At 35.6% G+C, this 64,769-nt stretch overlaps 3 protein-coding genes across 8 annotated transcripts; 2 read left to right on the top strand and 1 right to left on the bottom strand.

Annotated features, from left to right (window-relative positions):
- Positions 1 to 1,019: 1,019 nt before the first annotated feature.
- On the top strand, positions 1,020 to 7,600 carry LOC106667179 (peptidyl-prolyl cis-trans isomerase CWC27 homolog). Of its 2 annotated transcripts, XM_014394939.2 has the most exons (9): positions 1,020 to 1,184; positions 3,416 to 3,625; positions 3,702 to 3,902; positions 3,983 to 4,122; positions 4,508 to 4,660; positions 4,720 to 5,028; positions 5,150 to 5,244; positions 6,568 to 6,670; positions 7,345 to 7,600. In XM_014394939.2, the coding sequence occupies exons 1-9, from the start codon at positions 1,143 to 1,145 to the stop codon at positions 7,472 to 7,474; spliced, it is 1,383 nt and encodes a 460-aa protein (XP_014250425.1). In that variant the 5' UTR covers positions 1,020 to 1,142; the 3' UTR covers positions 7,475 to 7,600. The 2 variants fall into 2 exon arrangements, with proteins under 2 accessions (XP_014250425.1, XP_024081043.1); XM_024225275.1 differs by lacking the exon at positions 6,568 to 6,670 and having other exon boundaries at positions 7,345 to 7,453.
- Positions 7,601 to 11,853: 4,253 nt separating this feature from the next.
- On the top strand, positions 11,854 to 56,496 carry LOC106667177. 5 transcript variants are annotated; one of them, XM_024225274.1, is made up of 15 exons: positions 11,854 to 12,026; positions 34,256 to 34,429; positions 45,613 to 45,698; positions 45,948 to 45,998; positions 46,067 to 46,150; positions 46,223 to 46,317; positions 46,907 to 46,990; positions 47,106 to 47,157; positions 48,145 to 48,188; positions 48,355 to 48,469; positions 50,507 to 50,707; positions 51,200 to 51,406; positions 51,470 to 51,537; positions 56,072 to 56,191; positions 56,266 to 56,496. In XM_024225274.1, the coding sequence occupies exons 1-15, from the start codon at positions 11,926 to 11,928 to the stop codon at positions 56,368 to 56,370; spliced, it is 1,587 nt and encodes a 528-aa protein (XP_024081042.1). In that variant the 5' UTR covers positions 11,854 to 11,925; the 3' UTR covers positions 56,371 to 56,496. The 5 variants fall into 5 exon arrangements, with proteins under 5 accessions (XP_024081042.1, XP_014250423.1, XP_014250422.1 ...); XM_014394936.2 differs by having other exon boundaries at positions 11,863 to 12,026; positions 45,894 to 45,998; positions 46,223 to 46,281; XM_014394935.2 differs by having other exon boundaries at positions 11,863 to 12,026; positions 45,894 to 45,998.
- A 3,560-nt stretch (positions 56,497 to 60,056) lies between these two features.
- LOC112126355 lies at positions 60,057 to 60,922 on the bottom strand. The gene is made up of 2 exons (XM_024225259.1): positions 60,778 to 60,922; positions 60,057 to 60,592 (listed from the first exon to the last, which is right to left on the bottom strand). Exons 1-2 carry the CDS (start codon positions 60,920 to 60,922, stop codon positions 60,057 to 60,059), a joined length of 681 nt encoding a protein of 226 aa, XP_024081027.1.
- Between the last annotated feature and the right edge of the window lie 3,847 nt (positions 60,923 to 64,769).

Genomic DNA, 64,769 nt, shown 5'->3' with positions numbered 1-64,769 from the left:
TTTAAACTTGAGCTTTTGATCAAAAAGTACCCAAGATCCTTTATGACCTCAACTCGTGTTAAAAGAGCATCATGGAGATTATAGTGATAAATACAAGGTTGTTTCTTATGAGAGAATGTAATTGTGTAGCATATGGAAACATTAAGAGCAAGTTTGTTATTAGAGCACCAGGTTAGCACATTATTGATAGAATTTTGTAATTGTAAGCAATCAGAAGGAGAAGTAATTTTGGAATAGATTTTCAGATCATCAGCAAATAATAAAAATTGAGCATAAGGGAGAGCAAGATGGATATCATTAATAAATAAGAGAAACAAAACTGGTCCAAGAAGAGACCCTTGCGGGACTCCCGAGGAAGCCGCAAAGGGACATGATTTAAATGATTTTATTTTGATTATTTGTTTTCTGTCGGAGAGAAAGCTGGATAACCAATTCAAGATAGTTCCGGTTCATTCCCAGGTATTTAGCTGAATTGCTGTATGGTATAGTAATCGATTCCTCAAATAAAAACGCTTATATATATTTTATTTTATTTTTTCCCATTTTATGTACAATTTTATTTAAAACTCATGTAAATTTTTATTCCTTTGTTTTCTTGGTTTTGTTTTATACATCATATTTTATATATTTAATCATTTTTATATATTGAATTTTTCTCCGTATAATAAATATATTATTATTTTTATGATATTAATTAAGATGGTCAATTATGACTGTTAAATACATGTATGGATTTTTATTATAGTTACAACTGTTGGAACTGGGGACCGCGGTAGCCGAGTGGTTAGCATGAGAGACTCTCACGCCGCGGTCGTGGGTTCGATTCCCACCGTCGCCTCTGGCCCTTTTTTCCCGATAACCCCCAATTTGAATACACAAGAATTCGTACTATGGCTAATATGCAAGATCATAAGGCCAATAAAAAATAAAAATAAAAACTGTTGGAACTCCATTACGTGACGTGTGACTGCCTGCCTGGATCGATTGAGACATCAAGGCAAGTTTTGATATTTACCTCCAAGTTTGTTTTTGCCCTTTCAAACATACAGAGTACACACACTGATTTGTATTTTCAAACTTTCCGGTTTAAATCCGAATTTGACATTTGCCTGACTTTATCCGTTGAAAAAATATTATAAGCCATGAGTACTATATATATACAGGAACCGCCGACGTATGGCAAGGTAACAAAATCCTATTATACTGTCAAAGAGCTTGAAATTTTGATTGTTTTTATTCGAATAAATTAGAATAACAACATGTACAATTGTTGAATTGCTAATTTATAAACTGAATTTTGTTTCGATCAAAGTGTAATATGGAAAAGTCGAACTATTGTATTATTCATTAGGAGACCTATAATAAAACAAATACTTAAGCTTAAACAAGCACGATTAATTTAAAAAACGTCTGGACTTATATTGTTGATTATTATTGTTTATTGTGTATTGCAGGGGTGTGGCCATTTTCATGGTCGCTCTCACAATAGCGTTTACATGGCGGAATTGTGTGCGATTTGGCGCCTGAGGTGATTCGAGGCAATGGCTTAGTTTACCTGGTCTTCACCGACTACCTCAGTGCGGATACTTCTGTCCATGACAGGTTCTCCATCAACCCTGTTGGGGTGCTCTTGCTGGAGAAATACCATGAACTGGAGCATCTGTCAAAACGGTGGTTGTCTGTGTACCTGGACACATAGGTCAGGGGTAACGAAAAGGCGGCTAAGGGACGTTCAACCTCAAGATAACCACCGCGATCTGGCCCCGACGCTACAAATGCAATAATTTTTTTTTTTTAAATGGCAGTTGGGGACCGGATCGGAAGAGAAGCTCTCGTGTATCAAGATTGATGTCGGTAGCTGGTCTTCAGAAGACCTGACTCATAGAAAAAGGGTCATCCTCACCCGATTAAGGATAGGCAATGAGAGGTTGACTCACGGATACTTACTTTTGGGCCAAAGCTCGTGTATGTGTCTGGCATGTTGCTCAATGTGTCCACTTAATTAAGGGTGAACTCCTTAGCTCCATATAGGAATGTCAGAATACCACCCGATATGAGAACTGAGCATGGCAGCGAGTATCTGGGTCCCCTGTTTTGATTTTTGGAGGAAACATGATTGTTATACTGTATATAATACTGATATTTTTTGTGTGTCCCTAGTGTGTTGAGAGTGAATGTATTTATTAGTGTGAAGTGTAATGTGAGAGGGCCATACGCAGAATATTGAGTACCCCATCGACCCTCAATTACGTAAGTTGTCTAACTGCGTGAATGAAATGTAAATAGGAAAGAATGCATTTAAGAATGAGTGAGAGTGTGAACGGGTTTGATTTAGGAACTGTTTGCATTGGGTGCTGAAATTACCTAGTTTTTGACAGCACCTAGAGCCCAACCTCAGTGACTTGGCGGTTAATTTACATATTTTATAATAATATTCCTCCTTCCAAGATAATTCTGATGTCCGTGGCCAAAGCGACTACCCAGCCATATCTCTTGTCATCAACTTGTTAATTTTCTTAAACATAGGTCGCCAGTTTTCACATTGTCTTCATGGACTACCACACCCTTGGAGTTCTAAAGATAAGCTCGGAAAAATGACAAGTTCTGGGTACCTGGGTAACAAATCTGTGGCCCACTGTCCAGACTTTATTATCTTGATTCGACTCTGAGGATAAATATGCGATAAAAAATATGTTCACCAAAAGATGGTCAGTGGACTAGATCGTCCAAGATCATCCTTGCATGCCCAAAGTGGCCTGCTGGGAATCTAAATCGTAGAAGAAGGATCTGACCGGCTCAGAATTGGATACGTTGCTGACACACAGACATTTACTCTCTGTACAAAGCCTGCATGTCTATCATGCAGAGAAAGGTTGCTCAATGTGTCTACTTAATTGCAGGGTTTCATTTATTGGCTACATGTAGGGAGGGAATAGGAATGCCACCCAATATGAGCATTGTGCTCGAGTACGGCAGCATTTGGGTCCGCCGTTAAGATTTTTGGAAAAAACGGGACCTATGAAATTTTAATGTAACTAGACAACCTGGCATAACATCAGATTCTAATTAATAGAAGGAATTTGTAGTTTTTTGAGCAATTTCAGGATTTTTTTTTTACTAAAGAACTTGAGTGCTGTTTCAATCATATTATATACTCGGAATCCCCAAATCGGAGCCTCATAACATAAAACTGAACATCATGTAATTTTCAGTTTGACAGCAATGGTAAGACAACAAATAGAAAAATGATTTTATAAAAAACTTAAAGGCCAAATTTAGTTTCTATTTTCTCCTTGATATGATGTTCTAAAGTTAGCGTAATCCCAAAATATTTGTATTCATTTACTACTACATATTTGTTTTTTAAAACATTTTTTCTTGCCTACGTATATTTCATAAAATGGATGTTTTCTAGGTCCTTCTTAAGACTACAGTGGGTGATATAGATATTGAACTATGGTCAAAAGAAGCTCCCTTGGCATGCAGGAATTTTGTTCAGCTCTGCATGGAAAATTATTACAACAACACTACATTTCATCGTGTAATCAAAGGCTTCATAGCACAAGGTGGAGACCCAACAGGCACCGGAAATGGGGGTGAATCGATATACGGTGAACCATTCAAAGTAATTTTTTTTTTCAAATTTACAACTTTATATTATTCTTTTTCATTGACTCGATTCTCTATGTAATTATTTGTAGGATGAATTTCATACTAGGCTGAGATTTAATAAAAGAGGTCTGGTCGCAATGGCTAATGCAGGAAAAAATGACAACGGTTCACAATTTTTCTTTACCCTCGGAGCTACTCCGGAATTGCAGAATAAACACACAATTTTCGGAAAAGTGGGCGGAGATACAATTTACAACATGATTAAGTTAGAAGAAGGAGAAATTGTAGATGTCAGTAATTTCTACGTGTGGTAAAATTAGTTTTAAGGAATAAATTGATCACATGTTCTCACCTGTCGTCTAATCTATAGGAAGACCGCCCGGTATACCCACAAAAAATTAATTCAACAGAAATACTTTTGAACCCATTTACAGATATAGTCCCAAGGGAAAGGGAACTACCGAAGATAGCTGAAAAACCACAAAAGAAAAAAGAAATCCAAGGGGTAAAGTAAGCAGTTTTTTTCCAGTACTTTGTCTTTTTGCATAAGTATTCACTATTTTTTTTTTTTTTTAAGTAAAAAAATGGTTATTTTGTTGGTAGTTTTTTTGCCTTGTAATTTTTATTTTTTAATGAAAATACATCAAGAATACCGATTTTAGTAACTTGAATTTGCAACTGCTTTTGTTTGATAATTTGAAGCTGAAAAAGTTTGTTCCTGAAAATTTGTAACAATATTGCTAATACTGTGAATAACATTAACAAATAGTTTGTTCTGCATAACTATTTTATCAATTAATGGTTGTATCAACCAATCCTAGTTGTCATAAAATACATTTTTTAAACCATAAACTAATAATCACTATTCTAAATGATTTTGTAACCCAATTTTCAGGGATTTTAAATTGCTTTCGTTTGGAGATGAAGCAGAAGAAGATGAAGAAACTTTGCTGGAGGCAAATAAAGAGTATTCTAATAAATCTAAAGCTGTGCCTGGCTTGGTGGAAGAACCATTACCCGTTGAACCAGAAATAACTGAGCCAAAACTGTAATAGTAATGACTGCCATTTAGGCTCTTGTACAATTGTAATGTTTAACTTTTTTCAGCACTGGGTTAGAATATGTCAGGCAAAAATTGTCTAAAAAATCAGGAGATACAAAACAGGAAGAGAAAACTGTTGTGCAAGATAGTCCTACAGATAAGAGCATAATAAAGGATAAAGCTGAGACTGATACTAAGGACGAAGAGACACCTGATAATACAGGAAAAACTTCGCCAGACTCATCTGAAAGCAAACCATCAGTTAAAAAGGATATAAAGAAAGCTCACAAAAGAGATAAAAGCTCAGAATCAAACACAGATGATGAAATGGTAAAAAGGCCCGAAAAGAAAAAAGTCAAAAGCGTTGAAACAAGGTATAACACATTTTCTGAATAGTATTCACGAATTACTTTTCCTTCTCGCTAGTTTTTATCTGTGCATAGTTTCTCAAGAATCTAGAGAAAAAATATGTTTAATATGTATATTTAATTTTAGTGTGGAGGTAAAAGCAAATAGCAAAAAACATACGACAAATGAGGAGTATTTGGCCTTAACAAATATGTATGCACATCTGAAACGAACAAAATCAAGTATGTTATCATGTGCATTGTATTATTGGGTTGTCCGGAAAATAATGCAGGATTTTAAGTTTTCATTAAAAAAAATCTATATAAAATATTCTGTTTACGTTTACAGGATTACTCATTTGTATGAATGTCAACACTTATTAATCCTCTTCCAAATGATATTGTTTGTTTACCTCTGTAGCATTCCGCTACTTGGAAATAATTCAGTCATCCTTATAATGTCAAAGCGAGAATTTCGTACGATTTTCTTTTACGAGTTTAAACTCGGCCGAAGCGGAGCCCAAACGGCTAGAAACATTAACCAAGTCTGGGGCGAGGGTTGTGTTAATGAGTGCACTGTGCAAAGGTGGTTTAAAAAATTTCGGGAGGGAGATTTCAGCCTTGAAGATGAAGAAGGTCGTGGAAGGCCTTCCTCTCTTAATGATGATGTTCTGCGATCAGTGGTGGAAGAAAACCCCAAAACAACTGTTCGAGAACTTGCAGAGCAACTCAAAGTCAGTAAAACGACCGTCGCTGACCACCTCAAGGCGATTGGAAAAGTGAAAAAACTCGAAAATTGGGTTCCACACTCATTAAACGATCGCCAAAAAAATCAGCGCTTTGATGTTTGTGCATCACTTCTTTGTCGAAACACAAATGACCCATTTCTGGCCAGAATTGTTACATGTGACGAAAAGTGGATTCTCTACGATAACACTAGACGTTCTGGACAGTGGCTCGACAAAGGAGAAGCTCCAATACATTTTCCAAAGCCCCCAACTCATCAAAAAAAGGTAATGGTTACGGTATGGTGGGCTTCATTTGGTTTAATACACTACAGCTTCTTAAATCCTGGCGAAACCATCAATGCTGAATCATACTGTAACCAAATTAATACCATGCATCAGAAATTGGCAGTAATGAAGCCCTCTTTGGTCAATCGGAAAGGGCCCATTTTGTTGCATGACAACGCTCGACCACATGTGTCACGTGTAACGTCACAAAAATTATTGGAGCTTGGCTATGAAACTTTGCCTCACCCACCCTACTCTCCGGACCTCTCGCCTACTGACTACCATTTTTTTAGACACCTGGACCACTACTTACAACACATAATATTCAAAAATCAAACGGAACTGGAAAATGCATTTATTGACTTTATCAATTCTAAAAATTCTGAATTCTACTCAGACGGAATTAATAAGTTACCAACACGTTGGGATTTGATTAAAGAACATTGCTTTAAAGTAACTAGTTTCTTTTTTTTTGTTTAATACCAAAATCCTGCATTATTTTCCGGACAACCCAATATCTCAATTGGTTCTAAATGTTTATTTATTTATTTAGATAAAAAAACTACAGAAGATTTGACATTACAAAAATTTAGAGATTTTCAGAACAAAATCCGTTCTTTAAAAAATTCTGATTCCTCTGATAAGACGAATGAATGGTATAGTATTTATTTTGGTATATATAAACATCCTCACTGATGTATGCGTTTAACACATTCAATGCAGGTTCGAATTTCAATTTTCATCCTCCAGGCAGCAAATTTTAACCCTTTCTTTACTAGTCGTATTAAAGGGCGCAGTATACTACACCCCAAATATTACTAGTCATATGATTTATTTATTTTGAAAAAATTTGTTTTTCCAGAGGCCTTGGTGATCTTTCATTTTTAAGGAACTTCTGAGTCTCTATTATCATTCCTAGTTGGCCCTTACGTGTTCTGCTTTCAATTTATTGAATATTCTGCTCAGGATTCGGTATCATTCACTCTGATAAATACATTCTCACTAACTAAATCCTTACATACTAAATGTACAATTAAAAATTTGTGAACAGTCAGGGTTTCTCTCATATACAACCACTCTATCTACAAAAAAAAGTATATTTATTAGAGTGAATGTTTGAGTAAATGGGTGCGTTTGTGGCAGAATGTAGAGCAACTAACAGACCCATTAAACTAGGTTAGTTTTTTATCATTCTGCGATCGCTATGTAGTATGCCTTATGATCTGCCTGCAGACCAGTTGCAATGAATGTGTTAAGGGAGTTAGCAGATCAGTTAGGATTGTATAGCATTTATGTATGCCACCAAAACTTTCAGTGTGATTGTTTTCAGGGTTACGCATGAATTAATTGCTTCAGAAAGTAGAGAAATATTAGCAAAGGATGCAAATACGATGTCAGATGATTGGTATGATATTACGGATCCTCGAAATGCAATTAATAAAAGAAAACGTAAGGAGTAGGTCTGGGCTGGTCTAAAACCTTTTGTTAATTTATAATATGTGAAATTGAACCATCCTTTTTAGTCACTTTGGGCGCTATGTACAATTTATTAATAAATGCTAAGTATTTCAAAAATATTCTAACAACTTTTGTTTTTGATTTGTTATTTATCTTGACCAAAAAAATATTTTGTATTATTCTGTACAACAAAGACTGTATGAACAAACTAAACTATTAGCTGTCAAGCAGATATACAAGAAAAAGAAGAAATTTCTATTTGATTATATATTGAAATACTGAACGAAGTAAGCCATAGCTAAACTGAGTAAGCTTTAAATGCTCATTTGTACTTTAGAACAGTTTGAAAGCTGTTCTCTTTTGTTGTTGATTACCCAGTCATTAATTGTTATATTTTAGAATCAATGGAAATAATGGTCTCTTTAAAAAGATGTTCTTTCATGGCTAAAGTTCTGAGAAACAATGTGGAAAAACAAGCAAATGTAGTAAAACAAATAATAGGTGACAAGGCAAATAAAAATGTTAAACTGTCTAGAGGTATGCACTAGGTATAAAAGTAAAAGTATTAGTAACAATAGAGTAAGGGGCGTTGGTGGCCGCAATGGTTTAGGTGTTAACACGGCGCTCATCACTGTAAGGTCCCGGGTTCGAATCCAGCGGACCTGCATTCGAGCCCGACATACTTACAAATGGGCTTTTTTTCAAAAACACTGGCACCCCGATATAACCTCTGCTGTTGCAAACCCTCGTAAAAAAAATAAACAAAAAGGAGGCAGGGGCATACATGCACAGGGTCGGAAATGTTGCAAAGAAGATTTGTTATCTATAAAGGGACAATGTTGGTGAGAAAGTATTAGAGCTTGAAAGAGAGTTGGGTGGATGCATAGATGGCAAGATGGGTATTTAATCTAAAGGCAGAGACGCTAAACATAAATGCTAATTTGTATGATGAAGATCAAGGGAGGAGGTCCTAGTGAGCAATATGCAACAAAGGTGAGCATACCTTTCATTTTATATGCAGTTGCCCAATTCTCACAGATGTGTTTGGAAAAAAAAAACCTTTTTTTCTAAGGATGAATGATCCGGATTTGTGAGATGGTGGTTATGACTGATTATGCCTGTCTAAATTCTGCACGACTTCCTGGAGATATAGAAAATGTTTAGGAATTTAATTTTTGAAAATGAAAAAAGAAAAACTTTTTATTTGGTTACTTTGGTTGCTCCCAGAACTTTGGATGATGGTTTCAACAACCAGGTCATATTAAGTTAACTTATTAATATTACTGTATAAAATGAATGCATGATTTATTTACAATAAACTTTTGTTTGTCTTGACTAGTGGACTTCAGTTTTGCCAAAAGAAGAAAGAACAAATTTTATTTTGATCAAAAAATCCTAATTGGGAGAAAGTGACCCAAACTGACATTGCTCTAGAATCAGCCAATTTTCAAGGATATGAATCACTGAGTATGACACACCATTGTGGTATGTTTCATATTTTTAATTGCAACAGGAAGTAGATATAATAATAATAACCTTAATTTCAAAATTACATCATACATAATTATGAGAATATATTCAAGGTTTAGGAAGTCAATTTCCTTTACAAAGTTGCAATCTGTAACCATTTTAACTAGAACAACAGCTCTTATCAAGTTTTCAGTTTGAGGAAAAATTATGAAAAACTCTCAATCTTGTTCTTTTTTGGAAGTAGATGCTGAATGAGACAAGATGCTAATGTAGTTGATCTATTATACACAGAAACATTGTTATATAGGTCTACTGTGGAAGTCCTATATTGCTTTTTCTGCAACATCTTTTTTTTTTTTTTAGTGCTTTTCCCACAAAACTAAGCACTTTCCTCCAATGCTTCATGGATTTCCCTTCGTATGAAAATTGCCTTACCGAAACGGCTATTCGGTAATGAGCTAGTGCCTCATAAAGCTATGTGCCAATGACTCTGGTTTCTCTTGACAAATTTGGCGTGTTTTCATTACTGATTTGCCCATCTTCTTCTTCTTTAAATGATATTAGCCGGGGGCCAAGTCTATAATTTTCTTGCCTTATACCTGGTACTTTTCCCAAGCCTTTTTTCCACCTTTAACTTTAGCATACTATACAGTGAGACTTGTGGCGGTTCTGGTCACATGGTTGAGAGGTTTGCCCTTTGGCTAGACATTCTTTTTTTAACTTCATGCTATATTTTTGACATTTTGACTTTACTATTCTTCTCATAGCTCCTAGGCCTTACATAGAAGATAAATTCCCATGCAATTCGTTCTTTACAATGTAGATGTAATGTTCAGGGTGAGCAATGTACTGTGCACTTTGAGAGCTATTTATAACCTTTTTCTGTATTTATATCAGACCAGAGAGTACTAGTTCATCAAGAAACTTGATTTAGGCCCAGTTTCAGTGGTTGAATTTCTTCTTTGGTTACAGTGTACATCCCAAAACATTTCCTCCTGCGGGCAAATGTGATGCCACAGTTTGATAGTAGGTGTGTTGGTGTCTCTTCTGCTTCTTTGCAGAATCTGCACGTTCCGTGTTCTTATACCAGCCTTTGTCAGATGTCTATTCAGTCTACAAGTCTACAGTGTCTGGTTCCATTCATCCTTTATGTTGTTTTTGTCTGGATTGTTTATGTCCAATGAGTGAATTCCACTGTTTCTTCATTTTCATTTGCCTTTTCGTCTAAGGTTGATAGTGTGAATTCCTATAAGGCTCAGGACCTCCGAGCGGTATGGCAGCCCCTTTCCTTGTAAGGGTGTCTGCTCTCTCATTGCCCTCTACTCCCACATGTCCTGGGACCTAGCAGAAGGTGGCTTTTTTGTGTACCTAATCTACTTAGTTTAATTTTGTAATTCAGCACCATCTTAACTAATCATGGTGCTTTGATGGATGTTTGGCTTTCTGATATGATAACTATTTTCTTGTTTTCATTCCCTTTGTCCAAATTGAACTGGGTACATCTCTCAATTGCATGGACACAGCTGGAAGATACGGGTGTATTTTCCTACGGGAAAATTGGTTCCCGGTTCCTGGACCAAATACTCCTATATTATGTTAGTAGCAGCCATATTTTTAACCAACCTCCCTCAAGGTTAATTTGCACCTTATAGCTTAATCGTTCATACTAATTCTAATTTATAAATAAAATCCCAGTTTTGTTTAATTGTGAGTCCTTCCAAATACCCTCTACTTAATCCTCCGCTCTTATCTAACAGAGCGGTTCATTCGAGTCCGACTAGGATCAGATTACTCCTAATACTGCTCTCTGGCTGTAGGAATACCACAGGGCTTAGACCAATCCTCTATATCCTTTTTATACTGCACATGTTCGCCCTAAACCTACCACCCTTATTGCATATTTTGCCAATGTTACAGCTGTACTATCCTCTAACCCTGATCCTGCAGTTGCTTCAGAATATCTGCAGAGACATATCACATGTACAGCAGATTGGTGTAGACAATAGAAAATGAAGATAAAAGCCAGTGCATCCATGTCGCATTTACACTTTGAAGCAAATATCCTCTCACAATATATTACAACATTCCTGTGTATGCTACCTTGAGTTCCACCTAGACTCATTCTAACATGAAATCAGCACATACGACACAAACAACAAGTCGTAAAAGATACAGCAGTCTACTCTACAAATTTATAGAACAACAATCCAAGCTATCGATGAGAAACAAACGTACAATTTACAAAACCCTACTGCTACCGATTGGGACATACGGAATAGAATTGTGGGGAACAGCTACACCTTCCAATATCCAACGTCTCCAAACCTTTCAATCTAAAGTCTTCATATTAATTATAATTGCTCCGGATTATGCCTCCATACTACCCTCCACAATGCCCTTAAAATCTTATTTATTCAAAATATAATCCCCAAAAATTTACCAAGTTCCACAGTAATATCTCCCATCACCGCAATAGTCTCGACCAAGCCTTGTCCATCAGAACCCATCCCTACAATCCCATAAGGCATCATAAGACCTCCTTTCTGAGGAGAAGGCAGTGAAGTTTATTTAGTGAGGTGAAGTGGGTGAAGAATATATATTACAGCGTTAGAGGTGTGTAAAACATAAAAAATAGAAATGAAAAATTCCAAATGAATGAGTCAGGCGATAAAATGCTTGGCCTTATTGATTAAAATAGTAATTATAAAATATGTCAAAAAATAGTCTAAATATTGTGTTTGTACTTGTTTTTTTTTTCTCAGCAGAAGACAACGCCTAGGTTGCCATCATCCCTCCTAGTACTGGCAGGATCGAATGCGCGGGTATTAATTTTTTCCCCTATTAATGCGAATATATTCATTGTTGTACGTTAATTATTCTTCTTGAGAGATAAATAACTTACGTGATTAGTCACCTTGGAGAAACACAAATAGATTAGCGAGCTTGGAGAACGAAACTTGGAGGGGGTTTTAGTGAAGTAGGCATGGGTGTCGGGATAGCATCGGCCGGGATCTCTTTGGGCCTCTTCATCGGAGTGGCCGCCTCCTTCGTCTATATCATCCTTGCTGGAATAAAATGGGCCAGGTGAGTTGCACCTTCTTTCTTTGCCGACTCTTCAGTCAATTTAACCACTTTTGACAGTCCTTCTTCCTTCCGTTTGCCGGCAACGGTAATTTTTATTACCCGTGATAATGTAATCGCCTCATCATTCCTTCATCACCCCGTTTGTTGTAAGTACTAAAAACCACAGGAGAGGATTTTTTTTTAAGCCAAATTCAATCATGAAAGCTTTTGCGCTTGCCAATATCAGATTCCGATGCAAGTATCGCAGTTATGAACTTCCTTCGTGAGCTTATTTGTTACATTTTCACGATTACTGCATAAGTGAATAACTTTGATCACTTTTTTTTTTCAAAAAGACAAATTAAACGAGAATATTTTGCAAGTTTGGAAAATTCTTTAAATTTACTAAACCTGGGATGATAGGAATTGTTTAAATCTAAAATTATTGTTAGGATTTTTTTTTTAAAGATATGCAGTTATGGATATTGGTTGGGAATTAACTTGTCTTGGCATGTTTTGGCACGACCTTATGGAATATTTCACCTGCCATTAGCTCTCTCAGAAAACCGCCATTTTCTCAAGACAGGCTCGATCGGTGATTTACAAAGGATATTGTTTATAATAGCCATTAGAAAAATACGTAACGACTTAAAAGAAATGAAAGTATATTTAAATTTTATATTGCGGTGCTTGTCATGTGGAAGTTTAACACGTTTTTTCTAGAATACAACATCGATATATCATGAAATTAGAATATACATTTTAAAATTTCAATGTCAATCAGTTCCAAGTTGAACAAAAATAAACGAGGATCTTTTTTGCAAGTTTGGAAAAAATTTTAAGTTTACTAAACCTGAGATGATAGGAATTTTTTTAAATCTAAAATTTGTTGTTGGAATTTTTTTTTTAAAAAAGATATGCAGTTATATTATGAATATTGGATTGGATTTAACTTGTCTTGACATCTTTTGGCACAGGAAGACCTTATGTAATTTTTTACTTGTCATTGGCGCCTTCAGAAAAGCGCCATTTTCTCAAGACAGGCTCGATCGGTGATTTACAAAGGATTTTGTTTTAATAGCCATTAGAAAAATACGTAACGACTTAAAAGAAGTGAAAGTATATTAGATTATACATTTTAAAATCTTAAATTTCAATGTCAATCGGTTCGAAGTTGGACAAAAATAAACGAAGATCTTTTGGCAAATTTGGAAAATCTGTAAATTTACTAAACCTGGGATGAATATGGATATTGGATGGGATTTAACCTGTCTTGACATCTTTTGGCACGGGGTAGACTTTATGGAATATTTCACTTGTCATTAGCTCTCTCAGAGAACCGCCATTTTCTCAGGCCAGGAAGACCTTATGAATATTTCACTTGCCTTCAGTTCTATCAGACAACGGCCATTCTTAAAAGATATGCTAAAATTGCTAGGGCAATGTTTACTGACCATTTCGATTATAATAGCCATTAAAAAAGGGGTATTGGCTTGTAAAATAAGTATGTGTTTTTTTTCAATAATTCTATTTTATCCATTTTGTGTCGTTTTGAAAAAATGTTTATTTAGTAATTATTTTTACGTTCAGAAAAGGAATTAGTTAAAGAGTTTTTATTCGTCTGTTTCCTTCGAGATATCGCATTTTTACAAGGAATTTGCAATTTAAAAACATTTTCGTCATAAAGGAACCGGATGAGGCGTTTTCTGTACAATCCCAAAATTCAACGTTACTCTCATGCTCTTAAGCTCAATTAGTACTCAACTCATTAGAGACGTACAGCTCGGTCTTTCAAGCCGAAATAGCCATCAATGCCTGCGTCCTAGAAAATCTTAAAAGTGGTTAAACTGAAAAAACATTCACGATAAGATCGATAACCAAGCAGTTGTTAAAGCATTGTCATGTAAAAAATATTCGGTGACTGCATCCAAAATCTGCAAAACCTGGGGAAACATAACAGTCTGATGATGTCTTGGGTAACGAAAAAGTAAAAATAAAGACGTACTGGCCAAAGGAGGATCTGAAAGGCCTACAGGCCCTGAACCTATTTTTGGGATAGCAAAAACAATCTCAGACTCCTCCATCACACAATGGCTTCAAAAAAGGCAAAAGGAAAAGTGAATAAACTCTAGAGATGCTAGACACAGAAGCTTATGTCAAAATAACCCTCACCAAGACTGGTGAACTCACTGCTACAGTTAGAGAGGACAAAATTTAGAGAAGTGGTATGGCTATACGCCAGTGAGATCTGAGAAAACATCTGCATAGAATGAGTGTATTCAATAGTGACTCCATTTGCAGATTAAACAGCCATTCACCAAATGAAGAAATAACATGGGATACAAAGTAAACCCAGTGAAAGGAATTGTAGCAACGACAGTCAATGACCTAGTACTTCTTTTTTTTAAAGTATTAAGTCAATTGCACTGAACTACTGTAAGTCAGAAGGCTGCCGTACTGCTTGGGAAACAAAGCCCCACACCTCCTAGTATCCACCACCACCACCATCATCATCATATGAACTATTTCATATCGAATCAATTCGCATTTATACATAAAATATTTCAATTTTGATCAGCTCTGGTTAAATGTATAAAAACCGCCATTTTCTCAAGGCACGCTAGAAATGGCAAAATCCGTGTTTTCGATTGTTTTTGTTAAAAATAAAAGAAAAAGAATGTTGTACTGTTCTAAATTTAAACTATTTTAACACATACTTGTTTGTTCTAATTTTTATAATTTCTATGTTTATTGTCGATAATAAACCAGTAGAGAAAAGGGAATAGCATTAAATCTTAATATCTTTCCGCACCGCTCATTACCATGGGATAGAGACGTTCTCCTGTTTCGTCATAATTGTTGATTCTTATGCTCTATAAATGACTTTATGGAAGGTCTCCTAGTCCAAACTGTTTCCTAAGGGATTTTGGCAAAAACAAACGTTTCACCTCGCACGACAAAAGGTCACGAGAAAAAAGGAATTCAAACAACGAAAACCCAAGTCCTGAAAATAGAAATTGTTTCCCAATCGCTTCAACTTTCAATTAGCGCAATAAGCTTGGATTAATTTGTTTTGGCTCTGCAAGTGCTATAAGTCGGATTAAAACGGTGAAGGTTTTTTTTATTCACCTAAGTACATGAATTAAGTGCTTTGTTTTAAGTCCGATGCAACTTTCAGGAACTTGCAAGGAAAATCAAAAACCCTAACTTCAACACTTTCTATTGCCTCAAAGTCACAATAAACTCTTATTGTAAAAACTTAAATTGTTATAAAAGTCTTTCATTTTTATTCGTTAGTGAGAGAAAAAATAACCTTGTGGGTGGCACGATGCGACATCACAAATTTGGATTGTTCGCATCGTATTAATGAAAATCAACCCATGAATTTGTATGAACGAATCTTAAATAGGGTGATGAGCACGTTGTGTTATTTGAGATGAAAATTTAGCCGTATATAACACAGTTCGTCACTTTTACTTATCTCATTATAACTGATATCAACATTTATTGAACTTTTGAATTAAAAAATTAATAATAGTTTCAAAGTCCTGATGAAGTGGATACATTGTTTAAAAAGTTGACAAAGAAAATGAGTGTTTTTCTTTCTCTCAAACTGGCCTTATCTCTTATCTATCGTATCTTTTAATTTTTTTAAATTATTATTTTTTGTAGAGTTTATTATATCCTTGGATCCGGTGCTCCATTTGGAAGTAATTTTGATTCGAATCCAGGGCCGTGAATTTCGGACTCATAACTTAACAGTATCCAGAATCCTTTTATCACATGTTATTTTTAATTTATTTAGGTAAATATTTCTAATTTTCTATATTAACAACATTTGAGCAAACGCAAACCGGTCATACCCATATCAGCACTGCTCCTGGAGAACACGTCTTGAGAAACCACTGGGTCAGCGTCGCTTAAGGGGGGGGGGATAGCTGACAGGGATCGGGGGCTTAAGGTTGGACGGCAAATTATTGAAGTTTGAGGTTAGTAGGGAAAGAATTCTTCTAAAGACTTCTGGACTGCTTGCATGTGTTGGATATTAAGGGTAAGGTTAAGATTATAAGGAGTTGACCTGTTTAAGACCTTACGCACCTCGACCAATATTGGTCTATTGTGCAATCTCCAGAGCTTTTCGGTAAGGATTTTTTTCAGATCCAAAAGTTTTTTAAGGATTCCTCTCCCAAGAATATAAATCTCAGGTTGTATAGACTTTGCCACCGAAGAGGATATGTTTCGATGTTTCGTTTTCTTCCTGCCAATAGCTGCTCGGATTTGATAAATATTCCATAGGAGTCTGCAGTCCTACTATCATTCCAGTCCTAAGATGTCCTTGGTTTAGTTTTTCCGTCGTTAGTTTCTATGATGGTTCTTTAATGGAATTTTTTCGTGCCTCTGTCCTAAAATACTGTCTAATTACATCGAAGAATTATTCTTGACCCTGAAGTGATCTCATGGTCAGTCTGATGGTAAGTGTCAGATGATGGTATCCATGGTAAGTCTCATGTATCTATGTTTTTGGCAATTTGGTACGAGGTATGTGGTGTCACAAAAGGGTTCAAGGCCAATTGGTGTCCTGAATGAAATTTCCTTAGCTTTCGATATTTCTGCTTCTTCCTGGTAATAGCCGCTACGAGTCTATGCCTATGCCTCCGTAGTCTCCAGTGTCCAGTCTGCAATCCTACTATCATTCTAGTCCTAAACTCGTCCTAGGTTTAGTAGCTCTGCCGTTTGTTGATCCAGATGGTATTTTGCTGAACTTTTTCTCATGTCGCTGTCCAGGAATTTTAGTTGGTTAAAACGTAGGTTTAAATTTTATCAACATATCAACGAATTATCAAAAGTTTGTTCGAATTGAATTTAGGTTGCCCCCAATTTTTACTAACCATGCCGAGTCATAATAAAAATTGTCTTAACATTCCAGCGTCTAATTATTTTTATCTCCTTTCTCAATTCATATCACAATTTGAGAAACGCATTTCTTTTCTGAATTACATAAATTGGCTGACACACGTCCAGAGATTCGTATACGTCGGATATGTCAACAACCCGCATACGGTCACCAGGATAAAAGAGTTAAGGACAAACGGATAACTGTCTTTTTCAAAACAGATAGTATAGATCTGGCAACAAAATAAAAAAAACTCTAATCCAGCTTTGACCGATAGTACAAGAAACGATCGGCACATAAAAGGTAAAATTAGGACATGCCCAGTAAAGACATTTTCTCTCTATTGTATCACTGAGAAGTCTTCTAGTTAATTAAGTCTAGTTAATTGAAAAGGAACATTAAATTATAATTTCACATCCTCGAGTGCTTTTCGAGAACCATATTCGGACGTCTGGGTATAAGCAGGGAGAGGCATGAAGCTGACTCCTTTATTCGAATTTTGTCTGCGAACGGTGCAGTTCTATTGCTGTAGCTTGCTTTTTTTCGCTGGGTCAAAGCGTGGCATTTCGATTTGAAAACTACTCCAAGCCTATCGAACTGTAATCGGTGTCAATAGCCCCAGCCTTCTGAAACAAGTCCAACAAGCGCGAATTACAAAAACTCGTTTGTAGATCCTTCAAATCCAGGACTTACAAAAATAACTCTTGATGTTTTTTCTCTTCAACTGTTCGACTTGGCCCTCTGACATGGCAGGATTTAAACTCGACCGATTTTATGAAAACGGAAGATGGCATTTGTGCATAAATTGAGATAATCTGCGGGAGGTAGTTTTGCCCTAATAGCCATAAGCAATCACTGAAGTACGATTTGGTAGAGGTTCATCTGGGCCTACCCAGGCGCTGAAACGTCTAAATCAAAATTCTGTCGTTACCATACCCCCTTCGTCCTATTAAGGTACCTCTTTCTCCCTTAGTTCTTCAAGTAAGTCTTACTACGTTTTTTCTCTTACATTCTGAGTAAATGAGTATTTGTCTGAACATTGAGTACTCATAACCCATGGGCATGTATATTTTAAGCCGAAGTCCATGCAATTGAGAGATGTACTCACTTCAGTCTGCACCAAAAATTAAAAAAAAGCATCATAATTCGTAGTTAATAGTCATATGATGTCATACAAGCAAGCTACCATCGGAGCAGTAAACTCAAATATCGTAAGTGCTGAATTACAAAAACAAGGACTGCCACTTCGCCTATAGGTTAAGGTTAAAAAGAGTAGTGTATGTACGCGACCAGTATTGGTTTATTGTGCAATGTCCATAATTATCTAAAACAATTCGAGTTTAAGGCTTTTTTCATGAAATCCTAAAGCTATATCGACTCCCTGTGTATGGCTAGTCTTCCTCTAGCCTGCGCCTTTGTATCAACAGAGGACATGTTCCGCTGTCTTTTTTCCTGGTAATATCTGCAAAGGCTTGTTTTTGCTGCGGCGAGTCTATACCGTGCAATGTTCAGTCAGCAGTCCGACTATCATCCTATTCACACGCCCTAGTTCTGCGATGGTCTTTTAATGGACTTTTCTCATGCCTTTGTCCTGAAATACAGTCCAATTGCACCAAGGACTCATTCTCATCCCAAAGTTCTGCCTTAGTCTTGTAGATCCTTCTTTGACCAATTAGTCTACTTGTGCATTACCCAGAAGTGTATCAGATCTAATAGAGACATTTTTGGTCATTGTAGCCTCTTATTAATAAAGAATTATTTATTATATTGTAGTTTTTCTTTGTATAAATGTTTCCAAAGGTGTATAGTTGTTTTTATAAGGCAGTCGATGGAGACGGTTACGGATGGATTAGGCCAGGCTAAGTAGGATTAGGTTCAGGTTAGATATGGTTAGTAAAGTTAGGTTAGGTTCAAAATTCAACCTACCAAGTTCAACTGTTATTCTAGACCTAGGACGATCAAATTTTAGTAGTTCTGCTGTTAGTTTCTGCGATGGTACTTATTGAAATTTCCCGAATTTTGTCGAATGTCTTTGTCCAAGAACACATTCCCAACCGAGAACTTATTCTTAATCCATTGCCTGTACGTTTTGGGCAATTTGGTGTGCTGTAAACTGTTCAGGGCCGATAGCTTCATCGAGCCTCCCTTGCTGATAGGGCACGAATCATTTTGTGGTGTAGGAATCCAAACTTCTAACCAGGCTCTTAGAAAAAAAGACATAATAAAATCGAGTTAACAGTGGGAATCTAAGCACACAAGCTACAGGAAAACAATCTTCGGCTCTTTGCAGGTTTCTTGTCTGATGGATTGTTTTTGGCAAACTGGTACCCGCAAAATGGATCAAATCGAAACAAAAACCCCGCATTTTTTAAATTTCCTTGTGTTCCATTTAACGTAAGTGTAACATAATCATAAAAATACCATATTATTTTGTGGATGGAAAAGGATGTTGTTTGTTCGGACGTGCGGTGAGGGAAGGAAGTCGTAGGATGGGCACTCTCAGTTCCGGTACATCCTCTCAACAAATTATTCGTGAACCGCTACTGTTACGAGTTACAATCCGTCTGTCATATGGCTCATCGAACTTGCTTTCCCTCGGCTACGCCATGTATCTGCAACCACGGGTGAAACAGTTGTGAGTGTAACATTCTCGGACAAGAAGTGCAAGCCACCAGCTGTACACATCGTGTTAAAGGTGATTTACATTAATTTTAAAAAATTTCAAGCAAAGTCCTCCTTGTATGAGTAAAGAAAAAGTCCGTGTTTCTTCTAAATACTCTGAAGAAAATAAGTTGGATAATTTGGATCACCTTGTATACAAATATTCCACCCTGTAGTTAGGGTACGAGAATTATCCTGTGGATTTGTTATATTTGGCCTGTAGAATTATCCAATCTACTGAAAATTGTAAACAAAATAAGTTCTTTTATATTCGATATATATATTAAAATAAATAGTATTGGTCAGTAACCTTTGGGTTCTTTCATCGTAGTTTAAATTGGGAGATTAGATAATTTTTAAATGCTATACTGAATATGGCGAGAACGGCAGACCAGGGCGATAGCGTCAAGCTGCAAGTTCACCACCTCGCAGACCTGAACGTCGATATTTTGGTTTTGGTTGATGCCACATACTTTGACGGTCCAATTCTTAGAAAAGACTTTTCTCACATGCTCATTTCGATGGCAATGGCATTTTCCTGTATCGAGTTATGAAATCGTTTGTTTTGCAAATCGGTGCCAGGCCGGATGTTGTTTTATTGAATACTTCCATTCGCAAAAATCCGGGGTTTCTATGTTTAAAACCTTGATATTGTGACGGTTGCAAGTAAGGATGTACGTAATGTTCTTTCGGGATAATAACATTGTGAAAATAAACTCGGCGTGATCATCCAATACTGTCCAATCACACGTTTTCTTATAACTTCTAACGTAATAAGTCGAAAAACTGCTATGATAAAATTACCAATGTGTCTCCTCCTTTCCGTTGATTTTTGGGTATAATCTTCTTCGTTCTTCTGTATGTTTTGTACAGAGAGTATGGTGTTAATCATCATATACCACATTTGTAGGCGTTAGGCGACGTTTTTCCGCCAATTTAGTAGAGATATGACATTGCATATTCCATGATTTGATCGGAGCCGAGTTATTGCCATTCATATTTTTTTGGTTAACCTCACAAAACCAGGGTGGTAGCAACCAGCGGAAAGAGGTTTTTATATGCAATTCCCTTGGATTATCGCGGTATGCATACTGCCAATCGAGTTACTGTTGCTTATTGAGAACCGCACATATTGGCGCATAGTTTATTTTGGTCACATCCTGTTGACGAAGAAGCTCCTTTTAGTGATTTTAACTTTGCAGAGTTTGTTTTAGGATGCGGGGTGTCACATTGTCGGATGGTTTTTTTTGCTAGTTCTCTTTTGTACTTTGCCAAATTAGTAACATGTCAAAACTTTGCATATTAGCTAAGCGGTTTTCATGAGTTCCTGACCATTATTTTGAGCAAAAATCGAAAATTCAACACGTTTCTCCTAAGTACATCTATCGGGCATTCTTATGGCTCCAATACTGATTCTAAGTCATTCATTTTGTATAATTTCTAGTCTATTGACTTTATAAACACTTTTGTATATAATCATCTCATAGCTGCTCGGTATACATTAATCTGATACTGCTATCTGTTCCATACTTTTATATGTCACGCACTTAAAGTATTGAAAAATTGTTCACATTTTTTGACAGTTGTTTTTATAGGTGTTTTCCATTTTAGTCGTTTTTGTTTCATTAAGCCATAGTCATGGTCACATGTTAGTTCGCAATAATAAACTTCTCCGGTTCCGGCTTTGGGACCGAACCCCACCTTCGGAGGATGCGGCGGATGCATCGGACCCGGGAATCTTGGGGCTTCTCTCTCCATTGAGGTGTCGTTAATTAGTTTTTAGACATTGTGATTTATTTGTTTAAGTCTCGAATTTGTACATATACATTTATATTGCAAGATTCTAGTATCCTTTGATTATTAAAAGGGTAAGTTAAATACTTTTCGACCACCTCAGAGTCATTTCCGATTATAGTCGTAAGCGTGGCGATTCATTATTCAAGGTTTTCATTCTCGAAACATTTTTCGTACTGTTTCTTCTTCTTTAGATGAATTTTAGTGAAATATTCATTACCTATTTGATATTTGGCCCAAACAGTTTGTTGTAATCCCTTTCGAGAGTCTTTTATATCTTGCCTCCCATATATCCATGATATAATTTTTTATATTACCGAACGTTTCATAATAAGAGATTTTGAATGATGTTGATTTACCCTGGTTAATTGCCCGTTTCGCTAATGCACCTTATCGTTATGTTTTATTACAGCATGAGCTCTTTTCCATATGTAATGTATTTCTTTCTGTTTCTAGTTAAGGTGGAATAATTTTGATAATATGTCATAAATAATATGATTATCGGTGTCTTTTAATCCGTTTTGTTCTAGTTTTAAAATTGAGCTTTCGCTGTCCGTTGTAAAGACATTTTGTCTTAAGTAGATCTGATATATAAACTGCTCAAAAATGAATAGGGGTGCTGCCAATTTTGTCGTATTTATCTTCCTTACCATTTTTATTATAAATTGCATTAAAATTGATTAGAAATTACTATGTTTTTTACTGAAGGAAAATTTAATTACGGGATTTTAAGAAATAACAAAATAAAAGGTTTTAATTCCATAATTTTGTTTACTGAACACAATCATTTTTTTAAACAATTACAATATAATGTCCTCTGTGCACCTCGTAGCCATGCTGTTAACAAGGTTGTCACAAATTTGTTAAGGAATTTCACTCCATAGATGCAACGCTGAACTCAGTTGTTGCAGGTCAACTGGCTGAGGATGGTGCTCAAATAGCCTTCTCTGTCACGCATCCCACATGTGTTCAATGGGATTGAGGTCTGGAGACATGGGGGAAGGGGCAGATTGAAAATTCCCAGGATTTATAAAGATTGACGAACAACTCTGCTTCTATGAGGTCTGGCATTGCCATCCAAAAACAGAAATGCCCTGCCTGATCTCTGGCTCGAGGGACGTATTCCTCGATAGTTTGTTGGACATAACGGACTGCGGTGAGGTTGCCTTCAACAATATGGAGTCCAGTTCGTCCTCCTGTGTAAATCCCAGCCCAGATCATAACACCGCCTCCTCCAAACTGCACTGAAGGGAGCAGGAACCTGGGCATTATTCTCGGTATACTCTCCGGTGCCTGCTATCACTATACAGACAGAAACGCGACTTATCGATAAACATAACAACATTTCAATTGGTGTTCTCGCCTAGGAGCTCGTTGCACCATATCTTCCTGAGTTGCTTCAAGTCGTCTCAAAGGGGCATATGATGTAAGGCCAACTTCCTATAAACAACAATTACGAATCGTTGGTGTGATAAAGGCCTTGCCAAAACATCTTATACTTCATTTAGAATCTGCCGGGCACTATAGAAAGGGTTCCGTCTTGTAGCAATGACAATATTTCTGTCCTCCCTTAGGGTCGTAATGCGCTGAGATCCACTAGCAGGCCTTCTGTTGGCACTTCCAGTCTCTCGGAATCGGGCCTAAAGACCTCGATGGCTCATTCTCACAATAATATTGCCAACTTCCGGTTCAAGATGATGTCTTTCCATGGTTAAACATGATCCAACTGAATTAAAATGGAGAAAATATGAGAAAATGAAAGAGAAAATATTCCTATTCATTTTTGAGCAGTTTAGTTCGGCGGAGTATATCCGTTCCGTCTGGGAGTTTAATTAAACATTCATACTTTCGATCAGGGTAATAAAAGGCACATCCAGTTCCGACTAATGATTTAGATATATCTATAAAATAGTATGAAATCCGGTTGTCTTTCAGTTCAGATAAAAACAATCTGTTGTCTGTACTTTGATCCGTGTCCCTAAAGTCTTTAAAAATCGCTATGTTTATTTCATTGAACACTTTGAATTTGAATCGTACTAAGGTGTTCTGAACGTGCAATGGTATGGGCGAGATGTAGTGTACTTGTCACAATTGTAGAAAATGTTTTTCTATCCCAGTTTTTATATTTAAGGTTCTAATGCCTAAATGACTAACCTTGTACGTCAAGTTGTCCAGGCCTACAAGTTTTTCCACCATTTGATCTGATATGTATTATCTCCTTAGGGCCAAGTAGTTCGAATGACTCGTTCAATACAATATCTATTGGTGTTGTTTGGTATCTTAAGCAGAGACGAATACTTTTATATTGCAGTTTATCAAAGAGTTTTAGATTACTAGGTGTTGCTTATCCATAGTGGATGCACACATACTCAAGTGCAGCACGTATTGTTGCACGAAAAAATAGTAGGGAAGGGATCAGATCCTCCCCAGTTGTTATTGGAAACCATTTTGAGAACATTAATGCATTTTTCTCCTCTTTTGCTACATGTTCTATGTGCTTTTTCCAGGATAGGGTTTTATCCCCCAAAAAACTTTTTTTATTTTTTTTTATTTGGTAGGAATTGTTTGCAAGGCTTATTCTCTACGGGTATTTCCCTTTTCCTATTAAATGAGCGTACTACCGTTTTTCCTGGACATAGTTCTATTGTAGATCGTGTTGAAATAGCCACTGTTTTATGACTGTCATTCCTTTTAGGGCCTCAAGTAGTTTACTTATAACATTACCGGTTGCTTAAATCGTAATGTCGTCAGCAAACATGGTGTATTTAACGTCGTTCTGTAATTCTTTGCTTATGATCGAAAATTGAAAACAGAATGGGACTCAAGACCCCACCCTGTGGTAAACCAGTGAACGCCTTCCTAGGTCCCAAAACTTTATCGTCGATTTTAAGTTAAACTCACTAATTTCGTGGTCCGCTTGACCAATTAAATCATTACAATTAATTAAGGTTTTTAGTTGAGATGAAAAAAGTTAATGGCACGAGAGGGATTCGAACCCACGACCTTCGGCTAGATACGCCGCTGCTCTACCACCTGAGCTATCGTGACCTCGATCCACTCGGACATCAACATTCATTCCATTCATCTCAACTAAATACCTTAATTAATTGTAATGATTTAATTGGTCAAGCGGACCACGAAATTAGTGAATTTAATGAATTAAAATGAAGTACACTTCACTAAAGCTCTCCGTCGCCATTTCAATTGTCGTCGAGAATCCAAACCGATTACACGACATTTGAAAAATGGCAAAAGGAGGGAAAAATCATAAGGTGGGGTTGAGATGAGGAGTTGATGTCCGAGTGGATCGAGGTCACGATAGCGCAGGTGGTAGAGCAGCGGCGTATCTAGCCGAAGGTCGTGGGTTCGAATCCCTCTCGTGCCATTAACTTTTTTTCATCTCAACTAAAAACCTTAATTAATTGTAATGATTTAAGTTAAACATTTCTATCCGATATCAATTTCATTATGTTATCAGAGAACTTATTTGGAATTCCTATAAAGTCCATTTTTCCTTCAACATTGATAAATATTATCGTAAGCTCTTGCCTAGTCGAGGAAGATGGCTATTGTAGATTCGTTGGTAAAAAAAAACCTATTTGTATGGCGGAAATTAAGTTAATTCAACTGTGCATTGCGGATTTTCTCTTGCGAAATCGGTATTGATTTGGTGGTCGATTTTCGTTTTCCAACCACCATTCCAACCTATTTTCAATTAATCGTTGAAAGGTTTTTAACAAGCAAAATGAAAGTAATATTCCGCCATATGATGAACTTACGTTAGGAATTTTCTTTGGTTTTGTTAATGGTTTATTGGTTTGGGAAGGAGCTTCAGAAAAGCTGCTACTATAAACAACATAGTGGGAACTTATCGCAGTATCTCCCAAATTATACGGTTTTTCTGAGATTATTTGTTGTATTACTTTCAGAACTGATTTGCACAACAAATAGACTGCACATCACTTGTCGGACGGTAAGAGTTACTTGGTAACACCCCCCTAGTATATTTTTGGGGGTTGGAATCATGGGACTACACAATCTTTTGCCGACATTGCCTTCATCTTGGGGAGAATCGTACGGCCTTTTTTGTATAAACCCAAAGGGATAAGCGGTAGTGCCGGGAAATTTGTTTTGTTTGTAATTACGGATGAGGAAGTAACTTGAGAAAATGATTTCTGACTCAGTCTGTTTGCGTCATTGTGTTATACATTTTCATGAGCCATTACAGTTTTTATGCACTTTTGTTTGTTAAATATGGGACATTCCCCTTGTGAAAAAACTGAGCGTGGGCCTTGGCAGTGCAGACATTTAATAGAAGTCTCATCTCTGTTCTATTACTTTTTTCGTTCGGTTCAGAACAAATCGCACACCTTAAGTAACTTTTACAATGTTCTTTAACGTGCTTAAGCACATCATAACTTTTTTAATGAACGATTTTACTTGGCAACGGACGAAGTGTATGTATTCAGGAATATTTTGACCTCGAAAGGACATCAAATCTATGATCCCACTCGGTACTAAATTTGTGCCTGTTGGTTTAGTTGGTATCAATTTTTCTTTTAAAACGTTTAATTTCAATTGTTTTTAGTGTGTTGTCCCTCGACTCTATGACTTCTTTTATATCGTCGTCCGAAGTTACATTGTCAACCCCTCGGATTACTTGTCTTGCAAACAAAAACTTTGGAATGTACGCTTAATTTTTTTTATCCGAACAGATTAAAATGTTTGCTCCAGAATAGGAATTGAGGATGATTCTAATTCTATTTCCTCCGACCTTATCTATATTAGTTATAGTATTTCTGATTTTCGGGTGTTTTTCGAAGATCATTTTACTCATCGGATGAAAACGGCACAATCCGTTCCCTTGATTAATATTTGACGTTTTCCATGTAGCTTTGGGGCGTCGGTGGCCGCAACGGTTTAGGCGTTGGCAGGACGCTCACCACTGTAAGGTACAGGACCCGGGTTCGAATCCAGCGGCCCTACATTCGAACACGACACACTTAAAAATGAGCTTTTTTTCAAAAACAACGGCACCCCGAGGGTTCATATAACCTCGTAGTTGAAATACCCTAAGGACATTTGTCATCTACTAAATCGGTTTTGTTGTTCAAACGTTTCCCTATTCAGTTGTGTATTTAAAAAGAGGTGTTTAGTAGAGTTTCATTTTCCACGTATAATAATACGGCAATTTTCTTTTTTGTGATTTGGATTGGCCATGTTATTATGAGACATTTCAACTTCATTTATTTTACCCGGGGGGAACGCCCCCCACTCTCACAAGACATTGTTTCGTCAAATTAACTACTAAAAAAATAAATAAAAGTACCTTTCTGCTTGAAGAAAGTCACAATATTCTTACAGAAGGAAAAAACCTTGTTTAGAGAGTTGTAAACAAGAAATATCTGAGTAAAAAATCGCAATCACAACTGGATAGGTGTTGACTCTTCGAAGATCCGATAGTAACTATCATATAGACGTTTGTCTATTGTTAGCCCTAAAAAGGAAACTTCCGACACTGCTGGGATAATATACTCCTCCAAGTCCAAAAAATTATTCATATTAACGTTTTCGTTGTCAGGTGAATGCACGTATTTTTGAATTAGAAGAGGTAAAGCCATTTTGCATGGGCCATTTGTTTTTTAGATTGGCTGCTGTTACTGAGCCTCAATGCGTACTTCTACTTGGCTGCTGTTGCTCTAACTCGATGCTTTTATTAAATTTGCTGTACAGAATATACAAACGTCTTCTGCGAATGGCTCTATGTGCTCGTCATCTGCGTGTACGCTTTTAATATCATGTAGAACCATCATTAATCATAAATGTTAATTTTATATATTATCCCTTCCAGTTTATTCAGATTCTGGTCTTTCAAATCCAACTTATCTTAAATAAGTCAAGTTTAAAGATTCAAGCTGTTTATAACGTGATGTGATAGTGATAGAGATGGGTACTACGAAGTGGGGGTTTGTGCTCTCCAGGCACTGCAGTATTGCTTATTGTTACTGCTGCTACTATTACTTGCTTATTGTTGCTTACCTGCTTGTTCCCAAGTTCATTGCATCTGCCCGTTCCTTCTTCTCAGACGTATTAGGTCATTGACTGTCTCTGCTGCGATTTCATTCCTTGGGTTTTCTTTGTATCCCAGATTATGTCTCCATTGTGCGGTTGCTTCACGTTCGAAGATATGGGTGCCTGTTTCTTCCTCCTAATCGCATAATCTGCAGAGGGTATCATCGTTGAATATGTGTAGCTGTTTTCTCAGACGCCAACCAGACGGTTAATAGTCCTATCAGCCTTCTGAGTTTAGCCCTCTCCAATTGCAGCAGTGAGTTTGCCAGTCTTGGTGAGGGTTGTTTTAGCTAATGTTTAGTGTTGTTTAATTGAGTATAAGTTGACTCTGTCTAGCGCCCCTAGACCTTTTGTCATTTTTGGATCCATGCTGTGATGGATGGTGCACTTTTTGTTATCCCAAGTAGTTCAAGTTCAGGGTCTATATACAGGGTGAATTGCTACTCGTGCTACAAACTTCTCCAGTAGATTCTTCACCCTAAAATGAACAAAAAAGTTCATATTGTCCATGGTCCGATTCTCAACCATTTCAGAGTAATTTCGCTTTTTATCGATTTTGAAAGATATCACGTCCTGGCGTCGGAAAATCGTGATATCTTTTAATCTAAACATTTCTCTTAAAATCTATAAGCACCGTTGAAATCCCCGTTAATTTTTAGAGAGAATCAAAATCATAATTCCATTGAAATTTTTTAATTTAATTTAATGCCCATTTAGTATGTAATGCTTAAGAAGTTTACAAACAGCTAGAAGGTCAAGGAAGAAAGACCCAAACGTTTTGCCACCTTCATCTTCTTATTGAAAAATTAACGGGGATTTCAACGGTGCTTATAGATTTTAAGAGAAATGTTTAGATTAAAAGATATCACGATTTTCCGACGCCAGGACGTGATATCTTTCAAAATCGATAAAAAGCGAAATTACTCTGAAATGGTTGAGAATCGGACCATGGTCAATATGAACTTTTTTGTTCATTTTAGGGTCAAGAATCTACTGGTGAAGTTTGTAGCACGAGTAGCAAGTCACTCTCAAACATTAGCAATCCTTGAACCACCATTTTTTCTCTTTTTGTCATCAACATCTTGGTCTCACAACCACTAAATAAGAAAATGACGAGTGCGTTGGAAGCGTTATTAAATCAGGTAGTTTTCCTCAAATTTGCTGCCTTCTGAGACTAAAATTAGAAACTCTGGATTACTTTATACACTTTCCGATTTACACAATTTTCCACTCTTTTTGTAGTTCTGGCTGAAATAAAACACAAAAAATTAGCCCAAACATTTTGCCACCGTCATCTTCTTATTGAAAAATTAACGGGAATTTCAACGGTGCTATTAGATTTTCAGAGAAATGTTTAGATTAAAAGATATCACGATTTTCCGACGCCAGGACGTGATATCTTTCAAAATCGATAAAAAGCGAAATTACTCTGAAATGGTTGAGAATCGGACCATGGACAGTATGAACTTTTTTGTTCATTTTAGGGTGAAGAATCTACTGGAGAAGTTTGTAGCACGAGTAGCAATTCACCCTGTATTGTCGTGATTCAAACTGCTGAAGGAAAAAATCAGCATTTGAAGATAGTTAACACTTATAAACAATATCATTTTTTAAAAAAAGATTGTGGAACTAATTAATATGTATTTAAGGTATTGGTTGAGATAAAAAAGTCAGTGTCACAAGCGGGATTTGTACCCACGACCTTCGGCTAAATACGCCGCTGCTCTACCACTTGAGCTATCGTGGGTTCGAATCCCGCTTGTGACACTGACTTTTTTATCTCAACCAATACCTTAAATACAGGTTAATTAATTGAAAGATATTATTTGGTCAAGCGGACCACGAAAACTAGTGAGTTTTTGGAACGTTAATTTTCCTTCAGACCTTGAAACTTAATGCTAGTGACCTCAATTAAAAATTGCCAACGATAGGAGAAATCGTAAAAGTTGTGACCTTTCTTTTTAAATAATTCATTCTCTAAATATTTCTGTTGTTAGTGTTGTTAGCCATTTAAGAACTTAATGTAACAATTATACTAAATTATTTTCCGGTTAATTCAGAGGTGTGCAAGGAATAGTTTACCAAGTTGGACGAAGGATTTACTCAGAGATAATCTTAGATCCACCCTTAATCTGTCCCTTAGGGCGGTGTATTTTCTATTGAGAAATTAAATTGGACAAATTTAACTCACAACCGAATTCTTAGGCCCATTTCTTTGTAATTGAACAATCGAACAGAATTTTGCTCAGCTAAAGAACTTCAACCCCTGCTGTCGTTGTTAAAGAGCAAAATATTTGCTGTAATAGTTCACGAATATGTGTGAAAATGAAAACGCGTTCAATGCTGAAAATTATATTACTTCAAAGACAAATTATTTAAGGCCAAATTCCGACAAATGCGACGTGAGTGTTGTCGGTGCATACATTGATTGAAAATCCGTAAGAAATACAAACGATCAAATGTATTTCTGTCGATGAACAAGATATTATTTGTTTGTTTAAAAACCGGCTGCATTTGTTTTCTTTCGCCTTGTCTCCTTAACAAGATGACTCGTTCGAAAGATATGAATGCATGTTTTTCGTTGCAAAAATAATCAAACAAGCCATTGTTTTAATTTATTGTAGCATTTTCCTCGATTTTTGTTACTGTTTGATTTGTTAGTTGTGTTGGCGAACATAAAGTTATATTTTTATATTTTTTATTTTGCATGTAACTTTTTTAAATTTACATTGTACTTCCTAACACGCACGTACAACCGAAATCCCTCTCATTTCTCCTTCATTCTCTCCCGCTTTTACTATTGATGGTATTTTTCAAAGGATAACCGATAAGAACTTAATCCGAAAAGGGATAATGTAAGAGATTCCATCTTACAAACACAAAAAGTCTTATTATTGATCCTCACCCTTTTTCTTCATTGGCCTCTTTCTCTCTCTCATCATTTGTTCTTTTAGCTTTCCTAATACCAAGTACTTTTGTCCGGGATTTCATTTTTCTTTCTTAAGTAATTTTTCTAGCCTTAGTACACTCTCCACTGTGTCTAGTTGAGTTTCCAGTCCCATGGTTTGGTTAGTTGCCCATCCTGTTTATTTCCTGCCATACCCTCATATGCCGAAACCACATTGTTGTGTTTTCCTAGGACAAATTTTCCCAGAGTGGTTTAGTCCTGAAAGCATAGGCATTTAGTGCTGCCTGATAGTCCAAAAGGGTGTAAATCTGTGTATGTGACCAAAGGCGTATAACCAATACTGAGTTATACGCCAGACCAATTTCTTAGTATTTGCTGCATAAATAACTGCTCAGGCCAATGGTTAGTACGGCCTTTGTCTGATGTGATATGCAGGGTTGGATTGCATGGACCTCAGCTTGAAGATAGTTAGGACTAGTCCAAGGGTTTTTCCCCATTTTTAAGCCGCCATATTACAAATGTGACCAGAAGCGTATATCCAATTCTGGGGATTATGCCTTAGTTTTGGCTGCATAATCTCTGAACAATGGTTAGTAGTGCCTTGGTCTGATGATGCCTATGACTTCCCACCTGAGCTTTTGGTCAAGGGTTATACCTAGTTTAGTCCCTTTTCTTATGAAGGGTGTGATAAATGCTTTAAGACATTTTCTTTTTTTCTCTCTCTCTCTCTCTCTCTCTCTCTCTCACTCGCTCTCTTTGATATATATTTACCACTGCAACCAAGGAGGCGTATACATGATGTAATATTAAAGCTTAACAGCATATAGAATAAGCTGATGAACTGGCCAAAAGCGTAAAGATAAAATCTGAGGGCACTGTAGAATCAGATACAAAACGCCCTAAACATTTTTTCAAGGTTTGTTGTATTTTGTGGTAGAATTCCATTATCAAAAGTGAATATCAACAAAGCATTTAGTTCCAACAGTTTATATAAGTTGTTATATAAACAGTTGGAACTAAAGGCTCTGAACATTCTAGAAAGATGATTTAAGAGAATATAGTAAACGTCGTCAACTTTTAAATAACATTTTACAAGAACATCTCTCTCTCTCTCTCTCTCTCTCTCTCTCTCTCTCTCTCCTCTTTCTCTCTGGTATATATATTTTTTATCACTTTCACTCTCTATTTCTTTCTCTCTCTATTTCTTTCTCACTCTATTTCTCCCTTCTCCTTTCCTTCCACGTTCTATTTCTTTTAACCCTCACTCTCTTCTCACCCCCTATCATTCTTTCTTTTCTCGTTTCCTGTCCCTTCTTCCCTCACTCTCACTCTCTCTCTCTCTCTCTTTCTCTCTGATATATTTATCTCTTTCACTCTCTATTTCTCTCTTCTCCTTACCTTCCACTTATATTTCTTTTAACTCTCACTCTCTTCTTTTTCCTTTTCGTTCTTTCTCTTCTCTCTCTCTTTTTTTTCTCGCTGTTGCTCTCTTTCACTCACTCTTCCTTTCTCACTTTCATCCCCTTTCTTTCTCTACCTATGTTTGTACTTTTTTCGATGTGTGTTAACTATGGCAATGTCTGTTCCTTTATGATTAAATGGATTAGAACTTCATCGATTATGATATTTTATGCGAGTACATCTGTCTGTAGTGTCCATATTCCTATGTATTTGTATGTTCATTTGTTGGCGAGCTGAAAATGTTAAATGTGCTTCGTGTCAGCAGAAAGGTACTAAAAAATAAACTTGTCTGGTTCGAAGCTGAAAATTATCATCGTCACAGAATTGCGTAACCGTTCAAAATGTTTCCAGCCGTGTTAGAAAATCACTATTGAGGGCCAAGGACGACAAAACGAAGGTTGTCTCATTAGAAAAATTCATATTAATATGTGTAATAGACATCCGAGTTTTTGTTGAAACAATTATCGGTTTCTCATGGAAGTTTGGTTCAATGTCTTAATTCACATGCTCTTACCAATTAAATATCCAACCTCTGGCGATTTTTATTGTAGCTGACTTTTTACTATGTGGAAAATGTTTACCTTTTTAATTTTAAGTTACCGGAACGGATGGCAATACGCGCAAAACTACACTTGTTTTAATTTTTATAGATTCAAATCGTGGGGAAATTTTTAATTGATGCAAAAAAAAAAAAAGGACGCGTCCTTTTTAAAGGTCGTGAGAGAATCGCCTAAATGAGAAAATTTCTTCGTCCATAAATTAATAGTTAATCTCTGGGAAAGTGGTATTCAATAGACGCCTCCAGTACCACGTCAATTTGCGAGCATAAATAAAGCTGGTTATTTTTCGACCAGAATTGAGTTGAACAGATTAAATCAAAGTTCCACCAAACCGATGTCAGAGCAAACAAATAACTTATTGTTTGATAGTTACCTGTCATCCTGGTCTGCGTATCCTCTCTGATTTTTGCCAGTTCAGACGCGTGACATGGCGAAATCCCGAAACGCGTCTGAACCAACAAAAATCGGCGAGAATAGAATCCTATTGGGATGATAGGAAACAAACGTAGTTTATATATATATACAGGATATATTAGCGGAAAGCCGTGTTCTAGCCTCACCCTGCTTATAACCCTGACCGATTATTGACGATGGTTAAATGCTGACACTCTGCTAGACCACAACAGCGAGGATAAGCAGACCAAAATTATAGGAAACGACCGAACGGAAAAATAATTCTACTGGTCATTGTTTACAACCGACACGGGAAATGGCACGAGATGGTTAAATGTTGAAACTCCCAGACAAGCCAAAACGGCAGAGATAAACAAACCAAAATGTTCGGGAACGAACGTAGTTTAAATCCTACACCGGAAATATTGGCGCAAACCGTGTTCTAGCCTCACCCTGCTTATAACCCTGAGGACTATTGACGATGGTAAGAGCTGAAACTTTCTGACATCCCAAAACAGCGAGGCTAGACAGACCAAAATGGTCGGAATCGAACGTAGTTTATTCATATCCAACACTGTAAATATTAGTGCAGTTTTGTTCCAACCCCTGGCCCTCCATATAACCTTGACGACTACTTACAATGGTTAAACGCTGAAACTATCTGACAGAACAAAACAGCAAGCATAGACAGACCAAAATGATATGAAATGACCGAGCAAAATCCTGAAAATATTTCATGTCCTACATAGAACATATTAGCGTAAAGTTCTATTATACCCTCACCCTGCTTATAACCTGACCGACTAACGCCGATGGTTAAATTCTGAAACTCTGAAAGAACAAAACAGCAATTATATAAAGACCAAAATGATCTGAAACAACCGAGCGAAAAAACTCTCCTGAACTTAGTTTATATTCTACACAGGAAATATTAGCGCAATGACTCGTTCTAACCTGGCCCACTTATAACACTGACGACTATTTACGATCGTGCTGAAACTCTGACAGCCCAAAAGAGCGAGGATAGGTAGACCAAAACGGCCGGATCTAGTGGAAAAACTGACCCGAAGTCCCGAACATAGTTTATTTATTACACAGGACATATTAGCGTAAAGTTCTGTTCTAGTCTCACCCTGCTTATAACCCTAACTGGCTAATGACAATGGTTAAACTCTCTTACAAACCAAAATGCCAGAATAAATGTATTTTACCATGTAAAAAATTGTCGACTAGTTGAATTAGTTCATGAGCTTTCAAGACAAGTCAAACTTTAGGATTTAGACTTAACAAGATAAAACGTGCCTAGGGTGTTTGTCAGTCGAGAAAAAATGATATCTTTTCATCGACATCTTCAAACGCTTTCATAATTCAAGAATTCGACAATACAAAAACAACTCTCAAGACTGAAGAGTCACTTCATTGGCAATTAAACCGTTACGTAATCTAACGTAAAAAAATATTATTCTATTCATTTTTAACGTTTTTTTATTGTTTGTTTTATTTTCAGCGAGAGACTAGACCCCCCTCAAGACAGCCTGGACATTGACCGGTGTGCACGCTGCGGTTGCAAATTCGTAGACGTCGAAGACGGTACATGTTCTATGTGCGACCTAACAATATGTGCACATTGCTCCATTCGCTACAAGCAGACCTGGCTATGCGCCACATGTATAAAACGAAGGTACACGTCAGTTTTCAAAAATGTTATTCCCGATGCCGGACCATCCGGTCAAAACCTGACAAGAGGGTCGACGAGGTTCTCCAAAAAAATGTTTGAAAGTCGAAATTGTACGATTCTATTCTGCTTTTCTACTTGCTCAAATCAACTATTTGAATTATCATTTTACACCCTTTTTTTATGTAGATTGCAATAAAAATATAGTAAAAGCTATCAAAGTTTATCAATAATCAAAAAATTTGTAAAAACCAAATATTTTTCAAGTAAACTAGGTCAAATATTTTTTCGTAAAACTAATATGAAATTGCGATTAACAGAGATCCATAAATATAAATTTGTATTTTAATTTAAATTTGTGGCCCGTAAAATGTTTTCGATTTTTGAGAAGTCGCTATCGGAAATCTGATTGAAACGTCTTTAATTCAAAAATTGCTATAAGGATTGTAACGTTAAACAGACCATTTGAAGGAAGAGGAACGTAGCTTTTTAACGACATATTGACCATTAAAATATTTATAATATTTCAATAAGAATATACACAAAATAGCAAAATTAATTGTCAGGAATCAACCTCGTTTTTTTAAATAGAAATAAAAGTCAAATTTTAATGTTTGATAAGTTTTCAAATGGACCTGAGAATTTCTTTAAAACGAATAATCAACCATGAAAATCGGTCCACTAGGTTTTGAAAAAAAAAATGATGTTAGAGCTTGCACTAGGAATGCCAGCCAGGCAGAAAGGTCGTCAAAATTATCAGTTAAAAAATTAATTTACACCAATTTCCGCGAAAGTGCGTATCTAAGGGTTTTATGACTTCTCAAAAACCGGAAAAATTTTAGGGGTTAAAAAATTGATAAATTTAAATTCAAACAAAAATTCATATTTACAGATCTCTAGAGGAGCTAAAACGAAAAATATTAGTTAGAAATCGTGAGATGCGGTCTGGTGTGATGTAGGTTTCAGAAAAACATTTTCTTTATCGTGCCAACGTTTCGATCTTTATTGAGATCATCTTCAGGGCCTGGGATTTACAAACATTGTTTACATATTACAATTACATTTTGCATGTGGAAAAGTGAATTTATACAATGCAAAATATATTTTTTTATATATTCAATCAAAGTATTTCTACTCACTCAAAGTGTTTGTCTTCTGTGTAATTGTGCCATTCTTGCGTGTCGTGTCGAGAGTGCCAGTGAGATTTTGCTATTTTCCCAACAATTTAGCTTTCCTTTTCCTATTTTATCCCTTTCTGTATAATTCTGAAAGGATAATCTGACCGAACCATTACCAACACATTTTTTTCCCTTCGTTGGCTCTTTTCACCTCAAAGAAGCCGACGCCTTATACAAAAATGTCTTTTCTATACCGACATCCTTCCCCACCCCTTCTAAATCCAACGTATATAAACAAAATAGCAAAAGCTCACTGGCACTCTCGACATGACACGCAAGATTACACAGAAGACAAACACTTTGAGTGAGTAGAAATACTTTGATTGAATATATAAAATATATTTTGCGTTGTATAAATTAACTTTTCCACATCCTAAATGTAATTGTAATATGTAAACAATGTTTGTAAATCCCAGGCCCTGAAGATGATCTCAATAAAGATCGAAACGTTGGCACGATAAAGAAAATGTTTTTCTGAAACCTACATCACACCAGACCGCATCTCACGATTTCTAAATAAATATCGATTAACGGTCACTAATCACCACGCAGAAAAATATTAGTTTCACAAAAAAAATTGATGACCTAGTATACTTGAAAAATACTTGGTTTTTACAATGTTTTTTTGTTATTGATAAACTTTGATAGTTTTTATTATATTTTTATTGCAATCTCTATCAAAAATATCTCCTTTTCCGGTTGAGAGGTTTTTCAATTTTCTGTTTGTTTTAACTATGTGTACAGTTTACAAAATATAAACCTCCCGTCAATGCGTCAAAGCCAATCCGAAGAAAAGCTCATATTTGCTATTTTATCGTCTGCATTTCCGGCTTACTAGGGGACACTAAGTTGGTAGGTCGCGGATTTAGACCAAACATTTTTTTGATGAATATACACTCCAAAATATCCGGTATCTGCCACGTCTTGTGGATAGGACCTGGTTTCGCTCAAAGAATGTTTGAAAGTTGACATTTTCCGTTTTTTAATATTGTTATTTCGCCGTTCTATTTGCTTAAATCAACTATGTGAATATAAAATTTTTTGGCATTTTTTATATAGATTGCAATAAAAATATAATAAAAACTATCAAAGTTTATAAATAACCAAAAAATTTGTAAAAACCAAATATTTTTCAAGTATACTAGGTCATCAATTTTTTTCGTGAAACTAATATTTTTCGTTTTATCTCCTCTAGAGATCTATGAATATAAATTTTTGTTTGAATTTAAATTTATCAATTTTTTGCCCTCTAAAATTTTTCCGTTTTTTGAGATGTTATAAAACCTTTAGATACGCACTTTCGCGGAAATTGGTGTAAATTAATTTTTTAACTGATAATTTTGACGACCTTTCTGCCTGGCTGGCATTCCTAGTTCAAGCTCTAACATCATTTTTTTTTCAAAACCTAGTGGACCGATTTTCATGGTTGATAATTCGTTTTAAAGAAATTCTCAAGTCCATTTTATAACAGATCAAACATTAAAATTTGATTATTATTTCTTTTTTAAAAATTTTTTTAAAAAACGAGTTTAATTTCTGACAAATAATTTTGCTATTTTGTATTTATTCTTATAGAAATATTATATATATTTTAATGGTTAATATGTCGTTAAAAAGCTACGTTCCACTTCTTTCAAATGGTCTGTTTGACGTTCAATCCTTATAGCAATTTTGGAATTATAGCAGTTTCAATCAGATTTTAGGGGTTAAAAATTTAAATTCAAATACAAATTTATATTTCTGGATCTCTCTAGGTGCTTAAACGCAATTTCATATTAGTTTTACGAAAAAACTACTTTTGACCTAGTTTACTTGAAAAATATTTGGTTTTTACAAATTTTTTGGTTATTGATAAACTTTGATAGCTTTTGTTATTAGTTGCGAAGTCGTGTCCGACCCATCGCGACCCCATGTACAATGCTCCTCCAGGCCTTCCTGCCCTCCACCATCTTCCGGAGTCCAGTTAAGCTCACACCGACTGCTTCAGTGACTCCGTCCATCCACCTCATTCTCTGTCGCCCCCTTCTTCTTTTGCCCTCAATCTTACCCAGCATTAGGCTCTTCTCCAGTGAGTCATTACTTCTCATTTGGTGGCCAAAGCATTTAAGTTTCATTTTCAGGATTTGGCCTTCTAGAGAGCAGTCAGGGTTGATCTCCTCCAGGATTGACCGGTTTGATCGCCTTGCAGTCCAAGGGACTCGCAGAAGTCTTCTCCTGCACCAGAGTTCAAAGGCTTCAATTCTTTGGCGTTCAGCCTTTCTAATAGTCTGAACCTTTCACAGCCATACATTGCAACTGGGAAAACCATCGCCTTGACTATACGCACTTTTGTTGGCAGGGTGATGTCTCTGCTTTTGAGTATGCTGTCTAGATTTGTCATAGCTTTCCTCCCCAGGAGCAAGCGTCTTTTAATTTCTTGGCTGCAGTCCCCATCTGCGGTGATCTTGGAGCCCAAGAAAATAAAGTCTGTCACTACTTCCATTTCTTCCCCATCTATTTGCCAGGAATTGAGAGGGCCAGATGCCATGATCTTAGTTTTCTTAATGTTCAGCTTCAAGCCAACTTTTGCACTCTCCTCCTTCACCCGCATCAAGAGGCTCTTTAGTTCCACTAGAGTGGTATCATCTGCATATCTAAGGTTGTTGATATTTCTCCCTGCAATTGATAGCTTTTACTATATTTTTATTGCAATCTATATAAAAAATGTTGTAAAATGAAGATTCACATAGTTGATTTGAGCAAGTAGAACGGCAAAATAGAAATGTTAAAAAACGGACAATTTCAACTTTCAAACATTTTTTTAGCGAAATCAGGTCCTATCCACAAGAACACACAAGAAGGATAAATACCTGTCCGATATTTTGGAGTGTAAAATCACCAAAATAAAGTTTGGTCTAAATCCGCTACCCACCAACTTGGTCGTCCCCTAGTGAGTCGGAACTGCAGACGATAAAATAGGAAATATGAGCTTTTTTCGGATTGGCTTTGATGCATTGACGGGTGATTTATATTTTTTAAACTGTATACATAGTTAAAACGAACGAAAATTGAAAAACCTCTCAACCGGAAAAGGAGAGCTCGATAATCCAAGGTCTCTGTTTTCCACGTTGTCGACTCGAGTATTTTAAATAGATGTAAAACTGGAAAAATATATATTAATCTAAGCACATAAATAATACACCTTATAAATAATAAACACACCCTCGCGATTTATGTGGGGAAAAAGTCGATATTTTACTGGAGTATGACAAAAGTTGCGACACCCAATGGATAGTTGGATGTTATCCCCCCCCTGTATGGCTGGAATTACTTACCTTTATTAAACATAGAACTAACAACCAAGTATCACAACCAGTTTTTAAAGGTAAAAGCTTAACACAACTTAACTTCTTGGGGTGTATACAGAGCGAGGTCCGAGCTGATAGGTTAAGTGATGTTAGATTCTTTAGTCTCGTAGTACCTTACGATGTACATAACATTCAGCGTAGTAAAATATGTAGCAATGGGTCAAAGTCTAGTTGTCTAAGTGCTCGTCTAAACGATTAATACAAAACTGGCTTTGCCTTCACCATCCTCAATGTTCGAACCTACAAAACGCCACATATAGCCCGAATTAAGTGGTATTCGAAGGAGTGAGGCCCGAGCTTAAAGGTTAGATGACGTTGAATCAGCTTTGACTTCTCCATCCTCGATGTCCGGATCTACAAAAAGTGATGCATGAATCTGAAAAGATTGTATCCAAAAGAGCGAGGTTGGAGCTGATAGGTTAGGCGACATTTTTATCCGTTACTCTTGCAGTAACCACATTAAATGTAACATGGCGTTATGGCCTTAAAAAATGAAACAGCTAAAAGTCAAGATCTCTAGGTATCTATTAAAATTTTTTATATAGCCGGGTTTTCCTTCTCCTGTTGAAATTCGGGCCCTTCAAAATTGATCCTCCTCTCCACCAGGAGCAAAGTCAGAGCTGATAGAGTCAAAGTCCAGTTTTCAAAGTGCCTATCCATTAAATAATAACAGTTGCTTAAAGTCTACTTTTCAAGATATTCATCTAAATGGTCCGTACAACTGTTTTTTCATCTTTGGTCCTCAAAGTTCGGCTACAGAAAAAGAAACTATGGACGCGAATGAGTTGATCCAAAGGAGCGAGGAGCGTGGCCGGAGCTGATAGGTTAAGTGATGTTGGGATCCTCTTGTCTCGTAGTACCTTACCATGGACAAAATAACCGTGGCATAAAGTCTTGTTTTCTAGATAGTCAACGAAAAAATCCCTGCAACTGGGTTTTAAATATTGAGCCCTTAAATAAGGCTGGGGAAAAGTTAATAATGAAGGGTACATCCAGGGCGAGGAAGGAGCTGATAGGTTAAATATAAATTTATAGTTATAAAACACGTTACAGTAGTTGCCTATATATTCATAATTGACCGGCACAGACCGTTTTTCATTGTCCAGTCATGGATCTTTCCACTTCAGAAAGTGATCTTCCTCTCCTCAAGGCGTATGGTCGATGCTTATAGGTTAAGTAATGTTGGATCAGCTTTGATTTCTCCATTCTCAATGTTCGGACCTACAAAAAGTGATCCATGGACCAGAAAAAGTTGTGCCTAAGGTGCGAGGTTGAAGCTGAAAGTTAGCCGAAGGTTAGGTGATGTTGGATCCAATGGTCTCGTAGTACCTTACCATGGTCATTAAGTTAACGTAACTTTAAAGTCTTAAAAAATATAACAGTGGAAAGGGTTGTTTGTCTCGTAGTACATTAAATTTATAGTCGTAGAAGATGTAACACGGGAAAAAGTCTAGTTGTCTACGTATCCATCTGAACGATCGACACAAGCTTCAATTATTCAGTCTTATGTTTGGATTAATAGATGATATGAAGGACTATTCTGCCCTTGCGGGTTAATTTGTTTACTTGAAGTCTGTAGAACGTTGAGGGCGTTTACAAAACCACTGAGGGTACATAAACTGAACAAAATAGATTTCCAAATCTTTATCTTCTCCGTATCAGAAATCAAGTCAGATCCATAAAACATGACCTTACCGACAACAAACTTCTTTTGGCACATAAATCCTAAGATCGTGGACGTTCAATCAGAAGTGTTATTTAGGTACGCTCAAATTAAACAGTTCAGTCTTCATTTGTTTTAAACTACAAGAAAAATAGACAAATTTTAATCGGATGCGGAAGAGAAGCGTTTTTCGGCATTACCATTCAAATTCGGTTGTTTTTTATGTTTTATGCCTGAAAAAAATCCGAACCTGACAACTTTAGTAATAAACTTCATTTTCTCAAAATGTAATCTTTGTTTAAAGTTGGCAGCTTTATCGCCTGTCCAGACCGTCGGAGATTATTGTGAGCTTTGTCACAGTTGATTGCGGGATGCAATAGGATTAATGGCTGTGTCCAAGCACGGGAAAGTCACGGCCAATTTTTTCACGAGAAAGCCAAAGATTTATGATTTGATCCCCTGATCTTAGTAGTCCAATAACAATACAGACCATATAGTAAACAATAACAATATTTGTAAACTGACGAGAGAAGCAAATTAAAATGTCATTTTTGACATTATTCATTAGCAGGGATAAATAAATTATTTTGGCAGATCTATTTTTGTAGAAGGATAAATACACAGTAGTGCACAGTGGGAGGAGAAACATTAAATTTACATTTACATAACAAGATAACGTCGACAAGGTTGGAACTAGACGACTAGGCCTAGGATGTCTCTGCGTCTGTCAGTACCGGAAACTTAAGAAATTATTTTAAAAGTCTTAATGCATTGGGTCCTTCTCTTGTGGCTTAAATCAATCAACTTTCTATAACATTATCTAGACTAAAAGACCAACTTAAATTTAGAAAAGTACTTTTCCCGACAAGCTAATTTCGTCACTTTTTTTAAACCTAACAGCAGAAAAATGTACGATATACAATTTTAATAAGGCTTTTGTCTTATCTGAGATAAAATTGTTGGTTTCAAATATAAAATCGCCGCACAACAAACATAAACGGGCGATAAGAACTGGGTCGAGTGGATCGTCGGCGAAAAAATTCACCGTATTTTTCCACCCTTTTCGCTAACAATGAAAAACTCAATGAAAATGCATTTAGTTTTAAGCTATTTGGACGTTTTGTTGAAATTTATTTATGAAGATTAGGTGAAGGACAAGGACGGCGAGGTCGAGAATTATTACCGAGTCGGGGTCGAGATCCCCACGTTGGCCTCGGTGGATCAACTTTATTTTACGCTTATTTCAGCTTTGAATTAACCAGCATTTGAGCCAACCACTGAATGAAGTGGAAAGTAAAGTTTATTTAGAGGGCCGAACCGGCATTGGGTTACTTATAGAGTCCATCTTAACTCGCGCGTTGTTGAAATACTCACACGCGTTTTGGCATCGCGCCATCTTCAGTGAGGATTTTTCAGGATTCCTTACTGAAGATGGTGCAATGCGAAACGCATTTGGGTAGTTAACAAACCCGCGAGTGAAGACGGACCCAATAAGGGGCCCAATGCTGGTTCAGCATGAGTTCTCCGACAAGATCAACACCCAGCATCACCATAGAGGTTCTGGGTAGTACACTTTTAAGATTAGACTAAAATAACATTAGTTGAATGTTTTCACTACAAGATTTTCTCAATCGGGTCTGGGGGTGATGAAGCTGTATTCGGACTGCATTTCTTTGCTGTTGTGCTCTGTCATAAGAGGAGTTCCATATCGTCAATCTGAAACGCCCAAAATATAACATTTCTATAGCTTCCTAAGAGCAAAATTATCTAAATAATTAAATTACAACTTTGACAGCCAAAATTCTCTGAATGCAGTCACGCTAGTAAATACTCAATAAAATTTGCTTCACTTGAGCACATAGTCCATATCAGACACCAACCTATAACTACTAGAAGACAAGGTAATCAAATTTCTTTGATTTGTACCTACATATCACCACCAGCAGACTTAGATATGTCAATCAATGAAAGTTTAGTGGCTGTTGGATCTGGTCCTGAAAAGAACCATTGAAATTAGAAATTTTAAACAGAATCATTGCAAGGATGATAGCAGTAGACCGAGAGAGAGATTCAGGCGTCAATCCGCTGCGTTGATGTTCCTGGAGTGTCAAAGGTTGAGTCGCTGGAGCTGAAGCTAGGTTTCTAGTTTGAATGACATTGACCAACTGCAAGTCTTTCACAAAAAATGAAAGTGAACCATATCCACCTGACGTTGCACCATATTTCTGATATGTTCTAAATGGATAGGTGTTTGATTTCAATACAACCATTTAGAGAATTGAGATAAAATACAGATTCTATATAAGTTACAGTTGGTTGGTGGTAAAGAGAAAACCCAAACGAATCTCAATTGGCTGCTTTTACCAGTAGACAACACAGTTGAGTACAATTTATAGGATTGGAATTTGGAAGGGGTGGCATATGATTTTGCAAATAATGGTGATTATGAGAAACCACTGGTATTGATGCAATTCTAAAAAGAAGCAATGCGTTTAAAATATATGGCTGAGGTTTGTCTCTATAACCTTCTTTCAAAGGACAAAAGGTCACATCCAATCTATTTATTTTTAAATGGTCCCAGCCAATTTTTTTTTTTCAAATGTTAATAACATTTTGAAGGCTAAGTTCATGTCTTGAATACACAACAATAATAGCCAGTTTCTGCCATGTTTTGAATGATTATGAATTATTCTACTCCATGAGCTCGCTTTACACAAACAAAATTAACAAGCAGGAAAACATAATGGGAAAAACGAATTTTATTCAAGTTAGATATGAGACAAAGAGAGTTTTGTGTGTGTTAATTTTAGTTAACATTATCAATAACAACCAGTCATCATCTGAAAATATTTGATTTTCATTTTGGACTCATTATGATAACTTACAGCAATCTAATCAGCAAGGTCTAACAATATAGACCTTCAACACTGTCCTGCAATCTGTTGCAAAAAAAATTGGTACTGTGTTAAAAATACTTTCTTTGTTTGCCTTTGTGTTATAGTTCCATTATACAATAGCAAAGAATATTATCAATTAATGTGATAATTGTGAGAAAAATTCCAAACTCAGTATTTAAACAACATTGATGTGTTTAGAAAATTTTCCAGTTTTCTCCCACAACCTGCCAATTGATCCTTCTTGAAACCATAGATTTGCAAAAAGGTTAAAACTCTTAAATTTAATAAAGAGAAGGGGGTTTAGTATGTTATATGCATGTGTAACGAGAAGATTATCCTTCAAACCTTACAAGCTGTGGGCCACGTAGCTAAATTTGTACACAAAAAATATTCAAGAAAAGACTACAAGATGTATAATATGTAATTCTAATGCGGGTTAAAGTTAAAAGGATTCTAAGCTTTGTGTCGGCCTCTTATATCCTTCAGGCCTTGACTTTCTTCCAAGAGTAGGAATCTTAACCTGTGTACGCCTTTGCACCAAAAGAGTAATGTCCCGCTCTTTCTTTTTCTTTTTGGCTTCTTTCCGCTGCTCTGAGTCTATACGGATGCCTTCAGAGTCTACATCCAATCAGCAATGCTACATTTCTAGCCCTAACATGTCCTAGGTATAGTAGTTGTGTGGTTAGTTTCTGAGATGATCCTTTAATAAACTTTTCCATATGCCTTTCTCCTCGAATACAATCCATTTGAACTGAGGACTTCTTTACCCATTATCTAATGAATCTGTTTTTGTACAATTTGGTATGTCGCAAAAGGGTTCAGGGCCAAGAGGTGACATGAAAGTTTGGCCAATTTATCAGCCTTCTCATTGCCCCTCTGACCTGGAACCAAAAACTTATTATTGTTGTTCCCAACATTTGACAGGCCTTGATGCAATCCCAAACAGGTCTGGACTTTACAACCAATGACATTGCCTTAATGTAAGTGCTTAGACATAAGGGAAATGGGTGCAACAAACTTCCCAATGTGTAGCATTCAAACCATTGGAACAGATCTATTAATCAAACCACATATGCTGAAATTGAAACTTGATCCAAAAGTTTATACTTATTTCAAATTGGAAGACCAATGCCTCTCTTGGTCAGCAGGTAGAAAAATCATCTCTTTACCAGGCATTAAAACAGCACTTCAAAAAATGTGTAAAGCTTGTGCAAATACTCGGTTATTCTGCAAACAAATAGAACACTGGGAGGGGGCTAATAACAACACCCAAAGAAATTGGCAAAATGGCAGCTACAAAAATGCTCTAATTCCTAAAAATGCTTTTCTAGTATGACATATAGAACAGATTAAATCCAAAATAAATCTGGTTGTTACAGTGGTCAAGGAGGTCTTTAAATTACCAAGAACTTCAAAATTAGAATTGTTTAATTGAAAATGGATCTATTAATTTTTATATTTTATAAGCAAAATTTCCGGACAGATCTACGTACTAAAAAAGAACGAGAAAGGGGGAAAGACCCCTCCATTGATAACAGCACCATCTGCTGTTACACTGATGGATCTAGATCGCAAGACGGTACGGCAGTAGTGTTTGGTCCTGGAATACAACAGAAAGCATTAAAAGAAGCAAAAAAACTTTCAGTTCTTATCAGGACATTGCAGACTAAAAGGGAATTTGAAGAAGATTGAGATTGCATGTGCAGATTCTGCTAAGAAGCAGAGAGACACCAACACACCTAGTAACAAACAGTGGTGCCACATTTACCCCCAGGAGGAAGTGTTTTGGGATGTACATAACCGTAGAAGAAATTCACCCACCAAAACTAGGCCTACTAATCAAATTTCTTGAGGAACTAGGACACCTGTGTGCTATACGTACAGAACAGGGGATATTATAGCTCTCAATGGACGCAGTATACTACCGAATTTTACATCTTGTATCTTACAACTAGTCATTTGTGTATTGGGTATTGTTTAATAAGAGGTGGTCAGTTTTTATATTATTATTATTTTTGTATTGCTTAAAAATAAAACAAAGGTTTATGAATATTATGACAATATTGAAATATATTAGTCATTACAGAATTGGTTACTTTTTCAGAGATTCAGAGCTGATTGGTAATAACTGGGTGTTGTCTAAGTATAGGGAGAGGATTGATGGAACATTACCTTCAGCCAAATATGGTAGTAAGTATTTTATTTAACTAAAAGAAGTAAAGATATTTTTTCTTAAAAAGTACAAAATTTACACACACAATTTTTTATTTATTTATTGTTTACCACAATATATTTAATTTTTGTCTATGTTCACTATCTTTATACTGTGTATGGAAACACTTCAATACTTCTAAAATATTGAATGGGTTTTCTTTTTATTCATAGGAAGAGAATGTGATGTACGAGATTTTGTAGAAAAACTTACTGAAAATATTTTAGGAGGTAGGCTTGATGATGTTCGAATCGATTACCTTACAGAAGATCCACAATGTAAGTCTTGTGAATTTATTATTCTTTACTATTCATCTACTTTTTTCAATATTAAGCGTACTTTTTAGATGTGCATTTCATGGACAAATATGAGGATGTACTCTCTCTTACGATTTCCCGGTTAATAACTGCCGTTCAGCTCATTGTAGATGGTATAAACTTTATTGTTGTTCTTTTGCTTATAATTCACTCCTAACTAATATTTCAACTTTAAATGGCTTCAGGTGTTGATGAAGGGAAAAAAGAGAGTCCGAGGAAAATTCACGACCAACTAAAATCTTTAGTAAGTGATATCATAGTTGAGGCCTCTTCTCTCAAGGTATGCCGGTACATTTTGAAATGAGCATGTAGACGGGCAAAATATTGTTTGATGATTAACTTTTCGGACTTCCATGTGGAATTAACTTTAATGATTATACTTCTTAATTTAGGATTGTTACATTCACTAATCTGCATGATGATTTAAGAATATGGTGATTAAATTACAAAATTGAATAAAAAATTAATATATAAACTATTGACTATTAACTATTACTACAATTTGATTATTATTTATTGTGATGTTACATAGGTATTGAAAATGAAATAATTTTAAAAGTCTGTATCATCATGTAATGTATCAACAAATGCATAATTTATTTAATAGTAACTGTAGAATACACAGAGGGCCGGTGATGATCTCAGTGGTTTGTCGGCCCATACACCTCCCACTTTACATATATATAGCAGTTGTAATGAATTACTACTTGTTCTCATAGTGTACAAAAGTAGTCAAGCATTAATTTTTCAACAATAATTGTCAGTTTGTTTGCATTAATTTACTTTTGATGTCAATTTTTCTTTTAAAAATATCAAATGTTGCAAATTACCTATCATCTTTGGTTTCTCCTGTAAGTATTTCATTTCAGCTTCATTCTAGTTTGGAAGGGAAAGGAAGAAATTTCGGTACAAAAACATACGAAGATATCCTTTCGACAGCTATCTTAAATAAGGTATGTTAGATTTGTAATATGGCTTATACAACTAATTTCAATGTTCAGTTGTATTAGAGAAGTTTTTCTATACTTCTTTATTGGGTTTTATACATTAATTCATTATTATTTACAGATTATTCAGAATGTTAACCTAGGTAGATTCCAATCAAGAATGCCACCTTTGTGTAAGTACATTTTTCATTTAGTTTTAATACAAATCCTACCAGTCAGATTAATCATGTCTACAATCAATTAATTCACAATGGTTCGCTATCATGTGAATTTTTAATTTTAGTGTTGCTAATAGCCAACTTGGATAAATGCCATTTGGGGGGTTAGGGTGTTAGACTCGTTTTTGCCACACTAGCGGGCCTGGGTCCGAATCCCGCCAAAACCCATGGCTAGAAATGATAAATGATGGAATGAATGTTGTTCAATCTTTTTAAAAATATAGTTCCTACTCACAGTTAGTTGTTTTCAATGATCTTTATTTCAAGCTTATAGGTCATTATCAGGTTGAAGGAGTTTACATCCAAAAACAAAAAACATTTACATAATTGCATACAAAGAAATTAAATTAAAAAAATAAATAATTAATTAATTTTTAAAAAAATAATCATTAATTTATAATTATTTCTTACAGTATTTATTAATATAATATTTAATTGTGTTATAATTCCCGCTTTTTGCACGTTGATAATTTAGTGGCATTAAAAGCCTGCTTCTCATTGGAACATCGTGTTGGCAGATCAGCGTGTTCACTCTTACAATGCATGTGGTTGTAAACTTGTTCAACCTGATGATGAGCTATAAGCTTGAAATCTGGATCGGCGTTGAATACAACTAACTGTGAGTGGGAACTATCTTTATAAAAAGAAACCCATGGCTTTTTAATTGAAAATTGAAAAGTATTGTAGAGTGATTTGACCCTTCATTCGTGACACCCAAAGGATAGTTAGATGATAAGCCCTCCTGAATGACAGGAATTACCTTACTTTTTTGGCTAAAAGTGAAAAAAAAATTCAACAATTATTCAATTGCCATACTTTACAGCCTCTATTTAATCAAATTTGTCTAACAACACAGCTGTTGTACGAATTAAAATTCACCTGAATCAGTATGTTTTAATTGTATTGACATTATAACTATTTTTTATTATTATTTTTTTATAGCTAGCAAATCTTACAAAACTGGAAGATTTGATGGTGATGTACAAGTGAGTTCTATTTTTTATCTATTTATGTCAGTATTTACCATAGGTTGATTCATTATTATCAATTATTTTATTATATTAACTAATAATTTCATAAACTTTTATTAGTCTAATTGAATTGTTTATGGTTATTCATTTTTGTGAATATTTAGTTAATTTTTTGTTACAGGAAGAGATTTATGACGATTTCCAACAATACAATTCCAATTTGTATGACAATTTAGACGTCAATCTTAGAAAAAATAGTGGAATGTGGCCAGAACAGGATGTAGATATTCTTGATGGTAATATTGTCTTTAATTCCTTACTAGAATTAATAACAGCCTTCTCTGTCATACCTTTACCGAGCTAAGTTCTTAGAACTTTGATCAAGGTATGCTGGTTTTGAGGGTGTGACATGTGCTATGTATTATGAGGGGCCACACTGTAGCGTCACCCAGGATAATTGTCTGTAATTTAGCAATTCGAGATGTCGGTGGCTCCACATACCTAATCTGCACCGATTCCCTCTGTGCGGTTACTGCTGTCCATGACAGGTTCCCGTTAACCCTATCACTGTTCTCTTGTTGGAAATATACCATGAACTGGAGCTTCTCGGCAAAATAGTGGTTTGTCGAGGTACTCATACAGGTCTGAAGAGTAACAAAAAGGCCACCGAGGCGGCTGAGCCCAGGATGTCCTAACCTCTGGACTTAACCACTGCCATCTGGCCCTGTGACACTAACAATGCATTAAAACATGATTAAAATAAATTGGTAGTGTTGGTGTACAAGATCAGCAAAGAAGCTCTCATGTATCAAGAGCACTGTTTATAGGTGGACATCGCAGGATCTAACTTCTAGAAGAAAGGTCATCCTTACCTGATTAAGGGTAGGCCAAGGTTGACACACAGACACTTACTTTTGGGCCAATGATTGTGTATGTGTCCAGCATGCAGGGAAAAATTGCTCAATGTGTTCCACTTAATAGTACCCCGACCCTCAATTAGGTTAGTTGTATAATAGGTGTAGAGGGTGATTGCAAAACATTGAGTACTTCACCACCCTAACTGAGTGAATGGCATGTAAATAGGAAAAAAAATATTTAAGAGAGAGTAAGAGTGTGAACGGTTAACTGATTACGTTGGAGGCTAAAATGACCTAACTGTTTGACTGTTGATAGCCCTTGGAGCCCAACCTTGGAGGCTGGTCGGATCAGACCGAGGTTTGACTCCAGACTGCCAACACCCGTGGGGGGGGGGTTGATTCTGGAGGCCTGTTGGTGATTTATTGTAGATTACAAAAGTTGGAATTGCCATTGGACAGTATGGATTATTTAAATTAGTAATCAATAATAAATAACAAACCCTTATTAATATAATAAATAAATTTATTGAAACACATGCTTGTTCAAAAGCCTCTCCTGAGGGAGGAAATTAAGTTGGCTTATAACACATGAAATTTTCCTATTTAGATAAATTTGTTTCTTCTTTAAATAATTAACAGCTTTTTTTTAATGAAAACTAGTTGGGTTTTTTAAAAGTTGATTAATATTTTCTTTCATACCACCCCATTTCTAGCCAGCACCTCCCAATGAACTCCCACTTCTCAATTTCAACTTGCCATCTTCTGGTGGGTTGTCATCTCTTTTTCTTGCTATACCTTGGGCCACTCTTTGCTTATTCTTGCCCATGTCATGTCGTTCATACATGCTATGTGGCCTGCCTAGCTCCATTTCCTTGGATTGAGGGTAGTGGTATGAACCGCCTTCTCTTCTTACTTGTTTTTTGAGTGTCTTGTTGCTAACCTTGGCTATCCTTTTTTGTTCCCAGGATGTTCCTCGCCTTCTTTGGTGCAATTTCTAGCTATTCATTCATTCGTCCTGTCAATGCCCATGTGCCCATTTTTGAGCACAATAAAGGGCAACTGGACAAATTTGATAGAATCCTTCCTTTTACTGTCTTTCGGAGCGACCAGTACTTTTTTCAGTTCTCCTTATATTTAATTCTTTTAGACTTTTGTCTTCAAAGCTTATGGTCCGTCTGAGTGCATTTCTCTTGTGTATTTAATGCCATCAAATTCAATTTGCTTTTGTATATTTATATAATTTGTCTTTTTTCTTTCTATTCATGGAGATCCCTTTTTCATAGCTTATTTTTGCAAGGTTGCCTAGCAGTTTTACAGATCCTTATCATCGCTTTTCGCTAGTTAACATAATGAAGTAAAAATTCATGAATTCCAATACTAAGCTACAGTTTATCACCATCAACCTTCAATTTTCAATGATTCTCCCTTAATATGTATATCATATTTATATTTGTTTGTTGCATCAAATTTTTTCAGAGCTATTACATTCTGACAAAAAAATAGAAGACATAGAGTTGTGGAAAGAAAATTGGGTGCTTGGAAAAAAGTCTAATGGAAGTTCAGTTGCAATGTTAATTCCATCACCCAATGGAAAAGTGAGACCTCTCATAGGTGACTTAGAGGTAGATCAACTGTCAGATCTCTCTGATATAGAAGATGAACATTTTCTCCTTAAGGGTAAGAATACAACAGTTTTTATTTAAAAATTAATGCGTTATTTTGAAATATTTGTAAATTTTATCCAATATTTTGTTTTATAAAACTTATGAGTATGATTTCATATCCTCTGTGAAATTTATATGTATTCAAAAAGGTTGCTTTACCATATGTACTGCCATACCCACCAACAACACAATCAAAATTCCATTCATAAGTCTAATCGAAATAATCTTCATTTTCTAGACAAATAATTTGTACGAGTAATATGTTTAATGAGGTTGTCATTTAAAGTTAAGGAAATAAAGAACATGAAAAATAATAAATGGTTTTTAAGCTTTTCCGTTATTGTCAAACATTTTGATGAATTGCTATTGACACTGTCCCACTGTCCAGTACTTGGATCTAGATAAGACCGTATCATTTTCATTGTACACTCAAGAGCCCCTTTTCTTCAAAAATTTTGAAGACGCGTCCAGTCACGTATGCAAATTTAAGTGGTTTTTTTTACAGAAAGTAGAAAAAATTCAATGAATACCATGTTAAATGAGAACGCCAACGAAGAACAGAATAAACCAAATGGGGTGATAGATGTACAAGATGGACCGAGGAAAAATAGCTTTTCAACAAATTTAAAATCCGAATTGAACGGGTGCACAGTACAACAGCCAATTGTCGAAGCTAAGAATACTGTTTTCAGCTCAACAGATTCAAACTCAGGTAGTTGGATTTTTACAAAAATTTGTACATAAAATTCACAATAATAAAACATATTTTTTACAGATGATGATACATCAAAAAAAGAAAAAGATAGAGAATTTTCTGAGGTTACGCACCGCAACACCACAAAAGTAAGAAACTAATTAATTAATTTTGGAATGTAGTTTGCCTTGGCTTATCCAATCATTAATCAAAAGTTATGCCATTTTCAAACAGACACATTCAATCAATTCGAAATGCTTTTATATAAAATCTCTTCTTTTTTTAAACACTGTCAAAATTAGTTATTTAATCTTTTTCATACATATGTTATTTTCTGACATCTACAATTAAGGATATCTCATTAGTTTATTATTATTAGCCCAACTTTCTATAAACTAAATTGGCAAACAAATGAATATGCATTTAATTATGAATTTATTGTGCAGTACAATTTGCTAACAATTGTGTCAACAATTGTCACAACTCATAGTCTTTGAGTGAATTGTAACTTCTTGCGATTTAGCTTGCTTCATTGACTTGGATGATGGCTATGTAAATGCAGTAGGCACTTGTTATCCACGGGGATATGCATAAAGCATCACCACAGATAACAAGAATCTCCAATAATAGGAAACACTTCGAATTTCATGTTTTGAAGCATTCTCTTCTAACTGCATATTAATCAGACACTTTCTGTATTGCATATGCCTATCGTTAATGTTACGTACACAGTTTTTATCAATATGAAGAATACAATGTATGGTAATGCTTACAGTTTATTCCATGCAGGAAAACAATACATACATTAATATGTATGCACCTAAGCACAACATTCAAACAAATGAGAATAAATTATTAATGCCTAAAAAATATAAAATTTATAGAACAGATAAATTCCACAGTTAAAACTAGACAGTGATGAATCTGCAACGTTTGCTCTTTCAGCTTTCTCAAAGAACATTGTTAAAGGAGGCTGGTTTGTCTGGTTTTTCAACTGCTAGAAATTTCATTGGAAAGGGTCCATTGCTTGAGTTAGCGATTATGTTACGTTGATGCTTCGTTTCACTAATGGATCATATTCTATGATTTTATCTTTCGACTTTTGAGCTAATTGAAAGATTTTTCCAAATTGTTCTATTGTTCATTCCTGTTTTTATTTTGTTTTACCCTCTTCTTATCCCCTTCGGTTCTTCATTAGCGAGAGCTCATCTTCGGATGAGTGAAAGTACGGATAACAACAGCATGGATAATGAGTGTCTACTGTACTCGACAATACAAAGCCGTACAACAAACACAGTGCATGTATATTGTTTGTTTGTTACAAATATTAATTTTTTCAATATTATTGACCTTTATTATTTATTTAAGCAAATATATAATCAATTTCAATATTTCATTATTTTCTTTAAACTCCTTCCAAGGATTTTTAATTTGGTTTTCCTTTATGGCTTTTCAGAAAGCATACTGTCAGTACACTTATATAACAATTTTTTATTAAAACTCCTGTAATCTGTTGCATGCATTTTTATGATTTCCGTCTTCATATATAAAGCTAGATAAGTACGATAGGCATTTTATGTTCAGGTGCATATTTAGTTCTAATAAAGGGTTGAACATTCATAATGAAACAAGGCACCAACTTAGCAATAAGCATGTATTTGTACTTCGACAGAAAGAAGGCGTGCGTACAATTTATTTTTGTAAAAATTGTGGGAATTTAATAATTATTGACCTTTTTAAATTGACTGTACATACAGAAGGAAGTTTTTAGTTAAGTTAAAGTATAAACAGGTCTTGCAATTTACAAAAGAACATAAACTGGCTACCCAATGATGATTAAATAAAGCTAATTTGATAAGATTTAAAGATTAGTTGCATGTTTCATTATTCAACTTTTTTAGATAAAATATTCTCCAAGGATCATCAATGAAATTGTACTTTCATTTATGTCTTCAATTTGTTTCGCTTTTAGCAGTAAAATATAGCTGAAAGCTAAAATTGGTAATAATTTACAGTTAATTAAGGTTTTTAGTTGAGATAAAAAAGTCAACGGCACGAGCGGGATTCGAACCCACGATCTTCAGCTAGATACGCCGCTGCTCTACCACTTGAGCTATGTGACCTAGATCCATCTCAACTAAAAACCTTAATTAATTTTAATATATCAATTGGTCAAGCGGACCACAAAATTAGTGAATTTAATGATATAAAATTAAGTATACTTCACTAAAGCTCTCCGTGGCAATCTCATTTGTCGCTGAGAATCCAATCCAATTACACGACATTTGAAAAATGGCAAAAAGGAGGGAAAACTCAAAAGGTGGGGTTGAGATGGGAAGTTGGTGTCCGAGTGGATCGAGGTCACGATAGCTCAAGTGGTAGAGCAACGGCGTATCAAGCCGAAGATCGTGGGTTCGAATCCCGCTCGTGCCATTGACTTTTTTATCTCAACTAAAAACCTTAATTAATTGAAATATATTAATTGGTCAAGCAGACCACAAAATTAGTGAATTTAATGAATTGGTAATAAGTATGGTGAATGAAGGTTTAACTGTGGTAAGCTTCATCTTTGGTTTTTCTTTTCTCATTTCTTCCACTCCATTCATGTGAAAGAGACGGTAGGGTGTCCTTAGTCTAATTGTTCCTTTTCTACATCTTCCTTGTCCAATGCATTTGAAATAATATGAAACAACAGCTTTAAAAATAAAATCACTCAGCATCAGTGGCGACAACGGTTAAGGCATTGATACAGCATTAATCACTGTAAGCTAAAGGTCCTGGGTTTGAACCCAGGACCTTTAGCTACATAAATAGTCAGTTACTGTAGCACTGTAGCTCGATCATCTCTGATCATCCTTGTCTATTTTTGCTGTTTAATCTCGGCATTTGTGCCATGGACTGAAGCATGATCAGAGATCAAGCTACAAGATCACCTTGCAGACCTCAAAATTATATCTCATAAATCACAGAAACAATAGTTTAAGAAAAATACTGTTCAATAATATCAAAAGCTTAATATCAATTATTATGTAGATATTGTCCAGACTTTAAGTTTATAAAGAACAGCTATTATTTCATATTCATTATATGATTATGCGCTTTAATTTCTACATGTTTGCTATTAGTACTTACAACTTCCATAAGAGAGGATTTTCAATATCGATTTTATTACAGCAAAGACGATGGTTTCAAAATAAACTTGATGATGAAATAATAAGACACCTATTGTCAGATGCCTGCACCCAGGATGGCAATTACTATTGAGGCCCTCTGCAAGAAAAAACTGATCTGGAAGGATTGAGATCTAGTATTTAATTTAAATATGGCTAGTGTTTATGCTCACTAAAAACAAATAAATAATTGAGGTCTGTACAATAAGTTTCAATAAGTAACCCCCCTCAGTAGTACTGGTCAAAAATTTTTTGTATAGTTTTGATTTGCATAATTATGAAACAAGTTCTCATAACTACCTACTTTAGACCGTAGTAATTATGTATTAATAGTCTAATTATTTGATTATTCTTGTTTTAATAACTGTATTCTTACATGCCGTATGTTTCTGATGGATTATTTTGAAACAAATCTCCTTTCATATAAATTTTTCCAATTCAGTTCTGCAAAAATGTGATAATAGGTTTTAATACACAAAATATTATAAATTACAATAATTAGTTTGTGGGTGTAGTTCTCTTTTAATGTCAATGATAAACGTAGCGAAAATAAATTTTTTAAAGTCTTTCTTACAATTTAAATGCTATTTACCAAAAATTTAATTGTTAGATATGTGCAAAACATTTCATTGGAGCCAGTATTAGTATTATAAACAGTGTCTTTTGTATCTTTTTGCTTATTAATCCAAATACCTCAGATTATAACTTATCATTTGAAAATGTACAGTTCCTATAAACGTATCTCACATAAATAATTATTACCTTGAATGTTATCACTTAACATTTCCTATTTATTATCTCATAAATTATACTTATCTCACAGACCTAAAAATAGATGTGTAGAATTTACATCCCAAGCAGTTAAAATCGCTTATTAATAATGAACTGTTGAATTATTCACAGTACGTATAATAATAGGTCTTAATGATACATTCTGTACATCGATTAAATTTTAAACAAATGTTTTGTCATTTTGGAGTGAGAATAAACAGCCTAAAGAAAAACTGTCGTGTTTTGTTTTGCTGTTATATATCCCTTTTTCCTTTTCTGCATTTCTTATTCTATATACATTTTTTTAATAAAATTTTTGTTTAGTTTAATGTTATGTCACACTTTTGTGCTAATGTTGAGTGCCTTGTATCAAATATTGATGTTAAAAAAAAACAAGTCTGAACATTACTGTACTATTGATATTTTGGGATCAGGGATGTGGTCCAAGAATGAAAATTATTGCATCAAGCTTTTGCATTTATTGTGCCTTCTTATTAATGGTAGTGCAATAATTGTCATTCTTGAACCACATCCCTGATTCCAAAACATCAATGTTACACAGCTTGTCCATACCACACTTGAGATTAGTGTACTTCATTTCTTCCGAACTGTTACAAAATAAAAATAATAATTCAACAAGATTTATTGATTGGCCTGTTAAAGTTTGGTATAAATATTCTTGTTTAATTCATTTTTGTCAAATACATAAATAACCTATTAAATTGAATTCTACACATTTCAGGTTACTATTTTTCATATGGAACCGATCAAAGACCAAACGCTCAATCGAAAAGACAGACTGTCAGTGAAACAATTGGCGAAACATTTTTCGGAGCAGGCTGCTGGGCAAACTCCGCATTCAGTAAATCATTATTAAAATTTATATCTGAATACATTTAAAAAGGGGAAAAATATTAGTAAGATTACTTTTGACAGGTTCACAGCTTGACGGGAAGAAACCTCATGAGGGACCGTTCTTCATCTCCATTACATTCCAACATTGAATACTGGGAAGGGAAAGCAAAAATGATGAAGAAATGAACCAAAATCCAAAGCCAAACTTATCGATTTTGACCTGTTTCAATGATGACCTAGACTATTTCTCTGTGAATTATCTTTTGTTGAAAATAAATTTGTGGTTAAATAAAAAACAATTATTTATTTTTGCTTATTTGATTTATTCTGCATTACCTACAATTCAAAACACATAAGCAAATCTATAAATGAGAAGGAGATAGGCATATTCTTCATTGATATAGTGGGAGCATTCAACAATGCAACTACACCCCTCTACATAAAATAATTACAAACAGGGATCAGAAAAGGTCTGTCAATGAAGTGGAGGAGGACCTAAGGACTAGGTTATTATGTCCACCAAAATCTTAATAATTCTGTTCACAAGGAAAGGGTGATGGGAAGCCTAAAAATTACAAGCCTAAGAGGGGCACTGATTCCATTCTCCCAGGACAACAAATATCTAAGTGTCACATTAGACCGTTTCACATGTAATCCACAGCTAATGAAAACTACCTTGAGAGCCAAAATTGCCTGGGGGAGGTGCAGAATGTTCTGTGCAAAAACCTGGGAATCAAACCTCAAAATAACTTTATGGCTCTACACCTGTTTCGTAAGACTAATGGTCACATATGGGTCGGTGGACTCAAAGAAAAGTTGGCTTCAGTGCCAACTCAGGCCTTGGAGGTGTTGTTAAACCCTCTACCACTTCATATTTTAATCCAAGGAGAAGCCAAAGCCGCGGATCATAGGCTCATAAATAGACAACCATCTATCATATCAATGAACAACGGAAACTGAGGGAAGAGATACAGCCAGATGCCATACTAGGCATGCCAATCGATCTACTCCCAGATATAACTTCACCAATAAGTACAAGGTAGTCATACCAGAAAGGGAAGATAGGCCAAAGGAATGAATACCTCTGAAGTGAATAACCCTGAATTCCTACTGGTATATTGAAAGGTCAAAAACTAATAGAGGCATGGGAGCTGAATTCCTTGGGGTGAATCCAAAGACCGAACCAACTTTAAACTTAGGTAAATATGCTACACTTTTCCAGTCTGAAATTATAGCAATTGAACACTGCCAGAGAAATAAAAAGGCTAGACACACATTCCAGGAAGATAGCCATTTTCTCTGACAGTCAGGTGGTACTTAAGGCCAGGTAGAGGTAAAAAGCATATGGAATTGTATGGAATCCCTGACAGAAGTCAGTGACACCAATGAGAATGTGAACATGTTGGCCAAAAAGGAGCCAATATGAAATCTCTAGGCCTTGAATCCTACTATGGCCTAGCATCTGGCCACATAACAGGACACATCCAAAAATGGATCCTTAATGAGTTCAAAACCTGGTGGACCCAGGCATGAGGCACATGAAGAGATTCATAGAAGGGCCGTCCAAGACTTACAAAGGAATTACTGGAAGGTAACCACAACAGAACCAGGATTCTGGTTGGACTCCTAAAAGGCACATGCCCTGGATTAAAGTACAGACAGAAGAAGCACTGTGCTTGCAGTGCAGGTACTGCCAGGAAGATGATATCCAGAACACGTTTAATGTTGTTATGATGGTCTATGTAGGTTAGACTCTTGCAACTAGCAGAGGAAAAGCCACACACATTCTTTCCTATTTACATACCATTCATCGGGGTTATGGAATGGTCCTTTACCTCTTTATATAACTAACTTAATTGAGGGTCAATGAAGTACTCAATATTCCATCAACAATTCTCTCACACTACACATTCACACCAATAAATAAGTCCACTCTCAACACAACCCAAAACTGTCATTATTATATACAATAAAACAACCTTTTTACTTCAAGAATCAGAAAAGGAGACCAAGATATTTGCTACTGTGCTCAAACACAATTCCCATATTGGATGGTATTCCTTCGTGCTCACTATGTGTCACAAAGCAACCTTTCTCTGCCGGGCACATACACAGGCTTTGGTCCAAAAGTGTCCGTGTGTCAACCTCACATAACCTATTCTTAATCGGCTGATGATGATCCTTCTTCTACAAGTCAGGGCCTCTGAGTGGCCTTACCTTATGAAATGCTAGTTCTATTGTCAATTTGACTGTACCAATGGAAAGAGCACTAAAAACCTTACAAGATTTGTTGTTTTTGTTGTAACCTTAAACAAACACAAAATCAATTGGAAAAAAAGTTTTACAAATCTCCATATTTCTTGTCTAATTTTTAAGATAGATTTTCTTGGTTGGAGCCTAGGGCTAAAATGATTATTGAAAATATGAATTAATTAATTCAAGTTCTATCGTTTTCTCATTGACACTGAACAAACTGATATTTATAGCTTGACTTCCATAATGCTAGCTACACGTGAAGCTACTCAAAGTAAACAGAACTGGCTTGGGACTGGAATCACTAATCCGTTACCAATTATGTACCATGCACGAAGCTACTAATTACTAATTTATTCAATGAAATCATGGAAGGAACATCATCTCTGTTTGTTATCCGTGATGATTGAAGAGATAATGCGGTCATATCATAGTTTAGTGACCAGGGTTTTGGTGGCCCTGAAAAGGGTTGGGTTATAGGTGTAGCTGATGGTCAAAGTCCGTGGACTGATATCAGTAGCAAATGAAAGGACTCATACAACAGGGAGCCAGGTCGGCTGTTGAGAGTATAAGAGATGATGCTGTGAGTACCCTTGTTGCTGTAACTAGTGCTGATGTCTTGCTCCATTAGTGAGAGTTGGGACCGGGGAACGAGTCTGAAATAAACAGATTGAGACCTTGAGATTATATACAGAGCTGCTGCAAGCTCATTGGCTGTAGTCATGTATGATGAGACCATTCCTACCATGACAGTGCGTTCCACCCAGTCACTAAAATGTGTTCTCAGAACATTATCACGTGGGGGGTCAACATGTTAGTGACTGAGCATTTTTGATGGCCCTGAGAAAGGCCGGTGTTGTGATCCAATAGTTGAAGTCTATAGAGTGAAATTGATGAACCGGATGTTGATGCAGAGGGAGTTGGTGGTATGTAAAGAGACTCGTGCAGTGGGCAAAGTAGGCAGCCATGTAGGCTATTGAGAGATGACACTGCAAATACTCTTGTTGTTTTAGCTAGTACTGACAGCTTGCTCCATTAATGAGAGTTGAGACCTCTTCGACGAGTCTAAAATAAGCAAACTGAACCCCTGCTTTTATACAGGGCTGCTGCAAAATCATTGGCTGCAGCATGGAAGGCGAGACCAATGTTGTAGCAGTGGGACACCTGCAGATAACTTGTTCACCACAACAGTACTATCATTGCTACAGAACAGAAAGAACACACAAAAATTTTGTTCTATGCCTAAAAAGAAATTTCCACTAGCATTTATTTATTGCTACTAACGAATTCCAAGTTTCAGATTGATAAAGATAAAGTTTCAGAATTCTGTCATAAAAAAATAATAAACAATAAGTAAAACTTGCTGAGGTAGTGTTTGAATTGGACATTTTAATTAATATCATGTAACAAATTATATTACAATATGTATATATAGAGTATAAATTCACGTGTTCCTATTTAAGGCTTCATGAATAGCTAGATAATAAGTACTCTGCTGTCGGACTATTCTAGCCTCCAGCTCCTTGTGGGGGACTCAGTGCAGTTATTACAGCGTCTCATCAACTATCGACATTTCCGATACTGATAAAGGAGTTGCGAATTGGGATGAGAATGCAATTTCAGGGTAGATAGTTGTATGGGTTGTATAAAATATAAATGTATAAAATTTCATCTATAACATCTAGGGCCCTACGCTTGAAATGTCGCACCTCATCATCATTCATACTCAGCAGATCCGGTAGCATGCTAAGTAGAAACATTTTCAACCCCTCGATTTTTTGATCCTGGTTGGTTTTAGTTTTTTTGGCATGGGAGTAATCACTGTTCAAGGAATGTTTCCTCTTCGATATATCTGATAGTGGTTCCTTTCGTTGTGATGGCTCGAGTGGAATCTGTTGCTCCTGAGGTGATGAAGAGCCTTGCAATATTACACTTTCATCAACGTGTTTGAACAGCTTGATTTCTTCCTGTTTTGGCTGAAGTAGCAGATTTCCTGAAGGCATACCTAATGACTTTATGTATGGAAGGGTAAACTGCATAGCTTCTAATAGGTAATACACCTTCTTTGTCGTTCCTCCTGAACCATTTTTGTATGGTTTCATGTGCCTCGTAAAAACAGCACATAGGTTTTTCCATCTATTTTTACATTCAGCCACTGAAACAAATTTAAGTTTAACTGCTGGGCCAGATGTCCTGACCATTCTTCCAAATATCAAACAAACAAACATAAATATTATAAAGTTTTAATTGTAATTCTATTTATTTTTATGATACTGGTAGAACATTTACATAAATATATAAATTAGGCATTGCAAACTAAAATAGTTCAAAGGCACCTACCTGACATATTCACTATTTTTCCAACTTCTTGCCATGCCTTTTCTGAGTCGTCTTTCTTCGAGTATCCAGGAAGGGTAAAACTGTATAAAATAGGATGCTTTTCAATTTCTTTTACAAATAATATGTTCAACTGTTGATCGCCCATGCTGAAAATTCACTAGTGACTACCCAGCAGCTGAGTTTCTTAGAACTGATTAATAACGCGTTAGTAACGGGTAATCAGAAGCGTCAACTGTGGTGACCTGTGCAATAACATTAGAAGTGACTCGTTTTAGACTGGTTAGTAATTCGGTCACTAATCAGTTTCTTGTGAGTAGCTTCACAAGTAGACGGCCTAAATGATAAAAATAAACACGAAATCGTGTTGTCCAAACCTTCTATTTCATGGATAAAGTAGACTAATGACCGTCGATATTGAGGCATGTGGTGAGATCTCGGACGTGCACGGGCAGTTCCCACTTGTTTAGATGTAATTACGTGATAGTTTATGTACATTTCATAAAAGAAGTCCCACTTCGACACTGCCTGCTTAGTCCTTTGTTGGTTAATATATATAACACACGATCACCACTCTTGTGGTTGGTGGTAGCTGGCCTGATTGTAGGACTAAATAGGCTAGGTTATCTAACCATATCCTGATGACCTAGTTGTAGTAACAAAAATCAATATTGAAACTGATTCAAATGCAAAGTGCCCTCAATTTAGTAGAAAGGTGGTGTGAGAACATGTGTCTTGGTGTCAACCAATATTTTCCAACTGATTTGTACGGAAGTGCAGCTTGTGGGCAAAAGCTAAAGAGTAAGAGGAGTTACATACTGGAGCAGAGAGAATATCAAAGGCATGCAGAACAGCCCTGAGGTCCTTGCTTCTGTTCCACCTATCAACGTCATACCCAAAGAACTTTGAATGAAGGAAGAAAAGGAAACGCTATTATCAGATCTGATTGCATACAGCTTCAAGGAGCACCAAGAAACCAGTTTCGATGCTTCATTATCATTGGATCGAAGACACATGGCAGGACAGATGAGATAGTAAAAAAGACAGACTAATCCATGGTTTCTTCCCTAGCATTAAGTTGTGAAGTAGAACAAACTTTCTAGCCAGACTTCTGCGAATTGCAAATAATGATGGGACATAGGAACTTTAACTCTTACCTCAATTGATTCCATATAAAGTCTACTGTATTCAAACTATGGGATAGAGGATAATGCTGCACACAAGCTCTTAAATTGGTCCTCCTTTTTAGTCTTAACTGGCCACTGGCTTTAAAAGCAATGAACACAAAACATGGGAATTACTATACCTTTTACACCGCATACATTTGACTAAATAATTTTCTCAATAGAATTATGTAATCATAAAATACATAATTTGTTTATTATTATTATTTTTGGATTTTGTGAGGTTTTAAATTTTTTATTGAATCAACCATAAAAATTAGGCTAAAAATGTCGCTGTAAGAAGTGATTTCTTTCATAAAAAATACTAAATATATAATGGTCATTAAGATGCTATTGATAAAAGATGCAAGTAATCTAAAGTTTTTAAATATACATCATTGTTAAAAATTAGGGTAAAGATTTCATTGTTAGTAGTAAATTGGTGCATAAAAATATTAAATTATGATGAAATGCAAGAAGTGATGCCATCGGTAGAAGATAAAGTAATCCAATTTTTAACAATACTCAATTGTTAAAAATTAGGCTAAAGATGTCATTGTTAGAAGGGATTTCATTCATAAAAAATATTAAATACACTGATGGACAAAATAAACACACCATCCTTAATTTTAATGTATTTAGATTTATTCATAATTAGCATACCAAAAATAGGTATGGTTTTAAAAATAAGAAATTAAAAAAATGTTTATTACCTAATTCTAAAAAAACAATTGTGGAAAAAACAGAAAATTCAAAACAAATACAAACGCAAAAAAAACTTTTTTGTCCTCTTTAGAAGGTGTTAAGACCTGGGGTTTTCTGTTCTACTCGTTGCTTAAGTTGGTCCCAAATGTGTTCAATTAGGTTCAATTCTGGACTTCAAGCTAGCCACACCAAACACTCAATTCCAACCTCATTCAGGTAGTCATCCACAACGTGCTTTATGGGACCTAGTATTATCCTGCATTAGCAAGAATCTTTCATCGATGTGGGGGGACAAATGGCACTACATGTTCTTTGATTGTCTTGTAAGTACCTCTGTGAAGTTAGAGATCTCCCTAGCACAACAACAAATTCGGTGCAGGCATCCAAAGAAATGCCACCCCAGAACATCAATGACCCACCATGGAATGCCACTTGAAGAACCGTACAGCATGGGGGCAGTCCTGAAGGAAATCAAACATTTAAGATTGTCTTATTGGATTTCTGAACTCATTTCCCATAATGCTGTGGTTTCATAGAGCTAATGTAGAAACATAGCTAACTAATTGGATATAATTTTAAACTAAATAAATTGAGTGGGGCATTAAATTTTTCCATCAGTGTACATTAATGTAGCCATAAGATGCCATTGCAAGAAGTGATGTCATCTATAGAACATACAAGTAATTGAAAGTGTTGAAATGTCATTGTTAAAAATTATGGTAAAGATGTCATTGTTAGAAACACCTTCCAGGCTCAAAAATCAAAATTCTATTATTAACTGTGTGAAAAACAGATTACAGAATTGCATGATCTAAGATGATCATGCTTAAGCAATCATTGTGAGAAGAGCTTAAAAGTACTTATAATCTCAATAATATTATAATCAATCTACCAATTTAATGCACTATTAACATGTCTCTAAAAAGTAATACCACTGATAAAAAAAAATCAGAAGAATTCAAAGTGTAAATGTATATACCATAGTTAAAAATTTAGGTTAAGAAGTTATTGTTGTTGATAAATATACCAACATTGTATTATTAAAAGTTTGGAATCATTACTTTAATTGTGAAACAACAGCATGAAAATGTCAGTGAGAAGATACCAAAAGTCAGCATAATACAATCACAATAATATATAATCTAATATTTCAATTTTAGCTTAAGATATCATTCCAAAAAGTGATACCATTGATAAAAAATATAAGTTAATACAATTTGTATTTAAATATATTGTTTTTAAAAATTTTGGTAAAGATGTCATTGTTATGAGCTGTTAGAAGCAGCTCCGGCAGTGGCAATTGCCCATTTAAATACCTACATCGGAATGGCGATATTAATGCCTAAGAAATAAGTGAAGGGTAACCCTGGAAAGTGTTATCTAAAACAACTATCTTAAGGTAGTGCACTTTTTGAAGTTTGAAAATAAAGAAGGGTCAATTTCACAATAAATGTTTTAGGCCTCAGTGGAAAAAAAGGGATACTTTGGTTAACAAAAAAAGTGATGCCATCAATAGATTATATGAGTTATTAAAAGTTTTTAACTGTACATCATGTTTAGACATTAGAATAAAGAGGACATCGTTAGAAGCAGCTTCAAGGTTAAATAATAGATATTCTAACATTAAAAATGTGAAAACAGATTACTAAAAATTGCAGTTAAAAATGAGGTTAAACAGTTTTGGTTACTCTTTGATGTGACATTAACCTGGAAACTTCAACTGCGGCACATCATAACAAAAAGTAAAATATCACTAATGACCACAAGAAGAACTATCAATCACAATCTTGAGGACTAAATCTGAAAATGCTATATACTGCAGTAATATGGCTCACTAATCTGATGGACCAAGCCAGCAAAAACAAGCTACCCAAACATTAGGCGGCATACAAAGAGTGTCAAACCTGGCAGGCCATGAAAACAACCCTATCGATTCCTCTAGAAACACTGCTAAACCATCGTTAGAAATTTTTATACAAGGAAAAGATCATTTAGGCTCTAGAAACAGTCGAATTGGGTGGGAATTAAACACTTTAAGCACACAACAATAAATAATAAAATCAGGCTCCCATTCTTAGACATGACTACATGATATTGAGACACTCTTTAAATCCTATAAAGTCTCAC

This window comes from Cimex lectularius, unplaced genomic scaffold (assembly GCF_000648675.2).
Source record: "Cimex lectularius strain Harlan isolate CLEC.00 unplaced genomic scaffold, Clec_2.1 scaffold27, whole genome shotgun sequence".
Classification (NCBI taxonomy): Eukaryota; Metazoa; Arthropoda; class Insecta; order Hemiptera; family Cimicidae; genus Cimex; species Cimex lectularius.
Note: the sequence above shows the minus strand (reverse complement) of the source record. Positions and strands in the feature narration are given on the sequence as shown.

Excerpts from the sequence above, each read along its gene's own strand:
- LOC106667179 (XM_014394939.2), top strand. The coding sequence starts at position 1,143 with ATGAGTACTATATATATACAGGAACCGCCGACGTATGGCAAG. Across the intron at positions 4,123-4,507 it reads AAAGAAATCCAAGGGGTAAA|GGATTTTAAATTGCTTTCGT; the intron begins GTAAGCAGTTTT and ends CCCAATTTTCAG. Across the intron at positions 5,245-6,567 it reads TCTGAAACGAACAAAATCAA|ATAAAAAAACTACAGAAGAT; the intron begins GTATGTTATCAT and ends TTATTTATTTAG.
- LOC112126355 (XM_024225259.1), bottom strand. The coding sequence starts at position 60,922 with ATGGGCGATCAACAGTTGAACATATTATTTGTAAAAGAAATTGAAAAG. Across the intron at positions 60,593-60,777 it reads AAAAATAGTGAATATGTCAG|TGGCTGAATGTAAAAATAGA; the intron begins GTAGGTGCCTTT and ends AATTTGTTTCAG.
- LOC106667177 (XM_014394935.2), top strand. The coding sequence starts at position 11,926 with ATGGGTGTCGGGATAGCATCGGCCGGGATCTCTTTGGGCCTCTTCATC. Across the intron at positions 34,430-45,612 it reads GCCACATGTATAAAACGAAG|AGATTCAGAGCTGATTGGTA; the intron begins GTACACGTCAGT and ends TTACTTTTTCAG. Across the intron at positions 47,158-48,144 it reads ATCAAGAATGCCACCTTTGT|CTAGCAAATCTTACAAAACT; the intron begins GTAAGTACATTT and ends ATTTTTTTATAG.